The sequence below is a fragment of the Pterocles gutturalis genome, unplaced genomic scaffold (genome assembly GCF_000699245.1).
Source record: "Pterocles gutturalis isolate BGI_N339 unplaced genomic scaffold, ASM69924v1 scaffold26051, whole genome shotgun sequence".
Lineage (NCBI taxonomy): Eukaryota > Metazoa > Chordata > Aves > Pterocliformes > Pteroclidae > Pterocles > Pterocles gutturalis.
In genome coordinates, this window is record NW_010101178.1 from 1 (window position 1) to 57,560 (window position 57,560).

The 57,560-nt window shown below is 36.8% G+C and overlaps 1 protein-coding gene across 1 annotated transcript; it reads left to right on the forward strand.

Moving 5' to 3' along the window:
- Window positions 1–824: 824 nt before the first annotated feature.
- CEP192 (centrosomal protein 192kDa) lies at window positions 825–53,749 on the forward strand (the record flags this gene model as incomplete). Its single annotated transcript, XM_010082597.1, has 33 exons — window positions 825–889; window positions 965–1,156; window positions 2,090–2,213; window positions 4,242–4,372; window positions 6,727–7,768; window positions 7,875–8,001; window positions 9,447–9,618; window positions 13,531–14,428; window positions 16,217–16,365; window positions 18,194–18,424; window positions 19,897–20,022; window positions 20,989–21,132; window positions 21,335–21,398; window positions 22,048–22,187; window positions 22,309–22,401; window positions 23,439–23,554; window positions 24,866–25,042; window positions 26,911–27,001; window positions 29,120–29,296; window positions 29,821–30,081; window positions 30,293–30,411; window positions 32,466–32,575; window positions 35,486–35,627; window positions 37,926–38,098; window positions 38,447–38,570; window positions 41,757–41,862; window positions 43,299–43,500; window positions 45,497–45,576; window positions 46,510–46,605; window positions 48,122–48,241; window positions 52,022–52,143; window positions 53,082–53,205; window positions 53,687–53,749. Coding segments are annotated over 33 exons (6,101 nt in total), but the record flags the coding sequence as incomplete, so codon positions are not given.
- Between the last annotated feature and the right edge of the window lie 3,811 nt (window positions 53,750–57,560).

Sequence of the window (57,560 nt, forward strand, 5' to 3'; positions counted from 1 at the left end):
CTTTTCCAACCTTAATGATGCTATGATTCCATGATTCTATTGTGACTTTCTGTAAGTAATTTTATGGACAACAGCTGTAATCACTTCACAAGTTTGTGTCCATTCTTGACTTATTCCTCCATTTGCCCTGTGTCCTCTATGACTAGGGATGCTGTGTGTACAAGGCCACATATTTTATAAGTTTTGATGGGCTTAATGATGCATTAACATTGAAATAAGGTGGTAGAGCAATATCTCTTGGTTGGCAGCTTTTCACATCTTTTTAGTGAAGAGACTTTAAGCATTCATTGTTCTGTAAATAGTAATCATGAAAATAATACAAGCATTTGAACTTAAAAGTATTGATTTATTTGGCCTGTTAATTTGCACAGGTATTTCATGAACTGGTACAAACCAGTCTGTTTCTATTGCTCCAATTTAAAGGTACCACCTTGATGAAATTCTTCATACCAAATGTAGTAAAAGTTTGGAAGTATTCATATGATGCTCAATTCTAGCTAGTATGGGTAGCATAACACATGACAAGTTATGGTTTGGTTTGGGAGTAAGGCCATGATAGACTTTATTCACCACCAAGTTAGTTGGTGAAATGCTGATTTTACTTTGGCTTCTGAAGATCCAGGGAGTACCTTTTTAAAACAAATTTCATATGAACTTTTCTCACCATAAGGGGATGGGATAACTCCTAGTGTGTCCCAAACTGTTTCAGATTTAGAATTGAATATTGCAATATCTGTTCCTCAAAATTTAGTTTAATGATGCAAAATAGTAATGACAGCACTTTATATGCCTTATTTTTAATAAATGTTCTCTTTGGTTTTAAGCTGAAGCAGCAGCTATGATTGCACAAGACCAGGAAGAATTTGAGAAAGCACACAAACTTGTGCAGGTAACTAATTATCTTAATGTAAACAGAATGGTTGTCTAATTTATTTGCAAGCTACAACCTGAAATGTCTTTGCAGGCAGAAAAAGTAGACATTCTAAATGCATCTGAATTAGCAGAAACTTCATGGAAGTCTGCCAATAGCGGCATTCTGCTGAGAACATCTGATCTTGATAAGGATGCCAGTTACTTACGTTTGTCTTTGGGAGAGTTCTTTGGTCAGAGATCTGAAGCTCTCGGTTGTCTTGGTGGAGGCAATGATGTGAAACGGGTATGTATCTTAGTATTAAAAGACACAAGGAAAAGACAAGAACAATGAGAGCTAGCATGGCTTCTTTTTTTCATATTGTAACTAGTTCTTTCTGAGAACTACTTTTCTAAGTTCACTTGCAAAGGAAATTCTTTGTATGACAGGTCTGCATTGTCTCTTGTTTCCCACCTGGAATTTTGGTATGAAGGGCTGGCTGGTGTTATTGATGACTCTTGGTCTTCACTTTTTGATCAGGAACTAACTATGTGCAGGATTAGAGATAAATGTACACCATAGAGAAGGAAGGTGCGTGTTGGAGGTCCAAGCAAATGATCCATGTAGTGGTTGAATGAAATGCTGCTCAGACAGGGGTATTTGAACAGTGAGGGTGTCTTTGAATGGCTGTTGTTAGTTGATGTGCTATCTGGGCAAATACCCAACTTCAGTAAAAATGTAGTAATCCAGACTCTAACTTACCAACGTACTTCTGTATGTTTCTTGCATCTGTCTGATACCTATCTCTTCTCATATCTGCTGTTGGTACATAGTATCTCATCCGTGTTGCAGGTGAAAAAAAAAAAAGGCAGGGAAGTATATACAACGGGAAGAAGAAGTCAGATATGCTTGTGTAATTCATTTGTGCTGGTGAATTGGTAGAGTTTGTGTGTTCTGTCCTGGTGCATGCAGAGGCTGAGTGGCAGAGCAGAGATGATGAAAAGCATATGTACTTTATTTTGTCTAACTGGTATAAATAAGTTAGTTTATTTTATGTATATATTGGAAGTGTATGCGTTTGTAATGCTAGGAGGCATATGTTATTTTTCAGTGGTATGAGTGCCAAACACCAACTGGGGAGGCACTGTGGTTGAAACTGCTTTGCAAGCCCACTGAAACCTATTTATTAATGATTAAATTTACTCATTCTGTATTCTGGGGTAATTTTTTTTTTTATAGCCATCTTTTGGTTACTATATTACATCTCCGAAGAAAAGGCAACCTGTTGCTTTGCTAACACAATCTGATTCATCAGGAGGTGACACCGTCCAAGGGATTTCACAATTGTCTGAGGTGTTTCCAGGTAATTATAGAATAGAAGGGTCAGCCCTAGTCAGTGGTTATAACATAGTTAAGAATTACTTGTATTATTAAAGACTGCTAAGAGTAATTGTGATATAAAGAATCTAGTTTTCATTCACCAAATTTTTTTTTCCTGCTGTGAGCACCTCCCCACCCCTAGAAAAACACAGAACCTAAACACTAACAAGAAAGAACATTCTAATATCAAGTATTACCCTAAGTTGTCTTGGATATTTCAGCATTTCCAGATACTGGATAACTACCAGAATGTCGTGTTAGTTAAAGTCTGTTCAGAGTTTTCTTGTTGAAAAATCTGTATTAATGTGTTGCCAAAACCCAAACAAAGAAACAAACTCAGAAGATTGCTCTGTTTGATTATATAGGTACAGAGGACATAGGGGAAGAAGGAAAACAATTTGGGTTGTAGGTAGGCTGACAGTGTGTGCATAAAAAATATATTTTTTCCTGCTGTCTTTGGAAAAAAAAGGTTACACTCCCATGATATCTGCTTAACTCAAAGTTGTAGTTTAGGAGATGCCTCCAAAATTTTACATGTAAACATTATAGCATGCATTTTGGTGCATATGTATGCCTATCAACTTAGTAAGATGTTTAGGAAAGGATGAATGCATTTTAGAGCATCTCTACTGCTCTTGATAAACTGATGTGGCAACATCAGTCTTTGGGAACCTGCTTTTACAGTAAGTCAGATTTAAATACTTTTTTGCTTTTACTTTCTTATCCATCTGGCTTTTATGGAGTCTGCTTCCCTGAAACAGCTTTACAGCTGGAATTTTCCTCATGCTAGGACCTTGCAAATATGTTTAAAGGGTCTCTAATGATCTACTATTTTTTTAAAGTCTAGTGTTAGTGTGCTTAAATTCACTATATGCTAGTCTGGATTTTTATCAAAAAATATCAGGAGTTCATTGAGTTCATGACCTCTGTTCGGTTAAATTATAGTTATAATTGTTGCTTTGAATAATAGAAAAATACCTTAATGTGCTCTGCAGTTCTTTTGATAGGAGGGTTGCTCTAAATGCCAGAGAAGGTAGGTATTTGGGTCACTTTGTGGCCAAGATATTAATAGTTCCTGCCATCTGATTTTCATGTAGTACTGGCAATAGTAATCTTTATCAGCAATACCAGCATACAATTTCTGCTTAAGGGGAGCAGCAGATGGAGAGGACACTGTGAGGTTAGCAACCTGAGCAGGGTATTACTTAAAATATAAAGCATGTCCAAACCCCAAATATCTACTATAAGAAGAGAAGTAAAGGGAAAAAAGGAAAAACTAACAAAATCAAAAAAACCCGACAACAAAACCCTTACCTTCCCCCCTGCCTCCCCTCCCCCCGAAAAAAACAATGCAAAATCTTTCTTGTTTCATACTTGTGTTCTCACCAATCAGAGCATCTTTAAAAGTTGGTTTTAGTGTTCCAGGGAGTCCAAATGTTTTCCTTCAAGCAGGAACTCATTTGTTGAAACGGTGGCTTTTAGATCTCATGAGCAGTACCTTCTAGTTTAGTTTTGATGTCTTAATCAAGAAGAGTATTTGTGGGTTTGATGGTTTCAGAAACATACCTGTCCCTCGTAAACCTAATCCTTCAAAATCACCAGTTCACTGCTATCTACCTCAGTCAAACCCTGTCTCTGGCATAAGAGGATTGGTTTTACTGAGATTTACCTCTTGTCGTTTTCTGCTGGAGTTTGGTCTATGTTCATATTATCTTGTAAACACAGTTTAATGAAAAGATTTGTTTAGCTTATGCTGATGTGCTAAACTACCTGGAAGTAAATTTTGAAGAGTGTGAGCATGGTATTCATAATGCCAGCTAATTTAGTGACTTGAATGTAAACTTTGAATGCTGTACAGGAAGCAATTGGTAATTGCAGTATTTGGATTTGTGCCATTATAATAGCTCCTTTTTCTGTAGAGCATTAAGGGAGCATGTGTATCCCAAGAATTCAGGTGTTCAGACAATTTACTTACTGTAAATAAATTCCTTGTATTTTTCTTTGTTCTTAGATGACTTAGAAGCACAAACAAAAGAACATGCAAATTCTACCAGCTGTGAAGGTGCATGGCATAGGATGGATGCTGCAGCTGGAATACATAAAAGCATTAATACAGACGCTGCTACCAAAAGTAGAGCAAAGGTATTTCTTTTGTGTTTTTCTATTAAGTGCAACTAAGAACTTGAACAAAATTAAAGTAACTCCAATTATTGTTGCTTTGAATACAGCAAAATGTGGACTTTCATATCACCTCACTGCTGTTTATATTGATCATTTGAATCCTAGCAGGTGTCACTGTTTATTAGGATAGTTTTATTAGAATGCCATGATCCTGTAGTGAGTCATGCTTTACTGTTACCATCTCATTTCCTTTTTCTCCCTACTTCACTTTTGGAGTTGTTTGGTCTGTCACCCCACAGTTTTTCAGAGATCCAGAGGCTACTTACATTCTGTTATCCAGTTTCTGAATTTCAGCTATGTCTTCCTCTTCTTTATTTTTTTTTTTTTAATGAAACAACTGGTCTTTAGCATGTGGGTAAGGTCTTTTACTTGATAAAACTAAAAAATATCGATGTGGTATAAGTCTGAAAAAGGTGTATTTTCAATTTGGTGATCCTAGACACCTATCTTCTCTGCCTTAATGTGTCATGTTCTTTTTATGGTCAGGCAGAACACCTACAGACCCATTCAGTTGCAGAAACATCCCTTCTTCTACATGGTCACCAAAAGGGATTGGTAGCTAGGAAGTTTGACTTGGTTTTCCTGATTAAATGATGAAAACTGCAGACTTAAATGTAGAAGGACGTTGTTGAGCTCAGAAGGCACTCCCTTCTTGCTCAAAACCAGGTCAAATAGAGCAGATTGATCAAGGTCTTGTCACGTTTTGAGTGTCTTCAAGGATGGAGACTCTGTAGTCTCTCTGGGTCCTCTCTGGGCAACCTGTTCCAGTGTTTGATCATATTGACATTAGAAATCTTCTCCTTTTGTTTAAATGGAATTTTCTGTATTTAAAATTGTTTCCACTGCCTCCTTTCTTCTTACTGAATACCTCAGAAAAGAGCCTGAGTCCATCTTCTTTAGTCCTTGCTGCCTTCCTCCTCTCCCCATCAGGTATTTATACACATTGATAAGATTTCCTCCTGGCCCTTGTCTTCTTGAGCCTAAACAATTCCAGCTCTCTCTTCATGACAGATGCTCCAAGCTCTTGCTCATCTTTGTGGCCCTTCACTAGACTACAGTATGTCTGTGGCTCCCTTCGGCTGGGTAGTCCATAACTGGATACAGCACTCTGGATGTGGTCACACCAGTGCTGCGTAGAGGGGAAGGATCACCTCCCTAAGCCTACTGGCAACTCTTTCTTACGGCAGCCCAGGATGCTGTTGGCCACCATTGCCACAAGGACACATTGCTGGTTCACGGTCAACTTCATGTCTGCCAGGACCCCCAAGTTCTTTTCTGCCAAGCTGTGTTCCAACTGGTCAATTCCCAGCCTGTACAAGTGCATGGGATTATTCCTCCCTGGATGCTGATCTTGGCATTTCTCTTTGAACTTCATGAGATTCTTCTTAGCCTATTTTTATGGCCTGTTGAGGTCCCTCTGAATGACAGCCCACTCTCCTGGTCTGTCAACCACACCTCCCAATTTTGTTTGATGATTGAACTTGCTGAGGGTGCACTGTGCTCCATCATCCACGTTATTAATGAAGATGTTGAACAGTACTGGCCCCCATCTTGATCCCTGGGGTACTCCACTAGCGAGCAGTTGGCCTTTGTGCTGCTGATAACAACCCTTTGAGCCTGGCAGTTCAGCCAGTTTTCAGTCCAGTCATGGTCTGCTTATCTGCTCTATACTTTATCAATCTTTTTACGAGGATGTTGTGAAGACCTGCATGTGTATCTACAGGAGGACAGATGTTTTCTTTTCTTCTTGAATGTGTGTGTATCTAAGAGAGGTGGGAAGAGATTGTGGTCTGTACATGCCTGTCTACTTACTCCGTGCCCTTTGCTAAGAATAGCCAAGGTGAAAACTAAAGAAGACATCAGATTTGAGTGATAAGAGAAAACTGTAGCAATAGCTTTTTCTTCCCCTTGTAGAGAAGCAGATGATTTAAAGTTAATTGGGAAGATATTGTGTATTTGGTCATGGTAGCTTCTTCTCTGTTGTTTGTTCCTGATGGGATTTTACTCCCAGTGCTTTCAACTGAATTAAAATGTTTAAGGATTTAAAAAATTTTACAGGAACAAAGGCATCTTAGCAGGCAATCTTTATTTGACCTTTTAACAAAAACTTTGTGGAGTAGACTTTAAAAAATCAGTACAATTAGAATTATGCCTATTGCAGTGTTCCTTCTTGACAGGTGATTAAAAATGTGACAACTATAAATGTTAATAAATTACCATATACTGACATGCAAAATAATTAAACAAAATACAGAAAACAAAGCACTAAGAAAAATTTCTTAATTTGATGCTTAACTCATTTTGGTTTGTTGTAGGATGGAATTCATAAAGACAAGTTTGAAGGCAGCTTATCTAATAATTCTGACTCTGTCCTGAGTATTAGCACGATTGCATCTGCTATTGCTAATGCTTCATCCAGTGCTGATCCTTCCCAGCTAGCTGCTATGATGATGGCACTCTCTAATAAAAGTAAAAGAACATGTTTCCTTCCTGGAATTGTTAAAGAGACGGAACTCTCTGCTAAGGAGGTATTAACCAGCAATGTGGAAAATTGTACATTTGATATGGAAAAATACCTCAAAAAAACAGATGAGATTGGACATGAAAGTGAATGTGAGAGTATTGTGAAAGATGAAGGATCTATCCAGAACCTTATGCCTGACATATTTTTATTGGGTAAAGATAAAAATAAGGATACTCTTGCAGAAGACTTGATGAGTAATCATAGCAAGCAGCAAGAAATAGAAAAGCAATTTCATGGTTATTTTAATGAAGGAAATGATATTCAGGATTTCTCTAGTCTGTCTGGTGTTGCCAACCATGAAGACATAACTGCAAATAGTGTTAAATATTCAGAAAAGTTGTCAGATTTAGTACATAGTAAACATTTACAATCCGTGAATGGTGATCTTCGATCAGATATGCCCGATACCCAAACCTCACTTACTGCAAATGAAGCACAGACGTGTGGAATTCCTTCAGCAGCAAAAATGGAAGTGGCACAGAGAAGTCCGCTTGCTTACCAGACCAACAATCTCACTAGTAGGTGTTGTATCAGGGAAGACACAGAAACAGTAGCTCAAGCAACGAATCCTTTTCCTGAACTGTGTCATGATTTGGTGGAGAGAGGTACAGGAAATGCTTTGTCACTCAGCAACTTGAAGCCTGCCAAGCAATCTAGTAGATGTATCTCAGTAAGTCCTATAACAGCAAAGCCTGCACAGAACTTGAACAATGATGAAAAGAAGCAAAATGCAAAAACAGATAAAAGAAACAAAGATGCTGGTACTGCTTGTGGTGGGATTGCAAAACATGTAACTTTTGAGAAGCTCTCCCCAACTTCCCAGAATAGTACTGGTAAGTAAACCTACATAAATGTATCCAGTTGTTGAAATGGCTTTTCTTGACAGTAGACTTGTTCCCTGTGCTTAAATACTGTTATTAAATTCTGTTCATTTACCAGAGCATAAACCCATTCTACCTGACTGTGACTTGCAGCCTCTGGAGGATGAGCAGTATAGCTTCAGACCTTCAACTTCACCACTAATTCACTCTTCTCCTAGTGAGACTTCTGGAACAGCATTTTCAGGGTAAATTTCTTAGTGCAGGTTATGAGAATTATTAATGCTTCATGAGGATTTTTGAGGGATCAAGTTTTAGTTTGAATGTTGTACTTGATCTCAGTTTAGAGAAGATCTTTATTAGTCTAAGAATGAAGTCTTAGCCTAAGCTTTCTGTCTGCTTTTATTATGTGTATAGGGAAGCAGTCATAAGCAATTGTTAACCTTTTACTTTCTTCACTGGCCTGGTGAGACAGAGGTACTGGATAGGAACGTTGCTGTTTCTGCTCAGGATTATCCAGTAATGCAAGAAGACAAAATATTTAGCCTGTTAGCTAGTCAGATACATCAGATACCTAAAACTTTTTGTTGATGGAGCTATAAAATACCATATTTATAATTGTTGTTATAGTGTAATTAATTACAAATAAAGCTATTTGGTTGGGGGTTATGCTGTTAATTATATGATAACCAAGCTTGACATTGTATAGACCAATGAAGATGTGTTTTTTAAACTTGCAAGTATTTCACTCAGTTTGGTTCTGTGGTTTACGGCCACTGGTTGTTGTGAGAGAGGATAGGCAGAAATATTTGTATTGGTTTTGACCACTTCATGTTTTGAAACTGCAACTTGTGTCTAAGATTTAAGGCTTTCTTAGCAACTGAAAGGGTAATGTTTTAAATGAGCTCCCATAAAAGTAAGTGTTGCATAAACTATAAGATTACAACTAAGTTGATTGTCTTGAACATATAAATGTGGACAGTGTCCAATGGCTATGTACAATCTCATAAAAAGAGGCAACTGATTTCTTTGGCTTGACTTTTTTAAGTTCACAGTTTGATATTTAACTACAGTTAGTATATTGTACATGATATTAGAATTACAGGCTGTCTGGCATTTCTCAGAAGTTAAAATGTGCAGAAGTATGTGTATTTTTGCGAGTGTTTATACAGACATTAGGATTTCCAGTTCAAATTGTCAGTGACTTTAATTGTTTTCATATTCTCTCTTCTTGCTTGACAAAGTGGTGAGAGATGCTATGTTTTCAGGTGTGTGAAATGAAGAGAATCTCAGCAGTGAATAGGAAATCCTAATGTGTGATGCCTGGGATGTTGAATTATTTCATTTGATATTCTTCCATCTAGTTAGATACAAGTATATTGATTAACCTTTTTTATTTCAGTAAGTTGTTGTGTTGTTTCTGTGACCTCAGTGTCTGAGTTCAGTTGTAGAACTGTGATGCTTTCTTTGCCTTACGGTTTTATATCCAATAAAAATGAGTTTTATGTACATCAAAGCCAGAACTTATAAAGGTTAATTGAGATCTGTTTTCTCATTTCTGCTGATTGTACTTAACAGAGTGGCAAAGTAAGTTGACTTTTATAATAGTATAGCTAATGTGTAGCATTGTTTTTATTGGGGGCATCATTAGAAATATATTCTAATACTGACATACTTTGAATCTGTTTTTCAGGACTGAAACTGACTTGAGTTACACATCACGTAATCAGGAGTTTTCTTGCAAAGAAAGTGCACCATCTCAGTCAGTTTACTCAAATCCAAGCATGAGCAGATTAACATATGTCTCTGCATCTGACAGTACACTTAAGAACACATCTGTAATACATAATCCAGAGACATACTGGGTAAGAAAATCTTGAACTGCAAATATGTATTGATTTCCTTTCTGTAAAATAAACAAATGAACACCTTCCCCTCACCCGAATCCAAACCCTTAAATAGTCAAAATAATTCTAAATTAGAAAAGCTGTAGGGGCTTCAGAACAGTTTGAGGCATGCTGTGCACAGGGAAAAGGTGTTCTGTTTCTCCCCTGCTCCTGAGTTTCAGAAATTTGAATTCTGAAATAGTGTTAAATGCACAAACTCCTATGAATATAAACATAGTAAAACATTCCAAGAACTACTGATTTCTGAAAAAAGCTAGAGTTGGTGTATTTCTCTGCTTTTATTTTTTCCTCAATTTCTTGTTAAGTCATTCTGTTCTTGATATTCCAATAGTAGTTTGCAGGATCTGTATCTGCTTTCATCACTTCTGAGGCTTCCTTTCTGCTCAGCTTCATCTGTTAGGAGAATATTTTTCCTGTTTTCTTTATCTGGAGAAATGTATATGAATGCATATTTTAGTTTTAAGTTCTTTTTTTAGGACTGAAGCTATCATTTTATCATTTTCTACCTCTGACAGTCATTCTGTTTGTACTGCTTTACCAGACAGTGTACTCTGAGAGTGAATCTTTGGTTCAGACTTGAAATCTTATTCTGATTCAGACAATTGGCATTCTTTTATCTAAATCCAGGTGTTCCTTGGAATCTGGAATCTTTCTGTTATGCCTCACCCCTTCCAAAGTGTGTGGAAATGTGGATGGAACAAACAAACAAACAAAAGCTGCAAAACCTCTCAGACTGTGTCCATATCTGTGTAAATCTGAGTGATTACACTTATTTTGTAATACCTTTATTAGTTGTGGATTTCTCAAACACAGGAAATACAAATGCTCTCTACTGTGCATTTTTTTCATTTGCAGGGGGTGAGGCTTTTCAGGACTAGTGGCTAGTGAAAGCTTAGTGAAGCCTGCTGGTCCTCCTGCAGAAACACCAGCAACAATGCTCCTTCATGCTGAAAGCATCAGAAAGAAGGAAGCATGTGTTCTGGCCTATAGCCTATTTTGTTCTAGGTCTAGTAGGTCAAGTTACACAGGGAATATCTGTTCTTTTCCATCTTGATGTTTCCAGTGGGAATTGCAGGAAGGAATCCAAGGGCAAATTTAAATGGGTATCTGCTTGCAGTCCATACCGGCGTAGCATCAGCTCTTGGGTGTATTTCATGTTTGAAATGCATATCGTTCTAAATTCCCATCGTCTCATGCAAATGAGTGGCTCTTGATGTTTTGATGTAGCTGACTGTGTACTAGTTTACCCTTTTGTCTTGAAGAGATGTTACTGTTTGAGTAGTGTTTGTTCCCCAGGATAGTTCAGCAAGTCGATCCTTGAGTATTTTGCCAGAGTTTTACATTTGCATTATGAGTACATTTATAAGTCCCATTTATAATGCTGCAGTGTTAATTTATTAATTTGGATTAGTAATCTTTTATGCTGAGAGAGAGGGACCAAGAGATCTTAATCACATTTGTTCTTCTTAAGAGCCACTTTCATGTCCCTTGCCTGAAGCTTCTTAAAAGACTACAAGAATGTTTGTACTGGTGTTATCTTCAGGTCTGAATACCTCCTATAGCACATTCTGTTTAACCAGTGATGCCCTCTCCCTTTAACACTAGGGTCAGCTTGCCAAAGGTGCATGAGTTTTTAAAAAAACTTTCATATTTCTTGTTTGATTGCTTTGGCCCATCTCACCTTGGGCAGCTGCCACAGATGCCCTTTTTAAAGGACTGTAACTTGCAGCTTACTTTTCTACAACAATCCAAACAGCTACTTTATTCTTGTTTCACATGGCTTTCCCTGCTTCCCAAGTCCTATTTACTTAAGCTGAACAATTGCTTTATATTGTAGATACTCTTCATCCTTCTGTATAGCTCTCTTGTTCCTGTGTCAGAGTTCTCTAGGTACACCTGTCCTGAGCTGAGGTCTGATTGAATTGATACCACACTCTCTAGTTTTGGTTTTGAAACTTGTAAAAATTATTTTGAAACTCCATTTTTGAAAGTGGAATCTATGATCTGGATGTACTTCACAAGAAAAAATTAACCTTTGTAGCACATCTAAAGAACACTTTTACTTTTCAGATCAATAGGGATGATACCTGAAACTCCATCCACTGTATTGTGAAGACTACCAAGTGTGATGCCAGTTGTGGGAGGGTGGTTCTCCTCTGGTCAGTCCTCATCCGCTGATCAGTGCAAGTGCTGTTGTTAGTAGTTACGAACAGTGCATGAGAAGGTGTGATCACTTCTGCTCTTGACAGTTAACCTAATAGGAGATTCCTTGAAACACATTTGTAGTATGCATATTTATGATCTGTACTACTTTTTCTCTTGGTTTGATTTCTAAGTACAAAAACCCCAAGACTCTGTAACTAAGAGGAATTGAGAATGGGGGTGAGATGTGCTCATTCTGCCTACGCCATGTATATCTGCCAAAACAGAAGGTCTTTGGGCTTGAATTATTTCTTTTTGTGAGTGCACCAAGTGTGTCCGTGCATTTCCATGCACCTCAAGTGAATCCTTTTTGATTAGTGATTTGAATCAGGGCCATTCTCTTATTTTTTTTTCTTAAAGCTGGCAAGTATGTCTTTACTGTTTTGGTTTTTTTTTTTTTTTTTCCTCAAAAAAACCCCCAACCTATCTGCTATGATGCTTCTGTAACTTCTTCTAGCTCCTTTAGCTTTTACCAAGAACCCTAAGTACAGATTTGATACCTAATCAGCTTTTTGTTAGTGGACTCTTAATACTTGGGGGTTCTCATTTGTTGTTAGAAGAAGCTTAGACCTTAATAAGCACCTTTGCATTCAAGAAAGTCATAAAGAATACGGAGAAATAATCTATACCACAGTTGGATGCTGCTATTTAGGATTTATTAATGCATTTTTAAACATGAAAATCTTCCTGTTAATTGGATACAAACACAGTAAAGTAAGATGACCTTCTGCAAGTCTCTGGTTTTTAGAATAATAATGTCTGTGAATCTATCAGTGAGTTTAGGAATCTGCTCTATTTGTGTAGGGTTTGTTTTTTTTATAGTACAGTTACTTTCCCACAGAATGGCTTTATAAAATCATGGGAAGCCAAACATTTTTGGCCTTGTGGAAACTCTTTTAGTTGGTGGTAACTTCAGAGAATAGAGCATTCTTCTGGTGTTAATGCCTGACAGCTCCCCACCGCAGTTGCTTGCTCATGCCCCTCTAGTGAGATGGAGGAGAGAATTGGAAGGGCAAAAGGGGTCGGGGGGGATGACTTGTGGGTTGAGGTAAAGATAGTTTGATAAATGAAGGAGCTGGGGAAAAGTAAGGCAAAAGCAGTCACTTGCTACCAGCAGACCAATGCCACCCAGTCTCCAAGCAACAGCTGCCTTGGTAAAACTCCCCCACAGTTTTATTGCAGAGTGCGGTATTACGGGGTATGCATTCTCTCTTTGGTCAGTTGGGGTCAGCTGTCCTGACTGTGTCCCCTCCTTATGCCTCTTGCCCAACCCCAGCTTACTCTCTGGAGTGGCAGAGTGAGAAATGGAGCAGGCCCTGACACTGTGCAAGTACTGCTCAGCGAAAGCTAGAACATTGGTGTGTTATCAACGTTGTTTTAGTCACAGATGTAAAACACAGCACCTATGAAGAAAATTAACTCCATCCCAGCCAGACCTGGCACACCTAGCTAGAACGTAACTTTACATAGCAAACAGCTGGAAGTCACAGGTTTTCTTTTTTCAAGGTGAAGAGCCATGGATGGTATCAAAGGAAAACTTCAGACAGGACTTGACAAACTTGATGATTTATATTGGATGGCAATACCAATATTCAAGTCTGTCTGGTTTTATATACCCTATTTGCTTTTCTAGAATTTGTAATGCTGCGTATTATATTTGTTTACTAGAGTGAAAATGCTAGTGAGCTGAGCACAACAATAATTCGAGCGAGCCCAACTCCTTCACAGGAACATACAAATGAAAATCTAGAAGACCACTCATGTCAAAGAAATAGAAAAGAAGCCCTGCTCAGTATTGAACAGAAATCAGAAGAAAATCATCTTGCAGATCTTAAAAGAAAACTTGATGGTCTACTGGGTCAAGAACTCTCCAAAGAAGGTTCTTCAAAGAATGAAAAGCAGCTTGCATCTATTCCTTCAAATGTAGCAGCAAATCATAAAGAACTAGACCATGCTAAATCAGCTTTACCAAGTAAATTCTGCATCTTTCAGCCACTTTCTGGTAATGTTGGTGCACAAGAAGTATGGCAGGATCAAACAAGCAAAACACAGAGACAAGGATTACCATCCTTGAATGTATTACCTGTATGTCCTGGATTAAGCACCTATATGCCACTCAGTCAAAACTCATCTGGTGAACAGTATGTTCCTATTTCAAGCTTTAAATCCCACATCACTACCTCTGAGAGTCAAGCAATTTCTTCTGTTCCCACGTTGCTTACAGGACGTTCTCTTGCAACAACTCCATTTGCACAACAGCATCTGGGAAATATACCATCTGCTGGAAATACAGTTTTGTCTCAGCTTCATGGCTGCAGCTCTGCAGGTTTTGGTCTCCCAGTAGGGCTTCCTTGCTCCGGTATCCCAGCAGGACATGTTGAGAATCCACTTATGACAGGAATTCCTTTAGGTCCAAATATTGGTCCAGGCTCTATGGGTGCAGCTTCACTTTGTAATTCACAGTCTGGTTCCTGGAACGAGAATACCTTAAATGTAAAATCATGTACCAGACAACATCTTGGAGCTGGTAGAAATGAGTGGGAGTTGTCAAAGTCACCTGGTATTGGTAAGTATGTTTTTAGAGTGTGTTTTTTAAAATACAGCTCTGGGCAAGAACAGCAATAATGATGGTGCTAAGATTATGGTAAATAAAATTAAGGTGACTACTATGTGTAACCACAATTATTCTTTATGCAAGGTTTGTTATTTTAAAAAATGGAATTACTAATTTTCCTTATTTAATGATGTTCTCTGAATTTGGTTTATTTTCTTATAGTCCTCATAATGGTCTTAAAGAAGTTTTTCATAGTCTAGATGAATTTCGGTCTTCTTCTTCAGCATTCAGTACTTTTGTGTTTGTTGAAAGGATCTAGCACTGTTTTTCACAGGAGGAAGAGAAATCCTAGCTGCAGTTCATGCAGGGCAAGACAAGTTATGCTCTGGAAATTCAATTGTATTTTATCTGGAAAGTAGAAGTAGTTTCTGTCTCTAGCCTAACTTGCTATTAGCAGTCAGTTAAGCCAAAAAATCTGAGGAGCAGAGTAGAGGGTTTAAGCTGTTTTCTGAAGGGGAAGGACAAGCTGCCAAGTGCCCTCTGTATTTTCTGCTACTTCTCTGTATCTTGACTTGGCTCTAAACCTAAGCAGTGCAAATTAGTATTTCATTTTAAAAGATTTTATTTAACCTGTGATCTCCTTGGTTGGTTTTTGTTATGTGTTTTTCTGGCTAATTATTTTAGACAAAATGATAAACCAGTGGGGTTGAAGGTTTGAATTTGTGACAGTTATAGGTTAATTTTATTGATTGTTGTAAATCATTGATCTCGTTAGTGCATTTTAAAATTGTAAAATTTGAATGGTCTTACTCTTTGCCTTTTTTTAATATATCTCATTTCTACATTCTTGTACATGTTTTTGAGCTCTGAACATTTATGTAGTCTAAACTTGGTATTTGGCAAACTTGAGTTTTTTAACTTAATTTGCAGTGATGCTGCTCTTAGTTTGTATTTTCATCTTCATAATTGTGCTAAATTTTCTTTTTTTAGAGGGGAGTTAGTGTATCGCTTTAAAGTACTTGAGCTTGTTGCTTGAGTAACTAAAACTATTTCAGGGGATTATGTATATGTGTCTTAACTGGGAAGTCAAATTTTTAATGTGATCTGAGTACCCATTGGTGGGTTTCTGGGTGTAATGAAGATTGATCCCTGCTGTGCCAGGGATCTCTTAACTTCCATTGGAGTTTGAGTTGTCGTTCTAATGTTGCAATTCCTCTGAAAGTCTTATTTTGGATATTTTAGAAGTAAGGACTTCCTGGAAGTAAAATATTTGAAGCAGGCTTTCTTTTTGATTTGGTGGTAACTTTTAATGACTGCACTTCTACGTCAGAAATGTACTCTAGGTGTAGCAAAAAATGCCTGAACACATTTTTAGGTTATACATTGGTAAAAAAAAATTTTTCTTTTTTGATCGGTGTAAGTGTTCTGAAGATGTTGTAATACTGATATTCACATTTTCTGAGTTGGGCTAGTAGTGATTAAACTGTGAACACCGAGTATTTTATATAAGGTGTATATATATACTTTGTGGGTTAGTGTCGACATGCGATGTGCTATTTCCCTAAGTATTTTTGTTTGTGACACTAGAACTCCAAGTAGGATGCAAGTTAGAAATAGTTGATTGAAAACCTGAGTATCAGGCTTGTGGAAAACATTCTTATGAAAACCATGGGAGTAAAACATTTCCTTGCCATAACAAAACATTTGTCAAATGAATTTATGAAGTTGATGTGGTGGCAGCTTGAATGCTGATTTGCTTCTGGGTACTTGGAACTAACAGGAGCTTATTTTCTTCCAAAGGACATGTAAAAGTACCAGAAGAACTGAAGTTCCCTAATGCCTGTTGTGTGGGAATTGCATCACAGACGGTTCTTAGCATTTTTAATCCAACTGAACGGTGGTTGCAGGTCAGCATTGGAATACTCAGTGTTTCAGTTAATGGGGAAAAGGTAAGAGGGTTTTTTTTTTTAATAGACCATTATTTTAATATAGTGCTGTAATCTTAACAAATGTCATCTGTAAAATTAGAGCGCTCTGTACAGATTTGTAAATTTTTTCTGATTTTGTGGTTAATATGCACAAAAACAGTGCTGCCTTCTTTCAAGCAGGCCATCTGATTTATTCCAACAAGTAGGCATAGTAGAGGTTAAGTGTCACATGATGGGATTGTCTTGTAGAATTATTTTGCATGCATAAAGTTTGAGTTTACTGCTTATTCATTCCCACCTTTCTGTGGAAGAAAAGTCAGCCCTAGAAAAGAAAGCATCCATGCTGAAGATTGTTACCACTAAAACATTTTGTGGAGTTTGCTCCCGTTTTTCTTGAAACCAGGAGATTTAATGTGACACAGAATGAGAAATATTTGGAGCAGGCTTCAGGCTAGATGGGTTTTTCTGTGGGTTATATGTAGCTTTTAGGCCATAGGTTGGGTGTCTTGTGCTTTAATTTTGTTAGTTTCTATCTACTTCTGTCAGCATAGTAATAGTTCCAGAGGTAAAAGATGTTAAGCACATGCAAATGAGTTGGTTTAAAGGTCCGCCAGTATAATGTAATTTCCTTTACTGGTGAATACTCTTAGTAGAGAAGAATGCAACAACAGAACAAGCATAGTATACTCTGAGCTTCTGGCAGTTTGATGCTTGGGGACTTTTGAGCTTCCTGCTATTTCTGTTCTTAGTGGTTTTTGGTGGACTGCTCCTTGTCTAGTTGCTCTTTTGAAATTGTGTAGTGATGTTCATGGTTCAGTTCAGTTGTGGATTCTATACACTACTGCTTTTTTTCTTATTTTTTAATCTGACTATTGCTGTTTTTGTTTGATGGTCCTTATTACTGAGAAATAATGGACAATAATTCACTTTTTATATTGCTGCTTCCAAGTCTTATAAATCCTTATCATATCCCTCCTTAGGTATATTTTTCCAGCAGATGTAGCACATGTCTTTCCAGGAGTATGACTTCTGTTTTTGCTTTCATTTTCTCTGAATATTTCCTCTAAAAACTATCAAACCACAATTCTGCGTTTGTGTGTATGAGAGTTAAGATTATTTCTTACATATTTTTCTAGTCACTCAGTATCATGAGGCTCTTGTGCAGCTCTTCAATTCTGTTGTATCAGGAGCTGATTTTTTTCATTAAATTACTTTACAATTGACAGTCCCATTTAGAGTTGTTTCCATTAATAAATATATACATTTAATTTGTTTGCTGTGTGGTATAATTTAAAAAACCTGTTTTTTTCAGTCAAGTTAACTCTGAGATACACTGAGTCTGTCTCTCCTGCTTGAAGATTGTCTATTAATATGTTCACAACAGAAACTTTAAGCATCTACACTAGGATTTACTGGTGATCTCTGTCCAATGACTTCTCCATTACTCTTCCCTCATACCTGTTCCTCCCGTCTTTGATTGCAGAAAGTACCATGTAGAATTGGCTTGATTTATTTTGCTGCTGTTCTTTCTCAAAAATCGGGAGTTTGCTTATGAATTCATTTTCAACTATAATAAATACTATAATCGCAGTGTTAATCTTTCACTAGATGCTGGAAAGAAACCCCAGCAATTTTCAGGCTGACTTACCTAACTCTTTAAAAAAAAAAAAAAGCCTACAGTTGAGTGAGATGGAAGTGGGACATGAATATGAAGATGCAATAATTAATATTGATCAAAAACATATACAAAGTGTCTGTGTTAAACAGTGCTGTCAGATAAATGTGATATTTTGAAAGAAGCAGTCCTCTGGCAAGAGGCCTGTTGAAAATGACAGATTTTGTCTTTCAGATGGATCCTGTGAAATATCAATGTCTGGTTTTCAAGAACAAAACCATCATAGGACCCTATTCTACCAATGATCTGAAAATACTTTTCTTGCCTTGTCATTCGGGGATCTTTCAGTGTATTCTCAATGTTTCATCTTGGCCAGTTTCTGCAGATGCCGAGACAATAATTCAGGCAGAAGCTTTGGCAAGTAGGGTAGTTCTGACAGCAGTTGCTGAAAATCCAAATTTAGAAGTAAGTAGTTGCTTATTGTTTGGGTTGGTTATTTTTTGTTGTTGTTGTTGTTGGAATTTTATGAATAGTTTAATGACACTGGAAAAGAGTAGGAATACCAAGTTGAACCTGGGATTTTTTATGTTTACAGTGGGGAGGGAATATAAGAGAGTGTTTGAGACACTTATAACTGTCTAGGCTGTTTTCGCTGTGGAAAAGCATCTATCTGGAAATGAAGAATTATTATGCAACTGTCTGAAAAGAATAAATTTAAGGATATTACTTTTTCATTATTGAAAGAATGGATGAGATCTTAAACATCTAATGCTTTCTAAGTATCTGCTATGTTAAATGCCGTTGGGTGTTAAAATGTAACAAAAAGTATTTCCAATTGAAAGGATTTCTTTATTTTTTTACATCACATAGGCTTTGTGTTGATTTCTTATTACTTTCAGCCTATTTACGGTTGTAGAGAATATTTCCTTATTTTGGACTAATTAAAAATTAAAACTAAGTGGATGTATAAAATGCTTTGTCTTGTGTCTTATCATGAAGAGCAACCAGGTGGGAGACAGTTTGACACTAAGAATTAAATCTGGCTTTATGTGGTCCTAAATTTAAGAGTATGGTCAGGCAGAAATGGGCTTGATAGTACTTTTGGAGGTGCCTGAACAAATTACATGAAAGTCTGTGACGTTGCTGATAAAAGTAAAATTTTTAGTCATTAACCACACCTAACAATTTTTTTTCCGTTTTAAGGTGGTCTGTTAATGTGCTTTGGGCTAAGTATATGTTTTAAAGTAATGATATTCTAGTTGAGTACGCATGAATAGAAATAATTTTTGATGCTTCTTCCATAAATTTTACATTTATGCGTAGTTAGGCAAAGTCAATCATTCTCCATGCTCTTCATGGTATAGTTCATTCAAACTTGCTTCATATTTAAACTAAAATTAAACCCTATGTTCTGTTTCTGCGTGTCTTGTTATGTTCCCGAGACTGGAAAAAGTACCAAATAAAAGTTGTATTTTCCTGCAGATCGTCACATTTAAGTGTTTTTAGGCGAACAAAAAAATTAACTAATCCTTATTTGTTTTCTTAACCTGTGACTTGCTAAAATGACGTTTCAAGAATCTAAAACTGACATTTCTTGCCTGCTAGCAATAATCATAGTTTATTTTCTATTAGCCAAAGTAATTTGATTGGGTACTGCGTTTTGGTGGATAAGTATTGCGCTAAGATTGGCTTAATTGATTGAGGCAAAATATGTGGGCAAAATAGCCAATTGGATGTAACCCCTTTTGAAATCAAAGGAAACAAGTTTCTTAGACTCCTACCCCTGACAGGAGGTGTGTATATTGTATGCAAGTATAGCACTAAGAGGACAGAATGGGTGAATAACATCCTTACTATCTTGGTGCTTTTGTATGGTAGTGTGTTTTGGAGGTTTGGGTTTTTTTTTCCTTATAAGTTCTGCTTTGCCTTGGAACCAGGTGGAAACAGGAAAAGGAGATTATATGGATTTCGGTGACTTGACTTCTGGCAGTTGGAAGGCTCTTCCGCTAAAACTTATCAACAAAACTAATGCTTTTGTGCCAATTAGACTTATTATTAATGCAGTAAGTACAGTAAACTTCCTGTATGTGAAAGTTAACTTCCTGTGATACTGAATTTTAATACCAAACACTTTATGTTTTATGTAATTAAGAAATATACCGGGGACACTAGATGTAAGATTCCCAAGAAATCTTTCCCTATTTCCCTACTTTGTCAGGAAATACGTTTTTTTGCAGGGTGTTAATCTGATTCTCACGGAATGGTACCAACAGAAATGCTGTGGGATAGGTGTGGGTGTTTGTGTGTGGGGTGTTTTTTTTTGCTTATTTTGGTTTTCCATGTTTTGCTTATTTTTGTTTTTCCTAGCCATGAACTGCTGCCTCTGTATTGCCTGATTAGAGAGCCTAGGGCAGCAGCAGCAGATAGCAAAAGGGTTGTGTTGCCTAAACCTTCCCTCTGAGAAGTTGAAGATGTATTCCATTATCCAAGTGGAACAGCTGACTCTTCAAACAAGCAGCCAGACTTTGGAGCAAGTTTAACATATTCTCTCTTCCTCTGCTTTGTCTCCTACTAGACAATAATAGCCTGTACTATAGGCAACATTCTGTTCCCCTCTGCATCTCTGTGGCAATGCAGATTTCAGGTTTTTGGCTAGGCTGGCTGCTGTTCCGTGCTGTGAGAAGAGCTGGTCTTGTTTCCTTATAAGGGGGGACAAGAAAGGACTGGCCTTATGTTAAGATTTGATCAGGTCACCTTGGTGACTAGTTAGGTTTGGGCTTGGACAGACAAACTTCTTGATGGCTTAAACTAACCAGTTCGAGCTTGTCTCTTTTTATTGTAGAAGGGTTTCTGCTTATTGTTAGAGGGTTTGCTGGACTATCACATACCAACTGAAACTACAGGCTAATCTTTGATTGTTTTTTCCAAGCTACTTAGATCAGACAGAACTTGCCTTTCTCAGCTTTGTCGGCATCGTTGTTAGTGGCAATAAGAGACTTAATACTTTTAATACTTTATTTCTTTCATAGAATGCGGTAGCTTGGCGTTGCTTCACATTTTCCAAGGAACCAGTTAATCCTTCTAATGAACAGTCGCTCCAAATGGATGCAGTTTCTCAGATAGCAGCTCCGTCAGTTGTAAATCATGTGATACATGCAAGCTATGATGGGCAGGTGAGTAGTTTTGTAGTTGGCTGATTCTTCCTGTTACTTGCTGTGTGAAATAATGGCTCTGAATATCTGAGTTCAGAGTAATGATTTTTGGGGAGTATACCTATTTGAGCAGTATAGTTTTGCTGCTAGGGTGTTGTGTTGTTTTCTTTTTTTCAGAAATTCTCTCCCTCACGTGAGATAAGTCAACCAATTTCTTTTTCAGGATCCTGAAGCTTTAACAGTTTGGGTTCTGTTCCATGCACCTAAGAAACAAATTTCTTGTTCAGGTATAGCAATTTGCAGATTTGTCTTTTAATATATGCATGTGTTGGAATTGCAGGAACGGGCTGCAAATTTGAAATGGAACATTCTGTCTTTGGTTTATGTGTCCTAATGTTTTGGGTATCGCATTCTGTTTTAGAAATACTCTGCCTCCTTCATTTACTATGTCTTAATCTTTTAGATGTTAACAGGAGTATACTTCACTGTCAAACTGTACAAAATGGTTATTTACTGCAAGATGCATGGAATTTACTGCTTTTTCTGAGGGAATTAAGTCATCACTTTAGAAAACATTGCATTGTTGCAAAATAGATAAGAAATAGGTTTGAAGAAACCTCTGAGTTTTTCTGGGTTCCTAAATAGTACATATATCAGCTAGTTGGGCTACTATGTTAAGATGGCTTTTTTGTTTGCTTTAGGGACAATTTCGGTCACATTTGACAGAAAGGTAAAACTCTCTTAAGAGATCCTGTGAGACTTTAAATAAAAGAAAAAAAGAAAGTGCTTCCAGGGTAATGGGAGAGTTTGTGTTAATATCACCACAACATTAATATGTTAAGATGAGACAGTAGCTGAAGTGAGACATGCATCTGTAGGAATGGCCTTTGCTGCTAGCAGACTTGCTTGCCTTGTTACTCATGGAACTATTTCTAGATTCTTTGGGTCCAGCGGATGAATTCTTGGCGAGAGTTGATGTGGAAGTGGATAGTCCAGGACCTAGCAGTGTGATTAAAAGTATTCCTCTCCGAGCAAGAGCTGGAACAGCAAGGATACATGCTCCAAAGGACTTACAGGTTTGCATGTATTTACAAAGTGTGTTTCAATAATAGTTTGCTTCTTCTAGCCTACTTCTTTTGTAATGTTTAGTTTTATTATATATCTATACATACATACACACTTCTTCACTTTTTCTAGACCATATGTTTGTCCACTAGTGTGGGTTCAACAGCCAAACAGCAGCTGCCATTGAAAAATGCTGGAAACATTGGTGTATATTTGAAAGTTAAGGTAGGTTGGCTTCTCTCTCTTAAAATCATGACTTTTGTGCCATTATTGTTGTATTGAAACTAAAGCTGAGCCTTGGGATCCTAGCTCAACTGTGCGATTTGACAAAAGGTTTACATGTTTTACATAAAGACAATGAAAGATAGCAAGGAGATTAGCTCACATTATTGGAAAAAGCGTATGGGAGTTTTTGTGCTCAGCTTTGGTCATATTTATTTTAAAGAACATACTTTTATGATTTTTAGCAAACATATAACAAATATGTAAAAGTAGTGAATCCTGTGCTGCACAGGACTTGTTAATTAGCTGGTGGAGTAAAGTTCATTTAGAGCAAGGAGGAGTATCATCATTGAGAAACATCTTTATTTTCTAACAAAGCTACATTAGTTTTCAGTAGACATGTTGCCAACTCAGCTATGAAGTGAGTTCTTTTCAGATATGTAATCTCTCTGAGTTTAATTTTGTTGAGAATCCATGGAAAGCGTGTACTGAAAGGTAACTAGACACATTTGAAACTATCATTTCAAAGTCATTAGAAGTCGGTCCCCTTTTACATTAAAAAAAAGAAAATTTGAGGATTATGAGCCCATCATGTCTTGGAGCAGAGGCCATGGAAATAGGATGCATGACTGGTATCACAAATGCCACATCAACGTGGTGATAATAATATAATACTAACTGATACCAGTAATGGTTGGTACCACTGTTGAGACTAGTGATATTACTTCACTAGTGGTGTGCCATTGCCATGTTGTACTCACTGTTAAATTCTTTAAATCTCTTTGTGGCCCCTTCAGTGTTGTGTACACAGTTGATGTCTTAAGATGCCTCTTTTAGAGGTATTTGTACTACAGTCTCCAACTTGGGAAGAGTTTGACTAGTGCAGGGTTATGGGAAAATTCTGAAGATGCCAGCTCTATTTGAATTGTCTGAACTATATGTACAACAGATGCACAACCAAATCATATTGCACGTTGTAGAAATGTTTATTCACTTAAAATAAGTTAACCAAACCCCCTTTTCCCCTTGTCCACCTTCAGACATCAAGTCAGAACAGCTGCTTTGCTGTTGAACCAGAGGATCTTTTCCTTCTTCCTGGAGAAGAACGAGAAGTGACTGTCCTGTTTTTTCCAAAAAATGTAACAACTACAGAAAGGTAATAGAAACTACTTGTATGCTTCCTATTTTAAATGGAACTAGTTTTGACCTTAAGGTCATGAACAAATTGTAAGATTTACCCACAAGGGAAACTTTGACTTCAGTTGTTTTCATGAGAGTTGTCTTTTGTTACAAAGTAGATTTTTTTCTTTTGCTGAATATAGCTTAATGAGTAGCTAATATTTCCCATCATACATCAACACATCTTGAGTCTTGTTTAGTGTAAATAAATGGAGTAATTCCCTGAAGCCCTTTATATGGTACTTATTTCCAAAGTACTGCAAAGCTTTAAAATACTTATCTTCAGTAACCCCTTCAGTTGCTTCCCTTTGCTTTATCTTTACATATGAAAAAACTCAAGCACAGATCAGAATCAAAAGTATTCATTAATTTTGGCTGCCGTAATCCAACAGAAGTTCAAGTGTAAATCACTGATGTACATGAACACTAGTGTACATGTTCCATTTGCAGATCTGTAAGCATTCATATTTTTGCACATTAGCACCTGTCAAATGTCATTCTGTGAAGTAGACTTGATTGGTTCAAGTGACCATTCTGGGGTCATGTAAGAGTTTTCTGGCAATGTCAGGGGTCAGACTCCTTTCTCCAGAGCAACTTTTCTTCTTTCATTACATGTTTTCCCATTTCTGCCTGAAGGAGGCAGTAGTCATCTGCATGGTGCTTATGTCCTAGAGGGGAGAGACAGTATCATGAAAAGCCAGTTGTAGGTGTCCTGGTTCCTGTCTGTGGGCCCAGTGTTCCTTCTCACAGCAGTCCCAGGAAACACAGTCAGGAAAAAATCTTAGGTTTGTGGCTTAGAGTGCTACTGTTGTAACAGGACTCAAAGTTTGATTTTGATGCTCCTGGGTATCTCACACTTGTAAAACTTCATTGAAGTTTCACAGGTGTTTCAAAAGTCATCTCTTTAATGTACATAGAGACAGCTAGACTTTGTTTCTCTCCAAAATTAGTCTGTCAGAATAACCAGAAGTTAGCATGGGCAAAAAATAATTAGCCTAGCTGTAGTCTCTGAAATACTTATCTGAACCATTTCCAGATAGAATACTTCAGAAGATTGCTTGAGGTGCATGTGGCATGCATATTTACTGCCCAAAGGATTTAAATTTTGCTATGCCTAAAGCTGGCCTTTGTCATAAAATAAATGTAAAAAAAAAATGTATTTTCCCTTTAAGAGGGTAGTTTAAAAAAGCCTATGTATAATTATTTTTCAGTTATGTTTTGTTTTCATCAGCTAATCTTGTTCTGTATTTGGATTTAAATTTATTTATTTATTTATTTATTTTTGAAGTACTTTGAAAATCCTTGTGCTGCCATCTGGGCCTCAGTATGAAGTGGTCATAAAAGGTGAGGTGGAGTCTGGGGAAAATAGACCTGTGTCTACAGTTGCTGGCTGTTCAGACATCCCACCCATTCTCTCCAACAAGCAGTTCATTTCGTGGGGAGGAGTAACACTTGGATCATCAGCGTAAGTATAAGTTGGGCAGCCATTCCTATAATGTATGATATTAAGTATTTTATATTGCACTTAGCTGTAAGTAAAACTTCCATATTGTCCCTATTCCCATTAATAACCCACAGATTATAAACTAAGCTGTTTTGTGACTTACGTGAGAGAAGCAGTACTTAAATTTTTTTTTTTTCCAGTGCAAGAAATTTTAAGAAACAAACTGTTATCTTGTTTAAGCTTTTGGTGTTCTTTGGGACTCTAGTTATTGTTAGAATAATACCTGATTGTGTGTGATTAGTGTGTTATGTAAATAGAAAACATTTTCCAAGTAAGTTGATGGAAAAATTCTGTTGGTTCTTTTGAGACCTGTTTCTTGATAGAAATAAGTCTCTATGCTTGTTTTTCTTCACTTTATCCATTAAGGCTAGAGGAGTCCAGTCTGGTAGTGTAATTTGACCATCTGAATAGCACAGGCTGTTAAACTTCCCTGAATTAACTTATTTGGATTTGAATGTGTTCTAATGTTAAAACTTTTAGTGATGGAAAATCCATTGCATCCCTAATCGTGATTACTTATCCTTCAGACTAGTTCTTGTCTGAATTTTTTAGTTCCAAGTTTATAGCTTCAGTTCCAAGATTTAATGCAACTGTTCATAATTGTCTAGATATACTTTGCTTCTTTTTTATGTAAAGGCTGCAAGTTTTACAAATCTCTGGACTTGTAGTAAGTAGTATTTAAGGGACTAATCCACTGTTGGTTTGATACTGAACTTCTTGAGGAATCTAATAATGTTCCTGGTTGTTTTAAAGTGATCTGTGTTTGTAGCCAAGAACCATTTCTGATAGCTATATTCCTGTTTTTCTGTTTTGTTACAATAGGATTTTTCTAACATAGTAGTTTTGGCTGTTTTATGTTTGGGAATTACTTTCTTTACTACAGCTACCTTTTTATTTTCTGTTCCTCCTGAAAAAATTGTTTTGATTGACCATTGGTTTTAGCGACCTGAAATAATTTTAAAAATTTTTGTTCCAAAAGAGTACAAAACAAGTTTCTGCCACTGAAAACTGGTGAGGGGCTTTGCTCTCTCTCTCTTTCCTCCTCTTTGATTCTAACTCCATGATCCTTCCTCTTTCTTTGTGTGGTGTGTGTTTGTTTTTGGTTTTGTTTTAACCAGTTTCAGGGCTTGTCACATCCCTCTGTGGCTGTTGACAGAGGGGCTTTCTCTTCTTGCTGGAGAGGTTTCCTTCCTCTGTTGAGGAAGGATCTGAGTACCAGAAGCCTGGTCAATGTCAGGATATATCAGAGAGGAAAAAAATTTACCTTTTTTGTAAACCTGATGCTGCCAAGTGATAGTAACTGTCTGTGGTACTGTCATGTCCAAAAGTACATGAAAAGGAAAAATTTAGTTTTTTACTACTATTCCAGTGAATCTGGGCCAGACTACTCACAAGATTCTTATTTCTGCATAATTGTGTGGTTCTGGATAATCTAGTTATTACTGTGTCTAAAGGTGGGGTTTTTTTGGTCTCGTGGTGTGTTTTGGTTTTTTTAAGGAATTTTTTGTATTTGCACAACTGCTATTAGCTTTAAGAGTTCAAGCTGTTAAGTACAATACCTGAATTTCAGAAAAGTTGTATTTATGTGTACTTTGGGGTTGCTCTGCTGCATGAGGATTGATGTGTGATGGTGTATAATATTGTAAGGTTTGTAAGTTTGAGAATACAGAAATAACTTTCTAGCTAACGTATTCTGTTGTACCAAGAGACTTTTTTGTTCATGAAATTTACTTTAAAATTGACTATCTCATTTCCACTGGTTCCATGAATAAATACATGCAGTTAATTTACATTTGCTGCAAAACATAACTAAACTTCATATTTTTCAGCCAGCAGAAGTTGACTCTAAGAAATGACTCTCCATCTGTGACCCACCATTTAAGACTGTTGATAAGAGGCCAGGATCAAGACTGCTTTCAGGTAACTGTCATCAAAATTTGTCTTTATAAAAATTATCAGGTTATGTTTATGATAAAAATGTCAATTTGTCTCACTCATTGTGCTTGCTTCGTTGTAGCTGAATTAGATTAGAAAGCAAGTTGTAGATGACCGCAAATTCATTTCATCATAGAAAGCTAATTTCACATTTGCTACATGCAGTAAGCATGTATTAAGAGTTAAGATGGGGAAATCTTTGTATTTTGCTGCCTGCTTTTTCAACAAACTATTGAGGTTTGCCATATGTTCCTGTACTGTATTGATAAGCATTTCAGTTACCCTTCTGGTAGTATGTAGTGATTATGTTCCATCTGCTAACCTGTGTCCCATATGTCTCTGCTTATTAATGGGCATATACTGAAGCTATATGCAATTTCACATGTCACGTAAGGTCATGCCAGCACAGAAAGGTTCAGTCTTATGAATTAAGCCGTGGTTCTGTTGTTCTGGTCAAGGATGGCTCTGAAGTACTCAGCAAAATCTGGCAGTGCTCTGGATCAGGTTGTTGCCGTAGCTCTTTCTGGCATTGCCTGCTTGACTGAAGCTGATGGAGATCAAACTTGTAGTGTGTTATCCTTTTCTGCCTTTGTTCTGTTAGATTGTGGCACCAAGACCTTCCTCATTGTTGTCCTGACTTGACCATCTATGAGCAGAGAGGAGGGAGACATACTTTGGAATGTTGATGGACTTGTGACACTGCCTAGACAGGCATGTGGCACAAGTTATGGCCCCCTGTCCCATATTCCCCCCTCTAGTTTCTTTCTCAAGAATGCTTGATGCTGCTAAGGAAAGTTTTACATTTAATATATCTGAGACACAGCTGCATAATTAAAGATTTCAGAGTTCAGTATGGTGTGTCTGTTCATTCCTCATGAGTGCCTGTTAGGAGACAAGTTGCTGGAGCCAGAGGAGCAAATTACTCTTACTGAAAGGAGTATTAAGATGCTTGTGTCCAGCTATTCTGAAACATTTGAAGGGACTGGTTAAACAGTTCTTGCTTTTAAAAGATGTGATCTCCCAGTGCATCCTAAAGCTCATGATTAGGACTTTCATACGTCAAACTTTTGCTTAGATTTGTTATAGAAAGTACTCTTATTGATAAGCCATCACTTCTGGTCAGAAGAATTGGAGAGTTCTAGGTAGTTCTTAGCTGGTGTCACTGGCCAACCTTTTGGTGCTTTCCTAGGACAGGGTGTTGCTGTGAATCCATCTGTACATAGTTTCTTTCCAGTCATTGATTGAGCTCAAAATAAAGTTCTCAACTTAGAAAACTGTTCATATCTTTTCCTAAAATCCATGTCTTCATGGCTGAATCATGGCTTCTTACAGGTTTCATGTTTCAGCCAACCAGATCTTTTGTCTCTGGATCTTGTGTCTGTAGTTGGCAGTCTTTGCCCTGAAGTGTTCCTTTCTAAATGTCAGTCACTGGCAGGCTGTGTGAGTATTTGCTCTGAGGCTGCCAACATAGATGTGGTAGGGGAGCTTAAGCTACACTGGCAACGTTATGGAGAGCTGAAACTGTAACAGTGCTGCAGCAAATCAGAGCTCAGTTTACAGCTCTTTAAGCTGCTGTGGTAACAACAGAGTCAATACCTGGAGGAGGAAATAGTCAGTGACACTTCTTGCAGGAGGCATTGCCAACCTTGCTCCACAGGACTCAGTGTACCTGAGGTAGGAAAGAAAAACCAGAATTAGCCTTTGGGAATTATCACAACTAGAGTTTTTTTTTCTTATGTAGTCTGCATACATTTATGTCCCCTTTTTTCCTCAGGTGTTCAGATCCGATATCTAAAATCTTCAACTGAGAGGGAATTAATGTAGCGGTGGTTAAGTTCAGCCTTATTGTATTGTAGATTGAAAGCAAAAAAACTCTGTGGTCTAAACTGAGAGGCATCGATATGCTCATTGTGGGAGTGTAAACTGTCTTAACTTGCTCTCTTCTGTTGCATATTAAGCATTGCAACCTTAAAAGTGTGCCATTGTCAACTGAGTTAATCCAGGTTTTGAAGAAGTTAATTCTCGGTTACTAGTGAAGTCAGACTAATTACTATGTATTTTTCCTATTGTGGTCACTGACTTCTGATGTCTTCATTTTTATAGCTACAAAGTATATTTGGTTCAGAAGAACGCTTAACTAGTAACTGGGAACTCAAAATCCGTCCCAAAGAAGATACTAACATATATTTGATGTTTACACCTACTCGAATAACTTGCTTCTTTGCAAAGCTGGAAATCAAACATCTGGGGATTCGATCACAGCCGGGAATTAAGTTTACTGTAAGAGTCCCAACTTAACTTGTAATAATTTTAAACATAACGTTACTCATAATTATTGAAAATCTAGCACTGAATAACCTTTTCTATTGAAAAGCTGGAACTTTTCAAGATATACACTATGCATATCTATATACTTGTTAAAGATTCTGTGGGCATTAAATTTTACAGTTGAACATTAGTTTCAATTTTGCATGTACTTTTCTCTTGTGAAGGAAGAAGAAAGATTTTACATACTATATTAAAAATAGTCTAAGATTTTAGCTCTAGAACTGTCAAAAAATCTGAACTTGGTCTTGTTCTATAGGTAGACCTTTAATTAATTTTCAGTAGAACTTGAAAAAGATTGAATGAACTTAGGCTTTTTTATTACTTGTAAAGTCTTTTCAGTTCACACTTTACGTATTTTCATTTGTCTTTCTGTAACTTTTTATATATAGTTTACCACAGTTGTACAGAAGCTATAGTAAGAAGCTTGCTTTCATTTGAAGTACTGGTTTTTTATGTGTGTTTTTCTTCCCTCCCAGATACCATTATCTGGATATGGAGGAACAAGCAATATAACTTTAGAAAACGTTAAAAAACTGTCAAACAGTTACATGGTAACACTGAATGGAGTATTGCCTGCAAGATTAAGAAAAACTTCCTTCTGCATAAAAAATACAGGTTCTCGGGCTGCCTACGTTAAAGCACTATGCTTTGCAAACCTACGGACAGAAACACTTATGGATCCTCAGATAATGATGGTGTCTCCAGAGAAGTTTGTACTAAGAGAAGGAACACATGAAGTAAGTATAAGACCTGATTCTGAGAAAGTTTTATTAATTTAATTTAAAATAAGTGTGATCAGATAATGTATCTGACTAGTTCTTTATTAAAATCTCACTTGTGTTACATCCTGTTTCACTTGTATTGTGATAATTCGTTGAGTCACGTTCTAAACATTAGTACTAACAATAAGATTTTTTTTCTGAGTATGTTGTCCGTTTATTTTATTAGGTGATTACTATAACATGGAATCCAAAGGAAAAGGAAGAAAACTTGCATAAAACAAGCACATTGGTATCAACAATATGTTTTTTTTGTGGAGATGAAGTTTCTAGGCAGCAGTATCGTAGGTAAGATGTACTTTGCTATTGTAACAGAGACGTTTAATAAAAAGTTAAAACTAGAGGTGTATGCTATCATGAGTATAGTTTTTAACATGCTTCCAAAAATAGCAAGAACAAACCAAGTCAGTGATGATATGGAGACATCTAGTAAGTCTTACATCTGGTATGTTGTTTGGTGGGCGTTTGGTTTGTTTATTTGTGGTTTTGTTTACATACTGTAGCTGCAATCCTAGTTAAGGGTTTTATTTTCTTTTTATATTCTTGAATTTGAGAGTGTTGGGTTTTAGGAAAAAACTTTTGCTTTTTTTATATCAGAAGAGTGTTGTGTTCCTTCTTGGTATCTCTCTTTCCAGTATGTATGTAGCTCTAATTTTTAAAGAAAAGGCTTATAAAACGAGTAGTACTTGAAATTCAGTAGTTTTAAGTTTTGAACAAGATTTGCATCTTGGTTTGCTGAGTTCTGTTGACAAAGACAGTGTTTGAGTAGATGTGTATGTGAGAGGGATAACATCCACATATGCTCCTAACACACTGATGGAATTTGTAGAGTATATCTTACTGAGCTTACATAGAGGCTTTGTTACTCTGCACTTCAGTTTGTGTAACTCAGGTGCACAGAAATGGCACACTCTGCTGTTAATGGCATAAGGGGTGCTTTTGGCTTGTGCTGTGTATTGTGTATAGTGACAATGCAAAATGTTAAGAATAGGTAGAGCACTAAAGTGCTGATGGTCATCATTCAGTGCAAAATTTCAGAATGGCAGTATTTCACTATTACTTTTAAATGTGATTGTCTGAAACTTTATGAAAGTCATTGTATTTATTGTTATTCAAATAAAGAATTAAGCATAGCTGAATATAACTGTATGGCTTTGAATAAAAAGCTGCATTTGTAATCTTCGTGACAAGAAAATTGGCTTTTCTTAGATATCTCAAGGTGCTTGTTACTGAGTTTTGTATGAACTCTTGTCTGAGGCAATGCTCGCTATCATTGAATCCTTCTCAAAGGGCTTAGGTAAAAGCTTTGATCTACTGATCAACAGAAAACACATTGAAAAGCTTGATGGACCTGTATAGGTAGTGTTGGAAATTTCTTTTATTCAGACTCTGGACATTGATATGTGAGTGAAATTATTTGCTGCTGATTTTATTAGTCAGCAGGTATGGTATTTAGTTCTTGAACATGGTGGTCTAGTTGGTTGTTTCTTGATGGGAGCTTCTCTGAAGTCTCCCTTGATAAATTGAAAGAGATGCTTATTTCTTGAAAAGAGTGAGTACTGTAAACCAGTCAAACCCCATTCTGTAATTTTGTACTAGAATGAGAACATGACTTGGGACTTAGGGGCAGGAAGGTGAGATGAGTGGTCTTCCCAGTCTGACAACTTGTGGCTCAAGTTCATTTCTCCAAAAATATACGTAGTCAGCAGCCAGGTAAGTAGCTTAGACCGGAGAGTTAGTAGTGCCGAGTGAGATATTCTTTCCATCTCCACGGCTCTGACCCTATCTGAGCATGAGGTTTCCTCTTACTGACCTGTAGCTTCCCATTTTCCCCAGGACTGTTTATATCCCTGTGCCTCCCAGTCTCTTTGTGGCCTGTTGGCAGTCATGCTCCTTGGCTCCATGTTCCTGCTGTTGACGGGCACATGCTGCCACGCTGCCATTGACTAGTCAATTATTCCCCTCAAAAGGCTTCCACTTGCGACCAAAATAGCCTTCTCACCTGTGGTGATTGAAAAATCATACAGGTGCCTGATGTACTTACCAGAAATCTAGGTAGGTGTAACTGACAGCAGAGAACAGATACCTTGGAAAGACAAGTGTGTGGTAGCCCCTATTTCAGTGGTTCCTTTTACTGTGCAGCAATAGAGCAGGTATTTCTTTAATCATTTTAAGATTATGAGAAGATTTCAGTTTTAAATGAATGAACAGATTTGAGCTTGGTGTAATCAAGAAATTATAAAGTTAAAATTATGCTGGATTCTTACGAAATTATTTTCGAATTGTTGTTTCCAATACTTTATGTAATTTAATTACTCTTTGTTTCTTTATCTCTTTAACAGAGCTATGATATGTAAACCTGAGGTAGAAAAACACATAATTCCAGAAAACAGCTTATTGAGAAACATTGTATTTGATGAAGAGTTTGAAGGGGAGCAGTTTGTAACAGAAGGTGAGCCTATGACTTGTTAAAAGGAAAATGTAATATTTCTTTTTTAGGTGGAAGCCTGTGCTTTTAGGATTGAATCCTAGTTATTTTTCCACTCTTTCTTTTTTGTTAATTTTAGAAGCAAAATTCAGCTTGGATGGAACTTGCTTTCTTTTGTTCAATTACTGTCTATTTAAACAATTTACTGTACTTTTCTCCTAGCAAAATGAAAATCCAGTCTATGAATGTTTTAGCATTAAAAATGTACTTTTTATTTGGAGAGTGCCTTATTAATAATTGAGAATTATTAAGTTTCTCATACACAGATATATCTTATGTTTGAACACCGAGAGGCAGACAACTCTGCTGACATTGAAATATATATTTCCCTTCCCAAATTAAATAGCTTCATATTTTTTGTACTTCTGCTTGTGTTAGCAAGGAATTTATTAAAAAACAATGCAGTAGATTTTAAAGGTGTCCTTAACCCCCTCCCCCTCCACACCAAAAAACCCCCAAACAAACCACCAAACAAACCAACCAAACCAACCCCTCCCCAACTACTCAATCCCATAAGTGTCATCAGCAAGTTTACTGTCAAACCCTATTTCTTGAAGTAGTTCTATTGACATATGGCAAGATTTTACTGTTTTAGGGCTGCTACACCTGAATGAATATTGTAGTCCAATTCTTTCCCTACGAACCCCAGGTGCCGTCCCTGCTCTGCGCAGGCACTCGAAGTGGGCGGAGATATATGCTGCCTTTACTTGGAAAAGTAAAGATTGTTGATTGTTCGCCTTGGTTGAGGTGAAATCCTAGTGAAGATAAGATATTTGGGTTCTAGAGTATGCTCTTAAGTTGTTAAGGCAGTGTTAGAGCCTAGACTTCCTTGATTATCTCTTATTGCCTTATCACTAGAGTTTTGCTAACGGTAGTTTAATTTTTTTTTTTCTGTAGAAAACAAGGCCTACCTCTTGGTCTTAATGTTTTTCTGTCTCTTTTTGAGAGCATGGTTTCCTGAATTTGTGAAATATAGCTTATTATTCCCCATTTGATCGTAATTGCTTTATTTACTCAAACTTGCTTACCTTGGACATAAAAGATCCTTGCTCTCTTATGTACTAGGTCTGTACTCAATACATTTGAGCTGAAGACCGTTGTTATTAAAAAAGCTAGGAGACAGTCTTTTATAACACTGCAAATGCACCTTGAAGGGGTGCTGAAAGAGTTGTACATGTGATGTTCCCAGTAATGGGCCTTCATCCTGATAAGCCAGAGAGGAGAGCAGGATGAGGCCATTGGTGCTGTTTGTGTTTGAGTGCTGGGTGTTTCTGTCTGTGTTGCTCTGTGTGGGCATGTGTGTGGGGGTGCTTATTGGGAACACATGCTCAGCCTTGCTACTGGTTGAACTTGTGGCAACGTCACCTCTGTCAGGCTACCAGATTCAGCTACTCTCTGACACTAATGTCGTTTGCTGCACTAATTGAACATCTCTTACTGATCTAATATATTTCTAGTTGCTAAGGTATGCTTCAATTACTAATTGGACAGAGACAGTGGTTGCTGGTATTTAACGTCTATCGACTTTTTATTCTAAAGCAGTCTGAAACATTTTGTGACTTCTGTACTTGGGTTGTCAACATTAATTTGGTTTGCAATGCATATTAGCATCTTGTTCGCATATGGGTGTAACTAAAAATGAGGGGAGGAATTCTGCTCAGGTATTCTCTGCAAAGTCCTCTTGTGCATTTCTAGGCATGATATGACGTACTTCACTGTATTTTATAGGATGTAAGCCTTTGTATAAAATGGTTTCTGTCATTTGTGACTGTGAAGATGGCACTGTGCTGTGTTTGGGGTCTGACAGTTTTGGGTCTGGAATTGTGTGCACTGCTGTGACCTTGGCATTCAAAGTTATCGTAATGATATCAAGAACTAACCATTTTGATACTTTAAGTTGGTGAAAATAAGATACGCTGTAAGAGTTAAGTATTTTAATGGATTATTTGAAAAATGTGATTTCCTGAACTGAATGGGATTCAGCTGCTGAGGAGAAGAAGAGAAACTTAGAGTAGAAATAATTGTCATCCTAAAGGAAGAACATATTTCCATACTGAATTTTGTTATACATGTGACAGTAAATAAATTATTTCTTCCACAAACCACATTTTGCTAGGTGTCCTTTTGAAAGACTTAGTTTTGTTAACAAGTTTCTGGATGCATGTAAATGCTAACTAAAAACGCTTCTACAACAGATGTTGCTTTGTTTTATCTGTAGCTGAGTTGCAGAAGCTATATACACCTATACATTAATTCTCCCTAGTATCTACTATGTGGCAAATGAAGTAATAGTTGGATCAAATATATCTTGTGTGAGAAGTGTTCTTTATTCTGTCTGTTTAACGTGAAATGGCTGAAAGTAAGGGGGAAAACTTGATTATTAAACATTTTGATGAAACATTGTATTATTTTAAATCATACTCTGATATTCCTGGCCTTCTGGATATTTACAGGTATAATGAATTAAATAAAGATGTGTTAGATTGAATAGACTGAGTAATTGAAAAATAACTTCTCTCAAGCTGAATCTCTGGAAAGCCTTGCGGATGTATTTGTTGTCTTTGTCAGGGTAAAAAAAGTAAAACTTTAATTTGGCATAGAATGAGATTAGTGGATACCATTGGTATAAAGGTGGAAAATACCCATCTCATAATTAAAAAGTTAAAATTAGTGTGTATTTAGATTTATGTATTACATCTCATGTTAATTGTTGATTTATGCCTGATAACTGAAGTTGCAGTGAGTAGTTTTTTGAATGATGTAAACTATCTTAACCAGCAGATTATTAACTAGGTCTGTATCCCAAATCTCTGTGTAATTTCTGAGTATCATAGATTTATTCTTATTAGAATTGCTTGTTACTCTTATTTTTAGTATGTGATATCCCACGCGGGAGAAATGATGTCCATCTTTTCTATGCAAATATGCAGAAGATTATCCTTTCTGTGGTTGGCTATTCCACTTTTGATCAGGATGGGTCACAGCAGTCTCCTGGTCGTCATGTGGTATTAGACAGGTATGTAACTGTAAGGATAACTGTCAAATAGCACCTAACTGAAGTGCATCTCCTTTCATTTAAAATCATGAAGATTTTCATGTCAGTGATGAAAACTGACTTGCTTTACAAATGAAGAGCTGGGTCTGTAATGAGAATGGCTCCAACGAATAACTAGGTGGCTCTTCTCATTTTTTTCTATATAGAGTCTGTTTAAGCTGCTATGATAACTTTTAAACTGTTCCCTCAAATGACATCATTCACTTTATCTGCACCTTCCTATTCTTCATCTGAAGAAAATGTTGGTTTTTTTTTCATAGGCACTTCCAAATTGCATTATTTGTTGTTGTAGTTTAGTAATAGGACTAAACCGCTTTATCCCTTGGAATGAATTTTTGATGTCTGTAATGGAAATAGAGATATATTATGAAGGCTTAGTGGCCATTCCCTTGTCTAGCCCATATGCTAGTCTTTCAATGTGTGCTATACTCGTCAAAAGAAGGATAAGTGCTGAGGCTACCCCCACCCCCGTCACTCCCTTGAATGAAGCGGTCCATGACTGGGAGGATTTCTTTAGAGGACTGGCAGAGACTTGGTCTCTAAAATGGACCTGTCACTTCTATTTAGACAGGTGGTTGTGGTATTTGGGAGCCCTGAAAAAGGAAAGAAACATCTAAGTTGTATACAAATCATACTTACTAAGGTAGCGTAGCATAAAACCAAAGTAAAGTTAACTTTAACACTGTAAGGAATACATTTGCATAGGTTTTTTTCTTGAGACCTCATGTTTTTTCTTCTGAAGATCCTGTTACATAGGTGAAGAAAGGGTCCTACCTATTCCTGTTGTGTTGAGCACCTATATATGCAGATGTTTTATTTGAATTCTTTGTACCTATGGAACTCCAGATTGTACCTATGGAACACTTGACAGATTTATTGACTAGCCAAGGTGTTGGTCAGGCGCGGTGGGATTGTTAGGGTAGAGGTTGGAAACAAATATCTGCAGGTGCAAGCAGGACATTTCTCTTATTTAGAGGTTGTCATTTGTTTTTTTCCACTCGATAGCCTTATCAGTTCTAGATTTGAATTTATTATCTGGCTAAGCATAATGAGCATCTTCATTTTCTGAGTAGACTGTAATTCTTAGAAGAGATCAGAATGTGTTAAACCAATAATCTGACTGTTAGGAAATTCCATGTCATGGAATTATGTGAATCAGTTGGTTTGCTGGTTCCATTGCTATTTTAAGGGATGAATTCTTGCATGTATTAGTTCAGCTATCCTGGACTGAGTCAGGATTTTCAGAAGCATTAAAAGTAGAAATAATAGAAAGGAGAGCTGTATGTTCACACAACATTATATGAAGCAAAAGTTCTCTATTTTTCCTTTAATTGTTGATTTCTGCTTTTATTTCAGTATTTAAAGTCAAACTTGTTGTGAATTAAGCTTTTAACTTAAGAAAATATCCTAAAGTAACAGCTTCCTAGCTTTCGTATGTGATGAGCACTGCATACCATGTATTTTGCAAGCGAAGGTATGAAATGCCAGGCCGTGAAGATCATGAAGGGGTTGGAGCATCTGTCTTGCAAGGAGAGACAGAGCTGGGTTTGTTTAGTCTCAAGCAGATAAGGCTTGAGCAGGTGGGTGCAGGGAATCTTATCAATCTGTGTAAATACCTGAGGGGACAGAAACGAAAAGGAAACCAGAGTCGTCTTAGTAGCAGGACAAGAGGCAATGGACACAAACTGAAATAGAAGAAACTCAATTTAAACATGAGAAAAAAAACCTCTTTTCTGGTGAGGCTGATCAGACACTGGAACAGGTTGCCCAGAGAGGTTGTAAAGTTTCCATCTGTGGAGAAAATCAAAACCTGGCTGGACAATGCCCTGAGCAACCTGTTGTAGCTGACCCTGCTTTGAGCTGGCGTGTTGGACTAGGTGATCTCCAGAGGTCCCTCCTGACCTCCAGTATTCTGTGACTTGTGAAGCATGTTTTGCATAGCCTTACTTCTCTCATTCATACCTGCTTAATCTGAGTAAAATATGTATAGAGAAAGCACTTTATTATCACCTGGAGATAATTTATTTTAGTATCTTCCATTCTAAATGTACCTTCTGCTTCTAATCATTGTGCGAAAAAATTGTGTCATGATATAGCTCCTGAATTAATTTTTTCTTAATAATGCAGAATTGAATTGAAAGTGCATGTAAAGAACACTGTATTTCAGTACCAAATGTTGAGAAATACTAAGAGTAAGCTATTATATTTACTAATAAGTTATTTTTATTACTACTTTGCTTAATGCAATTTTTTTTTCAGATTAGAGGACTTATTCAGACATATCAATGCAATTTTGGATGTTCTTCCTGTTAAAGGACCTCAGGGTCCTCCATTACCTGTAAAAACTGATGATCTGCTTCAGAATAAATCAGTCGCTCAACAGACTTGGGCTGTTAAACCTGAGTACTTGACTTTGATATCACCTTCTATTAGTAAGTATTTTTTCTTTTGAGGTGAAGAAGATAACCATTCTCATATTAAAATAACTGTACTGAATACTATGTTTGTAATTATTTTGTGTTTGTAAATGTGGCTTGGCTAATAACCATGCTGCAGTAGCATTATGTCTAAACAATAAACTTGATTTGAACAAAGTTTTGGAAAGGTAGTGTTGTCTGTGTCTGTACACATATAAGCACTGCATACCATAAAGATTTTTAAAACATTGTGAAGGTAAAAATAGGGCAGAAAATGCTTTATCTTAATTGGTGCATGTCTGAATCTGGTGTATTTCTATGGAGTTTTGTACATGTTAGCTTTATAGCTTTTTTTTATTACAGGTGGAACAGCAGATACTGGACATGTACAAATTATCAACAATTCTAATAGGACACTGACATTTGAGCTTTCATGGCCAGCTCACTGCCTTACTATAACCCCACAACATGGAGTTATTGAACCAGAGTAAGTTTATTTTCATAGGTTTCCTTGGTGTGAAAGTGTGTTGAGGCTTTTGAGGAATTTATTTTTGGTTAGTTTAGTGTTTTAGGTAATTTAGGATTTTTAGATTTAGTTAGCTCTTAGGAATTTCTTTTAGTTTGTTTAGACTTTACCCTGGAACTAGCTATCTTAGTTCCAGGCTATAGTTATTTTGTCAGATAACATTCAAATGTAGCTTTTATATTTTAGGACCTTATTCTTTTATACTTCTGTATGGGGGAAGTGTTCTTATGCCACCTACAAAGTTACCTGGAGGCCGAGAGTTTTCTGTACCTGGAAATACTATTATTCTTGCTTGATTTTCCAGGAAATGAGTAATCAACAAAGCTGAAGTTTTAAAAATCTCTTTTCACAACAGTTTTTGTTCGAAAATGACCTGTGCATTTTTTTTTTTTAAAAAAAGGATTTTCCTCTGACACCCCAACAAACAAACAAACAAAACCAAAAATGCCAGTTCTTATAGAATGCTTCTCTTCTGGGGACTCAGTGTTTTCTTTTGCACATCTGTTGATATTCATCAGAACTTGATTGCGAGGTTTTTTTGTATCCTGACAAAACTGTTTTTTGCCATTCAATCTTGGCTTCCCAATACCTGTGAGTATGAAAAGAATGGCAAACCAATGTCAGGTCATCTGTGTCATAACTAGCAGTATTTGGGAACAGTAGTCATAACGTTACTGCATGTGCATCAGACTTCTCATGGATCTCAGCATAATCTTTCACAGTAAAATGTTTGAAAGTTCTGAGGACTTCTCACTTCTGACTTTGTTTTTTTAAGGTGAGTTCAGAAAGGCTTTTAAGACCCTGTTACTAAACTATTCTTCAAAAAAAAAAAAATCTCATAATCCACAAAAAATAGGTTTTGCTTTCTGACTTGTATTTAGGTAGTTGGTTTAGCTTTGCAGATGTTTGCTCAAAGCAGATACTTTCTTTTCAGTCCTGCATCACTGTGCAAGATGTGTTACATTTAAACAATTCTGTATTCATGTAGATGTAAATTCTTGGAGGTATTGCTGGACAACTTTCATCACTAGTGAAAAAAAACATAAAGAGGATTCACTGGAAGGGATAGGATATCTGCCACTCCTTGCAAATTCAATCAGTGCCGAGAATAACAGTTTCAAGAAGAGATAACAATGAACAACTTTCCAGTAGCTCGGAAAGTAAGGACACCTTGAGTGTCTCGTACCGTAGGCTCTGGACTGTCTGTGGAATGATTTCTTAAAAAGAGGGAATTGAAGGCCTTCTACAAGCAATTTTCTTGCACTGCATTATTTTAAAATGTATTCCCTTCACTGGAAAAGAATAGCAGCAATCTCACATGTTGGGTCCAAGTAAGTAGTATGGATCAAGAACAGAGGCCTGCAAGTAGGGAGTAGACCCCTGGGAACAGCTGACTTAGGCACAGCAAGCTGCGCTTGCCTGGTTTTCTGCTTTTCATTACCATCTTTGTGCAGTGCCAAGAGCAGTCACCCCGTCAGGACAGGAGCTAGTCAGAATCTTTTGTAGTATGCGTTGTGATGTCTGGGACTGACAGAATTCTTGAACTGACTTAGGCCAGAAAAGGAGAAGGTCTGATTTCTCAGTGGTGGTAAAAGAAGGTCCTAAGATCAAGGACTGAGTGCCTTGCTAGAGCAAGCAGACCACCCTGTTTCACCTTGATGTAACCACTCTGTGTTCCTTGGAATGAGCTAAAGGCAACCTCTAACCTGCCTGAATGCGGAATTACGAAGTCCTGAGTCCCTACTGAATTTGGTAGCATTTCAAGATATTTTCTCATGGAGGAGAACTGAAACTAGCTTCTGGCATGTTTCTGTGCCTTGGTGTTGGGAGTATTGGTAAGTGTTGTGAAAGGAATTGCACTTTTGGAGCAGGGGCTGTTGGAATCTCTAAAGGCTGCAAGAGGTGCTTTTGGCAAGTGTTTCTTCCTTAGGCTCTGCTCCTTTCCGTGGCAGTGAAAGTCCTGAGAGGTAGTGTCTTTAGGTTGAATATGACTCTCCTGAGAGACATGTGGTTTGTGACACCATGCAAGTTGGATTTGCATGAGAAGTTCTTGCTGTGCTGATAAACAGGAGCAAAGACAGTGGAATGGTTTGTGATAACAGATAGCGTGTGTACTTAGTAAATGATATTCTTACATATGCAGCTTATGTACATGAGAGAGGGAGCCGTGAGTGAGAAGATTCTGAAAACTGCTGAGATTAAAAAAATCCCACAGTTCTTTAAGGAAATATCAGTATCCTGATTTAATGTTTTAAGGCCATTAACATCTGTTAGTTGAAGTTTGTAGAGATGGTCATATTGTGGACATCGGTTAAGGAACTGACTTTCCTGTGGGGACAGATGTTCCTAAACAAAAATTTTCAAATGCAAAGTGCTGCGTTAATGACGTCTTAAGCTAATTCTTCAGGTGCAGCTTGAGTGCTCTTCCTAACATACAACCAATGATATTTACTGCAGCAATTTTATACTAATTTTTTAAATATTTCATTGCTTAGTTTCTCCCTTCCTTTATTTAAATGTCTCTAGTATAGAAGATGGAACATTGTAAATCAGAATTTATGTTCTCACTGATCAAATTACTGTGTGATGCCATAACTGCTTCAAGTGAGTTTAGACTCTTCAGTGTCCCCTACTCTAAATAAATACAAAAAGCTTTGATTATGTTGAAGGGCTTTTCTTTTTTCTAAGATCAGTTCTGCATGGGAGGAAGGAAAGCAAGCTGCTTCTCTAAAACTAGAACTAGTTTAAAAGATTCTTCAAATGCAATTTGTGCAGTATATTTTGTTTGAACAGTAAAATTCCCTTGTTCACTAGTATTGAAGCTTACTTTTCTGAAACATGTAGTTATATGTCTGCTTTACGTGACCTGACTGGTTGTATATGTTAACAGTAGATAAAATTTACTCTTTCCGTACGACCCCTTAAACAACCGTCAATGACAAGTTTGTAAAGTCTGGGTTAAGTTTCTGACTACTGAAACTCGATAATATACTGGATATCTGAATACCTGAAATTTAATTCTCTCTGGATCACCTTCACTTGCTATCTTAAAAGGGCATCCTTTTTGTGGGGGGAGCTAGTGAGGTCTCTTGTAGATACTCATTCTAGTATGAGGATCATGCTAATGTTTTCTTTTTCTTTTATTAGGAGCAGTACACTAATTCTGGTAAGCCCTAATCCATCACTTGCCACAAAGCCTTCGTTAATTCCTTGGAGTGGCCTAATCTATGTTCTTTGTGATAATGGGCAAAAGGTATGTGGCTTATTTCAGAGCTGAGATTGCGGTTGTTTATTTTAATTTACTGGATAAGGTCTAGTAACATTGTTAAAATTTTTAGGTCTGAGACAGCAGTTTAGTCAACTTCCATTATTCTCTCGAATTTGTGAAGTTTTCTTTTAAGAAAAAAAATTGAAAAGAATAAATGTAGTTAAGATGCTGCTTTGCAAACTGAGATTCTTAGTTCATTCACCTCTGAAGAAATACTATGATATTAACACTTAGACTAGATTGCCAACAAAATTGCATCTATATACCCACCACTGCCTTATGCATCATTTTCTAGAAAAGCTAAATATGTTTATGTATGCGTGCATATATAAAAATAGTCTAAATAATATTTTAAAATAGAATAAGTGAAAGCAGGTTATTGGATAAGTCACCATACCTCCTTTTGAGCTCCCTTAACGTAAACTTAAGCTTCTGGCCAACAAGTCTGTGATAAAGAATGTTTAGAACAGGTTCTTGCTCTTCATCCTTTTTAATTCAAGACTTTTCCCTCATTAAATTAGGGCATATAAATAAAATTTATGAAGCCAACAGTTTCTTCTTTCATCAATGTTGAGAGCAGAAAGACTCTTCGGTAATCTCCTGCAAAGAAATAAACACCTGGTTTTTTTTATTTTTACAGACAGTATGTATTTTGGGTTACTCGTAACAATGCATGGAGAGAGAAAGAATAAAACAGCATATCTACCTACTTTCCTTCTTGATGGAGGAAGGTGAGGTATGATACATAATTGGAAAGTAATGATAAAGAATTGGAAAGCTAAACAAACAGGGAATTTGTTGAAAAGAGCGAGTTGGGAAGGAGATGAAGACTTTGCACATATTTAACTATGTTAGGCTTTACAATATGAGAAGAGGATTTAAGAGAAAAAACCTACTAGGACAAAAGTAGAGAATGTAGCAAAAACAATCAAATTGTAAGAGATCTGGTAGTTGATAATGCTTTTGCCATTTCTTTGCTTCCTATCCAATTAAGCAAAAAGTATGCTGTGATTTTTACTAGCGTTAAAGTTTTTGAAAGTGCTGATCGTATATTAGGAGGAGTGAACACAAAGCTCATTCTGTGTGAGGCAGCCCTGTTCCTGTTCTCTGCGAGTAGAGAATATTGTAGGAGTTGTCAATTAAATTTAACTAAATTACTATTCCTGTTTAATTAAAACAACTAGATAGCAATTTTTCAGTAAATTTTCCTGTTCTAGATTAAACTTGTCCTAAAATCTTTAACCTTTGTGAACGGAAGTTAGAGAAGACCTGGTGATTTAACATAGGAGACTTTCTTGTTGGCATGTAAAGCTGAACATGTGAACTCTTGCAGCTCAAGGAAATGGAGCTAAATAGTTTTGCTTGTTAATATATCAGTGTTCACTATCTAAATCTTTATTTTTCTCCAAATTGTGCAAAAGTTTGTTCAGGTCCAGATTGAAGAGGCAGTCATGCAGAGTGTGTCTGGATCAGACTTTCCATCTAGAAGACGTGATATGTTTACTCAGTGTGAAAGTCCTGCTGTTCATGTGGCAAAACCAATCTCGGGTCTCCCTCTAACAAGAATGGAAATAAAGAACAGAACCATTGTTTTTCCTAAAACAAGACCTGGCCAAAGCTCAGGTAATATTGCTTACTTCATAAATGCCACATCTGTCGTACCTTGTGTTCAGAGTTTTTGTTTACTGTATTGCATGTTTGTGAACTTGAGTGCCTTGACTTTGTTTTTGTTCTTTTAGTCTGATAAGTGTGATTGACCAGTTCCCCTCTTCTGACTTCAGTTTGAAATGTTACTCCTTGTGATGGGACCCTTTTCGGAAGTTCTTTTTTTTCCCTTTTTTTCTCCTCCTTATGCAGCGTAGCCGCACTTTTCCCCACAGATAGGTTTGCATGCAGACAGCTAAGTTGCTGATTTTTTTGGGGAACCATGATGAATGCAACCATACTGTCCCTGAGCAAAGAGGGCACTATGAGGTTACTGTGTTTGATTGAAGCTACTTTGAGTCAATGCACTTTTGCAATAGATCCGTTCTCTTCATCTGTGTGTATGTCCCTAAGATGTGAGACAAATCTATCTGTATGTAGCAGAGAAATAAATGTTCTTCCTTAAGACGATAGGAATGTCATCTATGAGTCTGACTGTTCTTGTCTTATACTTAATGATTGAGGAGGACACTGTTGATAATGGAGTCTCAAATCCTCAGTCCATCATTTTAATTCCAGTAGTGCTTAAAGTTCTAATTCTCCAAGTTACTGTATGAAACTGTCATTCTGGTATCTGGATACCAGATTTTTTTGGTAGTGCTTAGTTTTTTTTGCTAGGTCATGAAGATTTTTTTTTTAAATGATTCACTGACTCTACATTTTTATTTAACAGACTTTAGAACCTTCAGGGCTTAATTTATCAATTATATCTGGGGTTTTTTTTGCTACACTTATGAAAGAGGAGTATAATATGATATTCCCTTCCTTTCCTATTTTTGTAAATGTCCCATATAATATATGTGCAGCTAAACTTGCTGAAGTGCTACTGTAGACTGAGATGATTTTACAGATGTCCTATTGATTCTTGACAAAAGGGGCTTTTCAAGGTGTGAAATATGCTTATTGGTACTGTAAAATTTGGGATTTTCTGATAGTGAGTTGTTCTCCCTTCTGCAACTCAAGCATAAGATTTTCCTGATACATATTTTTATATATATGTATATATATACACACACACATTATACATATCCGTAGTAGGATGAATCATAGAATGGCCTGGGTTGAAAAGGACCATAGTGATCATCTAGTTTCAACCCCCCCACCATATGCAGGGCCGCCAACCACTAGACCAAGGCTGCCCAGAGCCACATCCAGCCTGGCCTTGAATGCCTCCAGGGATGGGGCTTCCATGACCTCCCTGGGCAGAGGTGAGAACAGATTTCATTTGATGAAACTTCGTTTGATTGGTCCCAAACTAGAATGCTGTCAGTTTTTTTTTCCTTGAACAGTCAAGTAATATATTGGGAGGGAGTTGGGTATCTTGTGGGGGTTTTTTTTGGTATTTTTTTATATACTGGTATGTGAAGCTCCTTGAACAGTCAAATAATATATTGGGAGGGAGTCGTTGGGTATCTTGTGGGGTTTTTTTTTTTGTATTTTTTTATATACTGGTATGTGAAGCTATCTGCCAAAAATCTGAATGCAATCAACTGAGACTGTTGGAGATAACTTAGATCTCTGCTATTTGTCATGTTCTGGATTTATAAGAAGCTAACTTCCCACTGCCAGCAACATGTTCACGTAATGTTCTTTGATATGCTTCTGGTTCTTTTAGAGGGTTATCTATTATTGTTTAGCATTATTGAAGGTGAGGTTTAGGTTTCACATTGTTTCTTGTAAGCATCTTCAATATGATTCTTCACTAGAAGACTTTACTTCCAAATTTCTTTTGTATAAGCTTTCAGGAGTTTTATGACAGCATGCTTTGTTTGAGTCTGCTCTTGGCGTCATGAGAACTGTTTCCACTAAACTTCTGTGTGTCTTGAAACAGTTTCTGTTTAAAAACTTTCCACTATAGATACTTGAAGACTTGGACAAAGACAGTTAATATATTAGCCTGCTATTTCTCTTCTAGAGAGTTACCTGGAAATGGAGAATAAGGGGGATGAAAATGTGAAGTGGCATTTGTCATCTTTTGCACCACCCTATGTTAAAGTGAGTGAATTTTTGCATTGGTAGTTTTATGCAAATCTCTTCTTTTTTTTTCCTTCTCTCTTCCTGCTGCTCTCTCTTTCTCCTTTCATCCTCCCGAAAAGAATATATATTTGAGCATGAACTCAGTGACAAAGTTTCTTTTTGCTTCTGTCCATATCAGGGAAACATTTTACTCCCTTTTTCATCTCTGATGTGCCCTCTGACTGTGAATCAGTGCTCTGTGGGACAATTTATGGTTCACTTATTGGCTTATAGAGTTTGCTTGTGCTCATCCAGTATCATCATCCAGACTCCATTAAGGAGTCAAGCATATGTAAAAGAATTGTGTCCCTTTTGGCTCCAGCATGCTTGACTTCCCTTGTTTTGAAACTTGTGCTGCTGGAATTATACTGGACATGGCCAGCGTGCTAGACTTGCCTTGTTTTGAGACTTGTGCTGCTGGAATTATACTGGACATGGTATCTCTGTAGGTAATTTAAGTCAAAGATATTTGAATTACGCTGCTGTCACCTGTGCAATTACTGTAGCTGTACCATTGATATTTATAAATGCTTCCCTATTTTTTTAGTAGTCTGAAATGCTGTGTTGATCACTTTGGTTTTAGCTAGAATTGTCATCAGTTGTTGTGAAATGAATAATGTTCATGTAGCACTCTTAGCTGTAGCCCAGAAGACTGAGTATGCTGTGTTCCAGACAGTGCATCACCTCTAAACTGGAAGTCAGTAGTTATGGTGACTGCGCAAACGTTGTAGTAGTTTTGGTCTTTATTCATTCAATATTCAATATTATTTGTTCACTTGAAAGCAGCTTGATTTCGGTACATTTTCATTAGTCCTTTGCAGGAGTGATGTGTGTGGGTTGTATTGTGTGTTGAATGGTGTGGTTTTTCTTTTTCTTTTCCCTTCTGAATCTGACTCATAACTTTATTTGCAGGATGTGGATGGAAGTGGTTGTGTTTATAGAGTTACTTACTCCGCTTTCAGATGTTCCTGTGTTTCTGGTACTCTTGAAGCTCACGGAGAAGAGAAGGTAAACTGACATTTATAAATATTTCAAGCATATTAGTGTATCTCAGTTGTAAAATCGGATCTTGTATGAGAAATTCTCTGAAATAACAGTTGAGGTTTTGAAGCTGGTCCTACTTTATCTGATAATGATAAAATGTTGGCCTTCCAAAATTGGGTTCTGGGCTGCAGAAGTATCTACTTACTGCAGCTGTTACAATGTCAGCTGAGTTTGACTTTGACATGGTGGTAGTTTCGTGTTTTGTTTTGTTGTTGTTTTCTTTAAAGATAAATCATTCTAGAACAGAAATTAAAAAAAAAATTGTAAAAATCCACAAGAAAATTGCAAATAATACTGGGTTCTTATGAAACTGGTGTGAGAACTGGTTTCCCTTCTTTAGAAAGCAGTCTTGTCATACTTGTTCAAGAACAGTTGTCTGTTCTTAAAGTTGATTTCATTTGGCTTACAATTTTATCTCCTGGCCAGTAGAGGGTTTCATAACCGTAATTATAGGCACATCCAAGGACATACGGGATGATTTTCTATGGGGCTTTTGTCCCTCACCTTCTGCCCCAATGCTACTTCAATTCTGTCTGTTCATCTTCATGAACACCTATCTTTTAATCATTATGGATGATTATGACATTCATTAACTACATTGTTTCTATGATGATGCAATTTGTAATCTATTTACAAGAACTAAAAAACTTATTCCTGTCCATTTTCATAGTTATTTCATAATATTGCAAACCATTATTTGAATTTAAGCAATTGTCTTAGCCTTAGCAATCCTAGTTCAGGCCTAATTGAATAATGTTTACATTATTGATATGTCAGGCTGTTGGCTGGAGCTGATAAGGTACAGTACTATCATGATTTGCTGGTTTTTTGCAGTGGGTATGATATTTGGCTAATTAGATATTGTTGTAGTGATCTATTCTAATCTGCTGCTCCTGTCCTCTTTCTTTCCCCAACCTCAACTTTGAAAACAATGCAAGTTTAGTCTTGCATTGACGTGTTACAGCACTATACAGAGACAAGCCCTTGTTACACAGGTGACCTTTAAGGATGATCAAATGCATAGCCTGCAAGCTGGTTTAAATTTCAGGCCTTCTAGTAATTGTAGCACAGTGTGCTTACAGACTTTGAGCTGGAGGAGTACACTTGTTCACAGCTTAGCTGACAGATGAAGGTATTGCTGTCTTTCAGCTGGGTGCGTTTCCCCTCCTGGTCCTCTTCTTTCTCATTTTACTGATAGGAATAATTGTGCAAGCACTTGCTGACTTTGCTGAAAGCAGATTATCTGAACTCAAATTTTGTTCAAGATTGCTTGTACAACCTATTTCATCAGAACTTTTTCTCTTATGGGCAAAGGAGGATGAGCTGTACTGTTTTCTGCAAGATCACCTGTGTGTGGAATGTATGTTCTGTAGTGTGTAAATTTTGTGCTGGCTTAACTGTAACTTTGTGTAAGTAAAATTGTGAAGATATATAGATTATTTTAATAAGCTTCTGCAAAATTTTTCTCTTCTTTTGGTAGGTTGCTCTAATCTTTTTACCTAGAGATAAAGGGGATTACTCCCAGTTCTGGGACCTTGAGTGTCACCCAGTTGAAAAACCTAGTTGGAAACACAAATTAAGATTTCAGCTTTCTGGAGCAGTAAGTATATAAGTGCTATACATTCTGTCTTGAGCACAAGGTTTTGATAACATCTTAATTTCGCTATGCAGTACTCTTTCTCATATGCACTGGCATATTATGAAAAAAAGCCTGCTGATATTTTTGTTGGACTAAACTGTACTTTTTTTTTTTGTATGTTACAAAGATACCTTTTTCCGTCTTGCTTATGTGATAATGCATTATCTTTTGCCAGTTAAGACACAATTTTATTTTGCTCAGAAAAAGTAGAGACAAGCTTGTCTTCTGTTGGAATTGTTTCTGTAGATGGAGATTGGTTTGTATCAGACACTAAGTGGATTGGCTTTATTTTTGTAAATAAATAGCAAAGTAACTGACCTTTGCTATAATGGAACTTAATGCAATATTGGAATTCTCAAATATCCATATTGGAGATATGGTTGCATCTCTGATAGAATCTGTTTGAGTATTTTATCATAGTAACAACAGGGTTGAGGGTCATTTTTGTGATTTGTACATGGGAACGATTGGATTTGAGCTCTTTTGCTCCCCTGTAGTTAGTTCTTCAGCTCTTAACTTCATGCTGAGGCTTGGAAAGAGGGGCTTGGGAGCTAGAACTGCTTTTCTGTGCTCTCTCCTTACCTTGCTTTTAATCCCTACCTCACCATCCATATAAGAGAAGTCTACACAGAACAGAGAATCTATTACTATTAGGAAAAATTACTTCTAATGATTAGTTAAATGAGCTGAATGTGAAGAGCTTGGTATGTTCAGTATTGCGTGATTGCTACGTATGCTTTGCTGTCCAGACCAGAGAGCTTGACTTGATTTTTCTAAGCTGCCCACATAGAGATTTGGGATCTTTCTTTAGAGGTCCCAACCTGTTTCAGTAGTAGGCACCTTGCTTACCCTTCTTGCTGGGGTACCTTACCTTTTATTTTGTAGGGTCCTTGTTCATCCCAGTAGTTAGTTGTGTTAAGAAGGGGACTTGTTAAAAAAGTATACGTTAAATGACTTCTAAGTTAGGCATAAAGAGTGAGACCTGTATTATGTTTGGTTTGAGAGGGCTTTTTATTCAGCTTTTGCCTAGTTCTTGGAACGTAATTTTCCTTAAATGAGGAAAATGTCTGTCATTTGTCTGAAATTGAGAGAAGATGGATTCTTTATCAGAAATACAGAGTTCTGAAGAAGTTGCTTAAAACGTGAGTTGTCAGAGTTTTGTAAATCTTTGAGCAGTACAACTTGACATTAATGTTTTTGAACTATGGTGTCAGATTTGTTCCTCTTGCTTTTTTTCAAAGCTGTTAGCAATTAGAGCTCTCCTGCATCTCTTTGTGCATATGGGGAAAAAAATTGTAGAAAATACTTGAAATATGTCACGATCATTTTGAAAAACAGTTGAAAGGGAAATACTTGGTTTATCAACTAGGTAAGGAACTATACATTTGTTTGGAAGAGGGGTTAACACAGGCCTTTGTTTACATTGTTGCAGCTTTTTAATCAGATCCACCTTTAGTTGAGAAGACAAGTCAATTATAATCTATTATGTCCTAGGGATCAAGAGTTTAGTCTGTGTTACTATGACTTTGAAAATGACTTGGATCCTGCTGGGTTTGCTGAGGCAGAGAGGGCTATGACTCTGGTTAATCTGACTTTTGATAAAATGAAGTGGGAAGACTGACTGTCATTCAGAGTGACTGAGAGGTTTTTATTTATAGCACCCCTTCAAAAGAAGTGAAAAATTTGGATGAGCTCAGGAAAGAACTAAAAGAACAAAATGAAGTTAGGAAAATCAGTAGCACCAGCACCACTTTGATTTTTTCCTGGAAAACCAGGGGATGCACTTGCAGTCCCCCACCACTGGAAACCATAGTCAGGAGCAGAGAAGATCATGTCTCCAAAGCTGATCCGAGAGACAAAGAAAGGAGGGATCCTACATGTGCTTTGCAACCCCAACCTCTCAATACTGACAATTCAAGCTTAGTTTTTTCTTTTCTCTGAAACATTTGCTAGGCTGCTATCAAGTATTGACCGAAGGTTATTGAGCTACAGATGAGTATCACCATTGTGCACAGGAGTCTTGGGTTGGTGTTTTGGTCTAATTATTGGTCCCATCTAGGTGAAACAGGGAACTAGCCAAAACTTGTCAGAAGGCTGAGGCAGGACCTAAGTTCTGATTGCTCCTTTAGCACGTAGAAAGTTGAGGACTTTGTAAAGAATCCCTGCTATTGTCTGAAAATATTGCAAATGTTAAGTGCATACTATTTTGTTTTAATTTACATGGTGTACGTACTTTAGCTATGTAACTTTTTAATGTTTCATTTTGCAACAAACTGAGCTGAATTTCTTAATACTTCACACAAAACATACTACTAAGAGTCCTGATTTGATTATTGTCAGGAGTACAAAGCTTCATCTTCTTTTGGTATCCCAGGAGGGAGAGAAGGAAAAATCTCTTTAAGCTCTCTGAGCAAAAGAATTCCAGTTTTAAAGCCAAACAAATTCCTATGCTCCTGAGGTTGCTTTGGAACAACAACGCTCAATTGTAACCATTTGGAGGCTGTTAACATATTGCTTTCAGTTGAAACAGGGAAAGTCAGTACAGGCTATGGTAAAGCATGCAGTACTTCAGGATGCCCTTTATAAAGACCATGGGAACTTCTGATTGTTTTCCATAGAGTACCTTATTCTTGTGCAGTAAACCTGCCTTATTAATAAAATAGAATTTGAGTGATAACAGAGGAATGACACCCATAATTTTTCACTACATGGAAAATCAAAAGATCTTGAAACGACACATGTACGGATCCTTTCTTTTCTTTATGTATTGGGTTCTATTGTGGTTCATGGGTTATTTGCAACTGAAAAATATTCTTTAAAATGAAGTTTGTTTTTTTTTTTTTGGCTGCTGCTATTTCTGACAGACTGATTAGCAGCTCTTTTAGTAGAAGAAAATGTCTAAAAGACAAGTTTTTCATAGCAGCTCTGTGGAAGATTAATTCTTCTTTTTTTCTAAATCTTCTGTGTGTAAGGGAATCAGCTGATTGTCTGAAATATCTGCACCATTTCAAAAGTTGAGATAATGTTGTACAACCATAAGTTTAGGAGGTTCTTTTGTTTTTTGACTTTGTTCAAGATGTTGTGACCCAAGGGGCTCCAAAGAGTATCTGGCTAGATTTGTTAAACAATGCAGAATTTGGAAGATGCTGTTTGGTGAGGTATTCCCTTAGGGTGATCTGGTCTCCCTGTGTTGGAGTACACTGAATGGAGGTCCTGATGATGGTGAATATTTTGGCCTAATTATTGAATGTAAAGATTATCATATAATGCATTACCAGATTCTGTTTCTCTGGAAGGACCAGTCTTTGAGAAAGATGCATTGTTCATAGCACAAAATCATTACAAAGCTTTTTGCTGTTGTGAGAATTGAAACTATGATGATTTACACCTTCTTTGTGAGCAGTTTTTAGCCGACTGGTGAGGCATGCAGGCAGAATATCTGCAGAGGAATTGGTTTTTGTTTTGGCTTTTAGTAAAATCTTTGCCAGCAGCCTTCTCCAGATTCTACCTGCACTGCTAGTTTGTTGTGAACTGGCTTGTTACAAATCAAGTATTCATAAGACACACAAGCCTGTTAAAATATGCCTCCTAAATCATTGCTTCTCTCTCAATGATCCAGACTCTACTGTTCCTGAAAGATTATACTAAGTCTTGGATTGAGTAAGGGAAATGATGTATATACTTGAATACTTGCATACTTTTGAATGCAAATTTTAAAGGCTTCTCTATTCTTGCCAATAGAGTACTAAAACAGAAAATGAAACTTCAGTTGTGAAAGCTTCTGCAGGTGCCCTCACGAAAACTGAGCTTACAGTTAAACCAGAAATGAAGGCTTACTGTGAAGCACCTACAATTAAAGTAGGGTATGTATGGACAAAACTTGAAGCAAGAGAGTCTGCAGCTGGGTAAAAGGGGAGGGGGGAAAAAAAAAAGGCAAAACAAACCCAACCCTGCAACCAAAACCTTTTTACTGTTAGGACAGCTATGTGGTGGAACAGGCTGTGCAGAGAGGCTGTGCAGTCTCTGTCCTTGAGATCCCTTTTGGGATCTGACTGGACAAAGCCCTGAGCAGCCTGGTCTGACCTCACAGCTGACCCTGACTGGAGCAAGAGGTTGAACTAAAGACCTCCTGAGTCTCTTCTGACCTGAATTATCTTATGATTCTATGTTAAAGAGTAAATAGCCGCAGAAACCAGACTTGCCAAACCTCTTGATGTCTTCGTGCTGTTCAGTCTCCCATACTTTTTCTTTTCAGTTGGGTTTCTAAGTTGCCTAACCATAATTTGCTGTTGTAAATGAACTGGTATCGGCAGTAGAATCTTGTATAAACTTTTTGTGTGCTCCCCTTTTGGAGACTTTATAAAACTGTAAAGTCACTCCTGAGAAGACTACTATGTGGTATGTCTTAACCTTGCTGTTCTTCATTCTTCAGTTGATTTCCAGTTCTTTTACTATGGGATGTTGTGAATATGGCAGGGGAGTAAAATATTTTGGTTAAATATGGCATCTCCAAGAAGATTCTAGTTCTCTAGTAAAGTATATGGGGGGAAAAAGTTCAGATTGTAAAAGTGTATAAGTAAACATACATATATTTTATGCCACAGTGATGCTTTCATTATTTTTTCTGGCTAAAATATACTGCCTCTAAAATTTAAGGTGGGAGAGTTGGTGCCTTCAGGATCTTTCAATTTTTTATGATTTAGTCTCGAAAAATATACTTGTTATCTTGAAGTGTGCAATCAGTATATCCTGACCATATAAGCATGAAATCTTAATATCTTAAATCCTTTTTTCAAATCAGACAAAATGAGGTAATTCGAGGGGTATATGCACCAGAAGACTTGTACACTTTTCCTCCAACTAAAGTTGGGGAATCATGCACATTGAAGGTCAACTTGCGGAATAATTCCTCTGCAACACACTTGGTAAGTTTGACAGACTTTATTATAAATACATTTTCGTAAGTCATTCCAACAGTTCAACTGCACTGTTTTGTTTTTTTTTTACTCTTGACAGAAGATTGCAGTAGTACAAGTCTTAGTTCATTGGTTTCAAAAGTCAATATTATATCTGAAGAATTTTGCTGTCCTTTATTTTTTCTCTTTTCTTTTGTCTGACTGAATTACCGAGTGTATTTGTAATATATTTGCAACTAAGAAAATAATAGATTTTAGTTTGCATAGATTCGATATTATACTGATTTATTTATTTTATTTTTTAACTTCATTAAAATATTGACATCTGAATTTTTCTTACTGTGCACAAATCTGGGCATGCTTTATTTTTAAACCCTGAGTCTGTGTAAAGCTGTATTTGTAAGTGACCTGATTTATCTTAAGCATGTCCTAAATTGAATAGATGGGCTTAGATATAGTGCGCTTTTAAGAATTTTGTATTAAATTGCAGCTGAAATTTGTAAGTCCCAGAGAGCCTTTCTATATCAAGCACTCGACATACTCTCTAAGGTGAGTAATGCATGCATATGCTAACATTCTCTCAGAAAAATTAAACAAGTAAATCAGTAAGATAAATATATTCTCTGTGTATAGTGCTAAAATGTAGATATAAATGTGCAACATTCTGGCTGTCTAGTTAAAGGTTTTTGGTGGGTGTTTGGTTTTTTTTTTTTGCTAAGATGTACTCTGTAATCTTGGTTAGAAGCAGAATGAGCCCACACAGTTATTTCTGCATCTGCCAGTTTCTTCCCTGCAAATTGTTTTTAAGAGTGCTCCTGCTTTTAATGCTAAGCCTAATGCTTCATTTAACCATTTGGCATGCTGTGCACAATCAAGTCATTCCTTCCATTTATACTCTGTGCAACAGACCAAGAAAATTGCCTTCATCATGCTTCTAATTTGACAAACCTGTGGAGTTGCATCAAAGATTCTTTGCAAATGCAATTTTTGAGCAGCCAGTGGAATTGCCTGGTCATACCAAGTATTTCAGCATATTACTGCATAAAAGGAATTTTCAAATTGGTGATAACAGTCCCTCAAAATAAACCCAGTCATCTTTGGCATTCATTACAACAAGTATTTGACAGTCCTTTTAGTCATCTCTTCAAGAAGTATAGCATCTCACGTGCTCATCTGTAACAGTGCAATTGTCAGGACGACAGAAATGCAGCCACTGCGTTAGAAGTTGTACAGCATACATTCTGAGTTTTTAAACAGTTCCCTGTTTTAAAGATGGGGAAATGAAGTATTTACAGAATAGAAATTGTGAGCAAAATCGTAAGTGGAACTAGATGCTCTGTATCCTTAATCTAGTTTTGCATCTGCCAATGACACTTAGCATTTATTATAAAGACAGGGCTGTGGTAGTGTTAGGCACAGGTATTCAAGGTATTCTTAAGGCCACTTTTCAGTGGAAAGTGTTATAACTCCACTTAGGCATGTGTTCCAATGTGTCTTTTTAACTGGCATGTTTTTATTAAATATGTCACATCAGATGGCACAGAAGGGCTTTTTATGGAGGCAGTGACCAAGATAAAATCTATCCAAATAAAGACTAATAACTAGAACTGTCTGAGGCTGTACAGCTGCAGACAAAGGACAGGATGATTGCCCCTGGAAAAAAAGATGAGTAACTTCACTAGAGGACACTATTTCAAAAATATTCTTGAAGAATCCTGTAAAAGCTATTTGGTGTATTGTCTGTGAGAGATGGTAAACTCCTATTGCTTTTTTCCAAAGTAGAGTTAAGAAGTTTAAATTTCAGGCTACCGTTTCTAAAGGTTATCAGCTGAATATACTGCACCTTCTAATAACATCCTACAGCCTTTTTTTCTAGTAACTTTCTGTTTTTCCTCCAATTGTAAATATTGGCCTTTCCTAGCTTTTTAAAAATTCGTTTATCTGAAGTCAACATAGCTCTCTGAGGAAGCTCTCCCATTTAAAAGCATAAAGCACAGAAGAGTTACTTGACTTGTAGAGCTGCTTTTTAAAGTGTTAACTTCTTTAAATGGCTTTTATTTGTGAACAGCATCAAGGAGGTTTTAAAGAAAGACAGTGTTAACTATTTCCATCTAAACTAGGTTAACTGGGTGTCTTATAAAGTAATGTTCAAAAGTAATTCAGTAAGAAAACTGTTTGCAGGAACTTCAAGTGTTAGTCTGTAAATAAGAGTGTAAAAATAGAAAGTACCATCTACCTATATTTTTGGACCAAGAAAGTGTCATGTAGTAAACATGGTCTGTTGCATTTTGAGGGCCAAATCTGAAAGCAATCCTTTGTAATCAATTCTTAAATCTGGATAATGAAATGGCAAGTTCGTATTTATGTTCAGTATCGAGAGTCTGACCTTCAGGAGTTGGTATAGTGGCTTGCCTTTTCTTGCTCAATTGATTATGTGATCACAAGTATCAATACATAGTGCTGCTGGTAACTTAATGTGTTACCACTGTTTGCTCAGTTGAAAACAGTGACGGGCTTTATCCAAATACAGTATCCTGCAACCGAAACTGTAGCAATTAAAAAAAAAAAAGAGGAATTTAAAAAATCTTTGTGAAGTACCTTAAAGCATGTATTTTGTTTTTTAAACGCAGAGATGTTGTTTAGCTAAGTCCTGCAAAGAATTGGTGGGAACGAATTCTGTCTGGAATTTGCATTCAAAAGAGGAATTCTGTTTCTTTACAGAGCAGAATTTTTTACTGCAGAGAGAGTATCTTTAACAAGATAATTCATAAGTGATATAAACATATGGATGAAACATTTCAAAAACACTTGACTTTTTAAAACCTTTGGCTAAGTTCTGTTTCTGGAAGGACGGCCAGGTTATGCCTATCTAAAAAAAGTTTGAAAACTAAGGCATTTCTGTTGTATTGCCTTCAGAAGCCATATGAAATAAGTTGCTTACAGGCTAGTATGTATTTCAGATCTTCCTAAAAGATTTTTTCCTTGACTAATTATTTTTTGTTTCCAGTAGCCACCATTCTGGGTGTCAGGAGTCACTGTTCATTGATGACAGATCTAGTTACTGGGGCTTAGATGCAGTTTACCCATGCTGTTCCTTGTAAACTTAGCTGTTGCTGCTATTGTGGTTAGAGGAGTCTATTAGTTTGTATTGTTTGTCTATGAAGTACACAGTATGGCTTCAGACATACCTAACTTCTCAGAAATACTACTTGAAACTGATGCAACAAGCTGTAAAGGCCATGTAGTATTCATAGACTAATTGAGTTGCAGGCATTGTGAAAACATTGGAGTAAAACTTTTCATTAAGAGAAAAACATTTAATTGCAGGGGAATTCTGGTTGTCCTGACACTATTCTTAACAAGTTTCTGGCTACTGTACTTCAGAAAAATGCTCCAGGTTGCTTCATTTCTAAGAACATTTATGCGATGTTGTAGCTGGAGTCTGAACTTTCCCATTTTGTTAGTTGAAGAAAATGAAAATAGCATCTTTTCCTTTTGATTATGAAGCATTAAGCCTTATCCTGATTGTGAGAAATCAACTGACTGCTACAGAACAAACTCCAAGTAATGTCTGACTAATTGTGCTTTTAAAGAATAATAAACTCTATGGCACCAAGCAAATGAACACCTGAATTTAGAGGTCAAATGGAATTGAATATAGCTGTCACATGCTAAGAAACTGTGCTCTGCCTCAGTATCAGTGAGGTCATATGGTACATATTCTGGAAATTAATATTTGATAGCAAGATGTGGCCATCTCTTCAAATGAGCGATACATAACTAACTGTTAAGTTTTTGATAGTGTAAGTTTGAGTTTGGTTATATTGTTCTTTTTGATTGTTAAGTTCTGTAAGGAAGCATACATATATTATTTTGGAGATAATGATACAGACTTGTTCATCCCTCCTGACTTTCTGCTGAATTTACTTTTATTTTTGTTAGTTCTCAGGTGGCCTGGTTGTATGCAGCTTCAGACTCTATTGTTACTAAAATTTTGTTGTCGCATATAAAGCATTATAAATTTGTTACAGATTAAATAGTCATACTGATGTTCTTAATTTATAAAATGAACTTGTAAATATCTTCGTCATATATATTATAGATGGATAAAGAGACAGAGCATGCCAGGTTTGTTATGCAACAGTTGGCAATCAAGTATGAGACGTGAAACCCTGATCTGGCTGTACTCGTTTGCTGCATTGTTGGTTGTAGTTCAGTACAACATAATTAGTCCTTTGTTTTTGTATTAACCCAATTTAAAAAAATACAATATATCACTCTTCTGAAAGTTTCTTCCCTTAAGTTACTTGATTGACCAGGATCTGTTTTTCTTTTTGTTTTTTTTTTTAATTTTATATATATAT